Source organism: Prorops nasuta, unplaced genomic scaffold (assembly GCF_024137725.1).
Source record: "Prorops nasuta isolate Cenicafe-Biocafe unplaced genomic scaffold, Cenicafe_Pnas_1.2 PNAS00007, whole genome shotgun sequence".
In the NCBI taxonomy this organism is placed as follows: Eukaryota; Metazoa; Arthropoda; class Insecta; order Hymenoptera; family Bethylidae; genus Prorops; species Prorops nasuta.
In genome coordinates, this window is record NW_027116804.1 from 9076494 (window position 1) to 9148582 (window position 72089).

Sequence of the window (72089 nt, forward strand, 5' to 3'; positions counted from 1 at the left end):
GAAAAAATGAGCTGCGAAAAGTGTAAATTAATCATGATTCAAGAGGATATTGTTCCTCTTTCACCCACTCCTCCCAGAGAATTGACAGAGGAATACGTGAATCGAATTAACGATTTCTTCAATCGTTACTTCGAAGATTATGAACGGAAACTGCATCATTATTTGCATAAAAACTGTAAGTATTTATTTTATAATATTTTTACATTTCCATAATTATTATTTGTTTGTAAAATTTTTTTCTTCAAAAAAATAAAGTGAAGAAAGACGAAGAGACTGAGGAAAAAGATATTGAGTCAAAGGAGACGAAGAAGGAAGAAGATAAAGAGGAGAAAAAAATAGAGGAGAAGGAGGAGGAGGAGGAGGAGGAGGAGGAGAAAATAGAGGAGGAAGAATGTAAGTATTTACTTTATTTTTTTACCTTCTCATAATTATTACCTATTTGTATTTTTAAATTAAAGTGAAGAAAGACGAAGAGAAACAGACCGGGGAAGATATTGAGCCAAAGGAGATGAAGAAGGAAGAAGAAGAAGAGAAAAAAATAGAGGAGGGGGAGGAGGAGGAAAAAGATAATGCGTCAAAGCAGACTAAGAAGGAAGATGAATCACCACATTTCTTTTTCTTTTATTATTAAATTTTTATAGAATAGTTTAAAAATTATTGTAGAAATATTATTGTAAATATTCCCCTTCCTATTTCATCAGGGGTAAACGGAAAGAAATCTAATACGTTTTGATTAAGAGATGTAACTCAATCTAGAGTAGAGATAGATAAGGATTATTCGTACTGGAGAGCAATGTCGACTTCAGTAGTGTTTCTGACAGTAGACAAAATGAATTCGAACCAAAAAAAAATCAGTTTACCAGACAAAAAAATGACATTGTTGGATTATCAACAAACAGGAAAGCCTGTAGCTATAGTAAAGCCAACACCGCGGTTAGTAGTAGGACGAAATACATGGAGGCTTCTGCAGCAGCAGCATCAACCACTTCGAAGACCTGCACCGCTTCAGCCTAATGCTGCTGCTGCTGGTGCTGGTGATTCTGATAATGTCAATAATCAACCTATACCACGTCTTTAGCCACCAATCGGTAAGAAAAGTTTTAACTCTTCTAACATTAAGTACTTCATGAAATTAAAATTTAAGACTAATAATAATAATAAATCATTTTCAATTTTTTAATCGCAGATTCTGCTGCTGCTGCTGCTGCTCCAGTTTAAGACCAATATTATCATTACTATTATTGTTATTGTGTGTATATAATATTATTATTAAAAATATATATTAATTTTATTTAAAAACTACAACGATTGTTCAACTAGCAAACCCCTGCTCCTCAACCTTGAATTCACGTGAAAAATGATAAAACGATATCATCCAAAGTATGGACGAGGTAGTAGAAGAGGAGGATAATAACCTTTTAATAGCTATTGTGAAGTGGAGAAATCTAATACGTATTGATAGAGAAAATAATAATAATTATACATTTCGTATTGAGCTTACATCTCTACCATTCTCAGTCTACCGAGTTTGCTTGACGTGATAGTTTCTACAAAAAAATGGGTGTAATTAAATTGTACAGATTATCTACTGAACAAAATATTGAAAACATTCTAAATATGGATGAATTAGTGGAGGAAGAAGAAGAAGAAGTAGATTTGGAAGGAGATTGGGGTGAAATAGAAGACGTGAATAACAACGCGTTGACCGCGATTGTGAGAATGTTCAGGAAGAAGCTTCAGCGGCAACAATCCACATCAAATATCCAGTCTGATGGGGATAATGACGATGATGATGATGATGATGATGATGATGATGATGATGATGAGGTTCATCTATCAGATTTTAGTAGTGAAATGGAGTGGGAGGGTATTGATATGGAGCAAGAAATTTCTCCAGAAAATATATTACGGTTCGATGAGGATAATGACGTTCTCCAGCTACTGGAAACCATCAACAATCGGTAAGAATCAATGAAAAAAAAAAAAAAAAAAAAAAAAAAAATTTTATCAAGTGCTTGGATAAGTAGTATAATAAATATTTTTTCTCGTAGATGATACCGCTCCTACTGCTACTCTCACTACCACTTCATTTTTATAATATTTTATTATTAAATTCAATTATAACTTTTTTTTTTATGTGTGTTATTAAAAATATATTTATAAATTTTAATTAAAAAAACAAAAAAAAAATATCGTTCATTTCACAACCTCAAAATTCTATTTCTCCTTCTCCTTCTCTTTGACTGCGTTCCGCTTCTCGGATAGGAGGCTAATACGTTTTGATAAAGAGTAGACTAATATGTATGTATTGATAAAGAAGAAAGAAAGGTATCAGATTAACTACAAAATACGTGTCTAATCAGTAAGTTCATATTTCATTGGAAGATCGTTTTGCATCTGAGCGACTAGTGACGAAAAATCTTGAGTTCATTTTAACGCTAGCAACGACAGTGACAATGTTCTGTGATACACCTAAAAAACGAGACATTTTTGAGGATAATCCTGATTTTGATGCCTTGATTGAAGACCTTGTGGGGATAATAAGTGAAATAGAGGAACAAATAGAGGAAGAGGACGAAGATTTGTTGAGGAATCCGGAGGATAATCCTGAATTTAGCGCCTTGGTTAAAGAACTTGTGGAAATAATGGGTAAAATGGAGGAAGAAGTGCAAGAGGACGAAGATTTGTTGGGTGACGATCCTGATTTGATAGTACTAGTTGAAAAACTAGTGGAGCTCAGAAATCGAATACAAGAAGGGCTACAGCAAGCGGAGCAAGAGCAGGTGGAATAAGAGGAAGAAGAAGAAGAAGAAGAGCATGAGGAGGAGGAGGAGGAGGAGGAGGAGGAAAACGAAGGAGAAGCAGCGAAAGCCTAAAAATCTTTTTGTGATTTTTGTAAGTATATTTGCTTTGTTAAAATAGTTATTACAATATCAAAAAAAAAAAAAAAAAAAAAAAAAAAAAAAAAAAAAAAAAAAATAACAAAATGTTTTTCAAATATGTCCCAGGTGAAAAATATGGCCACACAAACGGAGTCCATTGCTACAAGAACTGAGGCTACGCAAATGGAGCCTCAGATAGATCTCACACCACATTACTGGTGTACAAATTGTAAAAAATATGGTCACCTACGCATCAATTGTTCACTACCAGAGTGGTGTAGCATTTGTCATAAATATATACATCATGCAATTGAATGTAAAAAAAATTTCTAAAAAAAGCATTGTAAATAAAACCTTTTTAATACTTCAATAAATTATAATTAAAAAAAAAAAAAAAAAAAGATTCCCTTTTTTCTAACTTACGAAAAAAAAAAAAAAATATGGGGGAGCGATCACTGGATCGCTCTCTACGAGTATTCTCTCTCTCTCTCTCTTTCTCCAAAGCGTCTACACTATTCGCCTTAAAAGAAGTCGGTCGCGCGGGCACCCAGGAGCATAAAGACTCGGTTGGGCACCCCCCCAACTCTCATCCCAGGAGCGTCAAGATTCGCTTGGGCACCGCTCTTTAAGGAATTTAAGGTAAAAGGGGGAGGCCACATTTGTACCCCCCCCCCCCCACCAAAGGAGTCAGAGGGGGGATACACGCGACAACTATCGGTAGTTAGCGATACCGACAATCATCGACGGAATCTCTCTCTCTCTCTCTCTTTCTCTCTTTCTCTACGTCCACTGCTTAACGTAAGAGGGGGGGTCACGTGTGTACCCTACGAGTTTAACGTCGGGGGAGGAGGATGCGCACGCGCACAACCGCTCGAGGAGAGGGGGCAATTCCCCTACTTCCCTTGCCCACGCGGGACCCCGACCCCCTCGTCACCCGGTCATAGAACCATCCTAGCTACTCTACTGTCAATAGGAACTTTTGTATTCACCATGATGTGATCTACAAAAGTCTCCATTGGATCTATCGTTTATCTCGTCGCGATTCAATTATACATTGCTGATGATATAATCGATTTTCAGGTATCCAGCTTTGTATATTCGAATCGCGACGAGATAACCATAGAGTCAATAGGTACTTTTTTATTCACCGTGATGTGATCTACAAAAGTCTCCATAGGATCTATGGTTTATCTCGTTGCGATTCGATTATATAAAGCTGGATACCTGCAAATCGATTATGTCATCAGGTATGTATAATCAAATCGCGACGAGATAGAGGAATGATCCAAAGGAGGCTTTTGTAGATCACCTAATGGTGAATAAAAAAGTTCCTATTGACTCTATGGTTATTTCGTCGCGATTCGATTATACAGAGCTGATGACACAATCGATTTTCAGGTATCCAGCTTTGTATAATCGAATCGCGGCGAGATAACCATAGAGTAAATAGGAACTTTTTTATTCACCATGATGTGATCTACAAAAGTCTCCATTGGATCTATCGTCTATCTCGTCGCGATTCGATTATACATAGATGCATACCTGAAAATCGATTATGTCATCAGCTATGTATAATCGAATCGCTACTATATAACCATAGAGTCAATAGGCACATTTTTATTCACCATATAGTGTGACCAACAAAGGTCTCCTTTGGATCTATCGTTTATCTCGTCGCGAATCAATTATACATTGCTGATGATATAATCGATTTTCAGGTATCCAGCTTTGTATATTCGAATCGCGACGAGATAACCATAGAGTCAATAGGAACTTTTTTATTCACCATGATGTGATCTACAAAAGTCTCCATTGGATCTATCGTCTATCTCGTCTCGATTCGATTATACATAGCTGGATACCTGAAAATCGATTATGTCATCAGCTATGTATAATCAAATCGCGACGAGATACAGGATAGATCGAATGGAGACTTTTGTAGATCACCTAATGGTGAATAAAAAAGTTCCTATTGACTCTATGGTTATCTCGACGCGATTCGATTATACAGTGCTAATGACATAATCGATTTTCAGGTATCCAGCTTTGTATAATCGAATCGCGACGAGATAGGCGATAGATCCAATGGGGACTTTGGTAGATCACCTAATGTTGAATAAAAAAGTTCCTATTGACTTTATGGTTATCTCGTCGCGATTTGATTATACAAAGCTGGATACCTGAAAATCGATTATGTCATCAGCTTTGTATAATCGATTCGCGACGAGATAACCATACAGTCAATAGGAACTTTTTTATTCACCATTAAGTGATCTACAAAAGTCTCCATTGGATCTATCCTTTATCTCGTCGCGATTTGATTATACATAGCTGACATAATCGATTTTCAGGTATCCAGCTATGTATAATCGAATCGAGACGGGATAAACGATAGATCCAAAGGAGACTTTTATAGATCACACATCATGGTGTATAAAAAAGTGCCTATTGACTCTATGGTTATATCGTCGCGATTCGATTATACATAGCTGAAGACATAATCGATTTTCTGGATCCAGCTATGTATAATCGAATCCTGACGAGATAGACGATAGATCCAATGGAGACTTTTGTAGATCACCTAATGTTGAATAAAAAAGTTTCTATTGACTTTATGGTTATCTCGTCGCGATTTGATTATACAAAGCTGGATACCTGAAAATCGATTATGTCATCAGCTCTGTATAATCGAATCGCGACGAGATAACCATAGAGTCAATAGGAACTTTTTTATTCACCATTAGGTGATCTACAAAAGTCTTCATTCGATCTATCCTCTATCTCGTCGCGATTTGATTATACATAGCTGACATAATCGATTTTCAGGTATCCAGCTATGTATAATCGAATCGAGACGAGATTAACGATAGATCCAAAGGAGACTTTTATAGATCACACACATCATGGTGTATAAAAAAGTGCCTATTGACTCTATGGTTATATCGTTGCGATTCGATTATACATAGCTGAAGACATAATCGATTTTCTGGATCCAGCTATGTATAATCGAATCCTGACGAGATAGGCGATAGATCCAATGGGGACTTTGGTAGATCACCTAATGTTGAATAAAAAAGTTCCTATTGACTTTATGGTTATCTCGTCGCGATTTGATTATACAAAGCTGGATACCTGAAAATCGATTATGTCATCAGCTCTGTATAATCGATTCGCGACGAGATAACCATACAGTCAATAGGAACTTTTTTATTCACCATTAAGTGATCTACAAAAGTCTCCATTGGATCTATCCTTTATCTCGTCGCGATTTGATTATACATAGCTGACATAATCGATTTTCTGGTATCCAGCTATGTATAATCGAATCGAGACGAGATAACCATAGAGTCAATAGGAACTTTTGTATTCACCATGATGTGATCTACAAAAGTCTCCATTGGATCTATCGTCTATCTCGTCGCGATTCGATTATACATAGATGCATACCTGAAAATCGATTATGTCATCAGCTATGTATAATCGAATCGCTACTATATAACCATAGAGTCAATAGGCACATTTTTATTCACCATATTGTGTGACCAACAAAGGTCTCCTTTGGATCTATCGTTTATCTCGTCGCGATTCAATTATACATTGCTGATGATATAATCGATTTTCAGGTATCCAGCTTTGTATATTCGAATCGCGACGAGATAACCATAGAGTCAATAGGTACTTTTTTATTCACCATGATGTGATCTACAAAAGTCTCCATTGGATCTATCGTCTATCTCGTCTCGATTCGATTATACATAGCTGGATACCTGAAAATCGATTATGTCATCAGCTATGTATAATCAAATCGCGACGAGATACAGGATAGATCGAATTGAGACTTTTGTAGATCACCTAATGGTGAATAAAAAAGTTCCTATTGACTCTATGGTTATCTCGTCGCGATTTGATTATAAAAAGCTGGATACCTGAAAATCGATTATGTCATCAGCTCTGTATAATCGATTCGCGACGAGATAACCATACAGTCAATAGGAACTTTTTTATTCACCATTAAGTGATCTACAAAAGTGTCCATTCGATCTATCCTCTATCTCGTCGCGATTTGATTATACATAGCTGACATAATCGATTTTCAGGTATCCAGCTATGTATAATCGAATCGAGACGAGATTAACGATAGATCCAAAGGAGACTTTTATAGATCATACACATCATAATGTATAAAAAAGTGCCTATTGACTCTATGGTTATATCGTCGCGATTCGATTATACATAGCTGAAGACATAATCGATTTTCTGGTTCCAGCTATGCATAATCGAATCCTGACGAGATTGGCGATAGATCCAATGGGGACTTTGGTAGATCACCTAATGTTGAATAAAAAAGTTCCTATATGACTTTATGGTTATCTCGTCGCGATTTGATTATACAAAGCTGGATACCTGAAAATCGATTATGTCATCAGCTCTGTATAATCGAATCGCGACGAGATAACCATAGAGTCAATAGGAACTTTTTTATTCACCATTAGGTGATCTACAAAAGTCTCCATTCGATCTATCCTCTATCTCGTCGCGATTTGATTATACATAGCTGACATAATCGATTTTCAGGTATCCAGCTATGTATAATCGAATCGAGACGAGATTAACGATAGATCCAAAGGAGACTTTTATAGATCACACACATCATAATGTATAAAAAAGTGCCTATTGACTCTATGGTTATATCGTCGCGATTCGATTATACATAGCTAAAGACATAATCGATTTTCTGGTTCCAGCTATGTATAATCGAATCCTGACGAGATAGACGATAGATCCAATGGGGACTTTGGTAGATCACCTAATGTTGAATAAAAAAGTTCCTATTGACTTTATGGTTATCTCGTCGCGATTTGATTATACAAAGCTGGATACCTGAAAATCGATTATGTCATCAGCTCTGTATAATCGATTCGCGACGAGATAACCATACAGTCAATAGGAACTTTTTTATTCACCATTAAGTGATCTACAAAAGTCTCCATTGGATCTATCCTCTATCTCGTCGCGATTTGATTATACATAGCTGACATAATCGATTTTCAGGTATCCAGCTATGTATAATCGAATCGAGACGAGATTAACGATAGATCCAAAGGAGACTTTTATAGATCACACACATCATAATGTATAAAAAAGTGCCTATTGACTCTATGGTTATATCGTCGCGATTCGATTATACATAGCTGAAGACATAATCGATTTTCTGGATCCAGCTATGTATAATCGTATCCTGACGAGATAGACGATAGATCCAATGGAGACTTTTGTAGATCACCTAATGTTGAATAAAAAAGTTCGTATTGACTTTATGGTTATCTCGTCGCGATTTGATTATACAAAGCTGGATACCTGAAAATCGATTATGTCATCAGCTCTGTATAATCGATTCGCGACGAGATAACCATACAGTCAATAGGAACTTTTTTATTCACCATTAAGTGATCTACAAAAGCCTCCATTGGATCTATCCTCTATCTCGTGGCGATTTGATTATACATAGCTGATGACATAATCGATTTTCAGGTATCCAACTATGTATAATCGAATCGCGACGAGATAAACGACAGATCCAATAGAGACTTTTGTAGATCACATCATGGTGAATAAAAAAGTTCCTATTGACTCTATGGTTATCTCGTCGCGATTCGTTTATACATAGCTGATGACATAATCGATTTTCAGGTATCCTGCTTTGTATAATCGAATCGCGACGAGATAACCATATAGTCAATAGGCACTTTTTTATTCACCAAGATGTGATCTACAAAAGTCTCCTTTGGATCTATCGTTTATCTCGTCGCGATTCGATTATACATAGATGCATACCTGAAATTCGATTATGTCATCAGCTATGTATAATCGAATCGCTACTATATAACCATAGAGTCAATAGGCACATTTTTATTCACCATGATGTGTGATCAACAAAGGTCTCCTTTGGATCTATCGTTTATCTCGTCGCGATTCGATTATATATAGCTGATGACATAATCGATTTTAAGGTATCCAGCTATGTTTAATCGAATCCTGACGAGATAGACGATAGATCCAATGGAGACTTTTGTAGATTACATCGTGGTGAATAAAAAAGTTCCTATTTACTCTATGGTTATATCGTCGCGATTCAATTATACATAGCTGATGACATAATCGATTTTCTGGATCCAGCTATGTATAATTGAATCTTGACGAGATAGACGATAGATCCAATGGAGACTTTTGTAGATTACATCGTGGTGAATAAAAAAGTTCCTATTGACGATATGGTTATATCGTCGCGATTCGATTATACATAGCAGATGACATAATCGATTTTCATGTATTCAGCTATGTATAATCGAATCGCGACGAGATAAACGATAGATCCAATGGAGACTTTTGTAGATGACATCATGGTGAATAAAAAAGTTCCTATTGACTCTTTGGTTTTCTCGTCGCGATTCGATTATACAAAGTTGGATACCTGAAAATCGATTATGTCATCAGCTCTGTATAATCGAATCGCGACGAGATAACCATAGAGTCAATAGGAACTTTTTTATTCACCATTAGGTGATCTACAAGTCTCCATTGGTTCTATCCTCTATCTCGTCGCGATTCGATTATACATAGCTGATGACATAATCGATTTTCAGGTATTCAGCTATGTATAATCGAATCCTGACGTGATAGACGATAGTTACAATGGAGACTTTTGTAGATCACATCATGGTGAATAAAAAAGTTCCTATTTACTCTATGGTTATATCGTCGCGATTCGATTATACATAGCTGATGATATAATCGATTTTGTAACTCGCTCTCCTTTTTTTTCGGGGAAAAGATATTTTTAAAAAAAAAATTCTTTTTTTTTTTCTTTTATTTTTACTATGACATCTCGCTACATTTACGGTAACTCTCGCCTTTCCCCTTCTACCCGCCTAACGGGGAAACATCATGCTAGTAGGGAGTGGTTACTACAAATGTTAATTTTACCATCACGCCGAATTACGCTTGAGTCCGGGAACTCTATCCTCGTTTAGAAGCAATAATTTCTAATTACGAATACGTACTATGCTGTGGGCGCCAGGCCCCTTTTTCTCGGGGCCGCTCCTGTCTCTTAATTTTTCCCGATCTCGCGTTACTCTCCCATAGGCCGCCGGAAAATTCCGCTGGAGAGCTTAACTTAGGCTCAGTCAAAAATTCGTCGACCCGGTGTCGCTACTGGTCTCAAGGTCGCCCGAGTTGGTAAAATTGGCATGCTCTGTTCTGTCCAACTTATTTCGTTCATGCTGGGCTATCATTTAGCCGCATTTCACGCCTTTATTCAATAAATTTGGCCGATTCGACACTACTAATACTACGACTCCCCCCGACCGGTTACACATGGTCGGGAAGAGTTTGTGCTCGCGGTAATAACGTCTTTATTTCCTACCTTATGCTTATCCTAACAATCCTTAATCGTGGCCTCGGATTGGCGACTTAGCGGAGCGCAAGAATTTTTGGCAGGACACACAAGAAAAATGTAAAACAAAAGACTTCTGGGCCCAGAGTTCGTCCTCGCTATTTTCCTTCCTCGCTATATGCTTTTCACGCTAGGGCTTTCTACGCAATGCCTCGCTCCGGCCTTCGCTTCCCAGGATCGGCCCTTGGCGGCGCCACCAGGCTAATACAACGGCGTTGGTCGCCTATCGCCGCGGCACGACATTCAAATAGACTATTAACGGATGGATCCAAATGGAATCCACAACGTTACAACTCCTCCTCCCTTTAACCTTACTAGGGGATGGGTCACCTGGGGTAGGATGGGATAACAAAAAAGTCCAGATTGTTGAGGAAGTAAACAAAAAAAAAATTATTATTTAGCCCCCTTACATCTACTCGGGTGGACAGGAACTACAAAACGTACCCTTTTAACCCATTATTGTCGGGCTCACAGCTTCCTAAACATTTTTTTTTTTTTTTTTTTTTTTTATAAATCACTGAAAACTGGCTCCTTGAGCTCACAAATGAAAAAAGTAACGTAATACGGATTATACAAAGTAAGTAATAAAGGTAAAAAAAAAATTATTATTATATTCTAATCAGCACTCGGGATGAGAGAGAGAGACACGCGCACACAAGAAAAAAAATAATAATGAGGGCCTCCTAGATCATTTTCTTCCGAGATTGTAGTGTTGCTTCTTTAGGCTTAATCTCGGGGCTTATTCCTGGCCCACCACTCAGCCCTGCGCGCCTCACATCTCAATCCTCCCCTCCTACGGCCCCTCACTCCGGCCGGCATAGGAAGGCCGTCCGTCCAGGCTAACTTGCTCGGCCTTTGGGGCACTGGGAGCTTCATTCCTGCCCAAAACCCTGGGCTGCATCGGGGGCAAGTAGCCCTTGATTCGTATGCCCAACCACATCCCTTACAGAAGGGTCGTATAGCTGTATTACGGCATAGTTTGTAAGTATGGCCTCTATTGTTGCAGGCCCAGCACACAGAATAGGGCCGGGGACCCATTCCCCAAGCCTCCCGTTTCCTTACTACATCTTCGTCTACGTATCCTGGTGGGTCTTGGTCGTCCGAGTCCTCTTCCTCCGAAGACGAGCTTTGTACCACGTCGCGCGGGTGAATCAACAAATCTCCCCTCACGGGGCTAAGGCTGGGCGCCCGCGGTACGACTCTAATAGCCAGCATTTCCGGCACCTCTCCTCTTTCAGGCGGACTCCTGGGGCGGGCAGGCAAGCCACCTTCTTGAGGTACGTCCCCTGCGTCCCTTGGTGCCACATAGATGCACCTTCCACCCCTCCAATGGCATCTGGAACGGCGCATCTTTAGTTGCCTCTTCTCTTTATTTTAATTATCAATTTAAAGCTGTAAAAAAAAAAAAAAAGTTTTTTTTTTTTTTTTTTGTAGGCGAATCAGTATTAAGCCTCTAGTGGTTCTTTCGCGGCCTCAAGCGTGTCCTCCAGGCTAACGGAGCCTTCCCGTCCTGGTTGTTACTTCCGTCCCCTGTATCGTCTGCTACAGGATCTTTAAGGTGATCCTTCTCCCCTGAAATAGTCTGGCCGGAAGGGCAGGGAGTGGTAAAGGGAGTAGCGGATCGGACGTTTGGAGTTTCAATCTTCCCCGGGAAGGATTCGCTGCTGATCGTGGCGCGGAAAGGCTTGAGGTCCGAAATATGAGCCTTAGAGATAATACGCCCGCTGGCGTCGCTTATTTCATATACCGTCGCAGACAACGCTTTCCTAATAGTAAACGGTCCTACATAAGTAGGCGCAAGTTTCGCATTAAAGCTCTCGGCGGCGGATGACAGGGCGTGATTACGCTTCCACACCAAGTCATCCGGCTTAAATAGCAGGCTTCTTCGCCCTTTATTATAGTATTTGGCCTGTCGGGCACTCGCTCGCTCAACATGAACCTTAACGAGATCATGCAAAAGTCGCAATCGGGACATTCGGTCTGCCCACGCAGCTGGATCAGTCTTCTTCACCGACACAGGCTCTTCTATCTGCCTCCGTAGGTTGTTCCCCTCTTCGGGCTGTCGTCCGAAGTTGAGGTAGGCTGGTGACTCCCTTGTTGCTTCATGGACTGCACTGTTGATAGCGAACCGGAACTCGTGGAGATGTAGATCCCAGGCCCGATGACTTTGTCCGATGTAAGCGGATATCATGCTTTTGATTACTCGGTTAACCCGTTCCACCGGGTTAGCCTGCGGATGGTAGGGAGGCGTGGTGTAATGCCGAATTCCTTGATCCTTAAGAAAATTATCCAAATACTTGTTGCTGAATTCGGTGCCATTGTCTGTGAGCAGTATCTCTGGTGCTCCCCACCTATAAACTACCAATTCTTCAAAGGCCTGAGTGATTGTAGGTCCTGTGGCCCGACGTAGAGGCTTAAGTTCTACCCATCGGCTAAAGTTATCCAAGAAGACTACAATGTACTTGTATCCATTTTTGCTCGGCGGCAATGGTCCCATCACGTCTGCTGCAACGACTGACCAGGGCTTTTCTACTATTCGCCCATCCATTATTCCTGCGGGTGCTTCCTGGCTGGGTTTGGTCTGTTGACACACTTGACAACTTCGGACGAAATATGAAACTGTTCGATGCATTCCAGGCCAATAATACCGGGCCAACAGGCGTTTGTAAGTCTTACTTACGCCTAAATGCCCCGAGGTAGGCTCGAGGTGTGCCTCCTCCATTGCCTTGGTTTGCAGGTCGTTAGATAGTACCAGTTTCCAGGCATTGTAGTCCGAGCCTAACATCTCATGAGTCGGGTCAGGCCGGTGAACGTACAGTCTGCCTTTTTCTATCTTCCAATCTGGATATGCCCTCGGATGTCGTGTCACATTCTGTATCCTGCGCCGATACCAATCGTCTGCGGAGTCTCGCATAGCTGCTATTGCGTCTGCGAGAGGCTTCTCTGCCTTGACTGCCGATTCCATAGCTCTCGACAGTGCATCAGGCACGTGGTGTAAAGCTCCTTTCCTATGTATTATGGTGTAGTCACAGGCTTGCAGTGACAGAGCCCACCGCGCTAGACGGCCAGTTGGATCCTTGAGGTTATTCAACCACCTAAGGCTACTGTGATCTGTAACCACGGTAAAAGGGTAGCCTTCTACGTAGGGGCGAAGCTTCTTGATGGCCCACACGACAGCAAGGCATTCCTTTTCTGTGGTAGCATATTTCCTCTCGGCTGATGTCAATATTCGGTTTATGTAAACAATCGGGTGTTCCTGACCTTCAATCTCCTGTACTAGAACCGCACCGATGGCATAATCACTGGCATCCGTCTGGATGACAAAAGGCTTCGTAAAGTCCGGCCTGGCTAATACTGGAGCAGAACAGAGAGCTTCTTTTAACTTGACGAAGGCCTCCTCTTGTGCTCTTTCCCAGTGCCATTTTACATTTTTCTTCAGTAACTCTACCAACGGAAGCTTGTAGCTGGCCAGGCCTGAGAGAAATTTGGCATACCAGCCAATCATTCCCAAAAACCTTCTTAGCTGCTTCAAGTTCTGTGGTGGTGGATACTCCAGTATAGGCTTCAGCTTCTCCGGGTCCGGTGACAGGCCTTCCTTATTCACTACGTAACCTAGGAAAGTAACTTCTGATCGGCATAGCTTGCTCTTTTCCCAATTAAATTCGAGGTTCGCCCGCTCTATTATGGTTACTACTCGTTTGAGCCACTGCATATGCTCCTCGAAAGTTGTCGTGACGATTATCAAGTCGTCCAGATAGGCGAAGACGTTAGGCTCCAATTCAGGCCCAATCAAACGATCCATCAACCTCTGGAACGTTGCAGGCGCGTTGGTAAGCCCATACGGCATTCTCTTGAACTGGAATAACCCTTTTCCTGGTACGATGAAGGCTGTAATTTCTCTGCTGTTCTTTTCTAGCGCCACTTGGAAATACGCCTGACTGAGATCAATGGTAGAGATATATTTGGCGGATCTTAACTTGTCTAGTATAGCCTCCATATGAGGCAAGGGATAGGCGTCTTTACGAGTGACCTCGTTGACAGCTCGATAGTCAATGCAGAATCTGTGCTTGCCGTTAGGCTTCGGTACAATAACTGGGCAGCTGGCCCATGCACTTTCTGACTTTTCAATGATCCCTGCTGCTAGCATTTTATCCACCTCTGCATGTGCTATCTCAAAAATCTTTGGTGAAATTCTCCGAGCTCGTTGTCTTATCGGGGTGCTACCTTGCACGTCTATATAATGTTCAACTAAACTCGTGATCCCAGGCGTATCCGATACAGGCTTGAAATGCTCGGCCTCCCAGGCCTTTACTGTTGACTGCTGCCAATCGGTTAAACTTTCCAAGGCAGCGCAGGCATGATTCTTAGATCCCTTCGCATTCTTGGCCTCTTCCCCCGCGAACGGATACCATTGGCCTTGTCTAGCTCGCCAGAGTGATTTAGCCAAATTCACTTACAGCTCGATGGCTCTAATGAAATCCATGCCTAGTATACACTCGTAGTCCAGTTTGGGGGCGACTCTCATCCGTAGCGTCTTCCTGAAGTTATCCACATCCAACTCCAGAGTAACGTCACCTAAGGTTTTGCTCAAGCTGCCATCACCGAGTCGTATGCCTCCCGCTGCTGACCTATCGATTTCCTCTTCTATCAGGGGCACAACCCGCTGTCCCAGATATGATCTAACGGTCCCCGTATCCAGCAAGGCTCTAATTCCTCGGCCTAGTAAGAATATCCATAAGAACGGTCGACTGTCCTGGTCTTCCTCGTCCTTTCTCACTGACCCGCTCACTGTAGAAACTTTGGCTAAAACTGAGATGTCTTCATCCGACGGCTGAGTCGACCCCTGGTATACTGCGTAGGGGAGACTTCGTCCATTACCCATTTGCCAAGTTTCGGTGATGGCGTCCACTGAAATCTGGAATTTTCTAAGGAAATCCATCCCTAGGATGACTTCTAAGGCCAAATCTGGGGCTATCAGTGTACTTAGCTCCTTTTCTGTGTTACCTATAGTCCATCTCATAGGTAATTCGCGAGCTATTGGAATAGGCCTTCCATTCGCCATTTGAACGTCAGCTTTTACTGGATCTCGACGGTCAGGTGCAAGCCTCAATGCCAGCGCTCCTCCTACAATCGTCTTCACTGATCCAGTGTCTATTAGCCCATAGACATTTCTTCCATCCAATTTTATTCCAATACAGGCTCGCTGGTCTCCCCTGTCTGGAGTTCGCCTTCCAGTACTGGGAGGAGTTACCTTAGCCCCCACGGCTATAGGCTTCACCATGCCTCTCGACTCCTGGACTTCGCTCTTAGCTGGTAGGGTCTCGTTGTTTTCTTCAGAGGCGGCGATGACCCGGTTCACTCGCCGCTTCAATTGTTTTCCGACTGCTGCGCGACGGGGTTTGGGCAGGCTTGGCTGACTTCTTGCGTCAGACTAGGCTTTTTCCCCTGTAAGACATAAGGGCATTCGGCCTTCCAGTGACCCAGTCTCCGACATCTATGGCAAGGAAGCGTTTCCTTATCCCGTCTGACTTTAGCAGCCTTTTCCTCAGCGGTTAGAGTATTCCACGCAGGTTCTCTATTTTGAGGTGTTCCTGTCTGGGTGGAGTAGTCCTTGGACGCCTCTTCCCGCTGACTCAAGCTGGTTGGTGACGTAGGACGCTCTGGGCTGGATGACGGTTTTGCCTTGGCTTTAGGCGTCCTCTTTTTTCCAGCCTTGTTGTCCTTCGTTGTCGCTTTTCCTTGGGTAGATTCATTTTCCATTGCTGCGCACTTTTCCGCAATGCGCTTTCCTCCCACATACATGGCAGAGGGAACCGGCAACACTGCAGTGGTAGCTTGACCTTTGCGCTGTTTTTCTTCCTGCCGAATTCCTTCCAATTCTTCTCCGAGTTTCCGAAGTTTCCTGTATGATGAGAAAGTACTTCTCAGGAACCTCTGCCTGTACCAAGGCTTCAGATTCATATACACTATGTCCAATTGCCTTTTTTCTGATAGGGGGGGATCCATATAAGAGAATATAGTTTGCATATTCTCAAGGAATTCGACCATGGTTTCCTGGTCCCCCTGGAGGCGATCTTTGGCTTGCTGTTTGACCTTCCTCCTGGCATTTTTGGTCTTGAAACGGCTTTTGAACTCCTTCTCAAAATCTTTCCATTTCTTGCAATGTTGTCCTATGAGATGATGCCATTTCTCCGCCTCTCCGGTCAATACTACGGACAGTGCACTCATTATGGTCCTTCGGCCCAGGCCTGAGCCTTTTCGGCATCGTTCTAGCCGCGCTAGGAAGGAGTCGGCACTCTCCTGTTTCTCATTACTAAAGGAGATGCGCCATTTGTTTAGGACATCCACTGCCTTAGATCCTATAATTTTAGAAGGCTTCCTCTTTCTCCTTCTTCGGTGAGCTGAACTCCTACTACCCCGACTTTCATCAGAGTCTTCACAACTTGACGAAGACGAATGTCGGTCGTCTGGGTCGGACCCGTCATTTGACTCATCGGAGGAGCTATCTTCTTCACTGCTGCTGCTACTTGAACTATCGCTGCCCCCATTCAGGCGTTTCCGATGTCCTTTCGGCCTTTGAAGCTTCTTCTTACTTCCTTTAGTGTTTTGCCGACGTTCAGCTGTATCCTCCCTCTTCTTCTTCTTGCGTTTCTTCTCACTAGCCTCGTAGGATAGTCGAGTGAATAATTCCAAGGCTTTTCTCGCGGCCTCCCTCTGATCCGTATCGTAGTTTTCATCAGGCTGTTCCTGCCTGTGAGTGGAGGTGAGTATTGCCTGGGATCTGGTGGTGGTAGTTGCTGAAGACGAAGTCGGCAGGGCCCGTACGTCGCTATGTTCAGTGGTCACCAGGGGTCTTGTTATCGGCGATGGTAACTTAGTGGAAACAGGTACTGGAAGTCGCCAGAATTCTTCCGTTGTTCTTCCTGTACTCGGCGATTGCTCTACCGCTGAGGCGATCGGACGGCCTAAAGAGGTTGTAGGATGGGTACTGGTCATTGTTGTCGTAGCCAGAGTGATGATGGAAGTAGTCACAATAGTGGGCACTATTACTGTAATAGGTGGGCCACATACCCCTGCGCCATCACTCAAGACTCCTTCATCTTGTGATGTTGGGTTATCACTCCCTGTCGCGGCAGTGGGTGAGGCTTCATCTCGCCTACTATCCCACCTGGCCGCTCCCGCTCCTTCCTGCTGTATCATTCGGTATCTCCTATAACGATCTTGCAACACCGGCAGTGTAGAATCTGTGTTTAGGCCTTCAGCTTCCATCGTCCTTTTCAACTCCACCGGCGATAGTCTCGCTATTTGGGCACTTAAAGATTCCCAGGAGGTTTTCCGCTCCAACCGGGATTGTGCTCTCTCGTCGCGGCCTTTGGACTTATTATCCTTGCGCATGGTTTCCAGATCTCCTCCGACTTCTGAGTGAGATGATCGGCGACTCATGTTGCACTCCCTCGGTGTGATGACGCGACGCTCCCTCGATGAATCTCGCTTACCTTAGTAGAAGGGTTCACAATAGGAAGTTGACCAGTTTGGCCTTACTTTTATTTACATATTGGTCTACTTAAGCATAGGCTTACAAAAAAAAACAACTATTTACACGCCTTCTTCAGGCTCATATTTAATTAAACTATCACTAAGGACCTTTTAATAGGCTAATATTTCGCCATATGTCTGGCCCATACGCCGTTACAGGCTGAAGCTTTTCCCCGGTGATAAGAGAAGTTCGGGGCAATGATATATGTATAAAATAAAGGAAGCTCTTCTTAGCTATTGGCTTTCTCAATGTCTCGACCCCTCTGGTCCTACCACGATGAGGCGACTATTCGCGAGATAAATTATCCAGGCTAACCGAATTGCCTTTACTTTTCTATCAATCCATGCGCCACAGGCTGCACTGAAGGGATAATGCGGAGCGGTCCGTGAGATCTCCCTCTTTCATCACCGGGAAAAATAAACATATGTCTATCTAACAGTTAGAAAAAAAAACAAGCTTAATTACTTCAATTAATTAGGCTTCGCCTAATTATTCCGCAATTTGTGTCATTCGATCTAGGCTATTTATTTATTAACATCGCTTTAATATCATTTTATTACTATATGCGGTATATAGCCTTGTCTGAATAAATACGGTGGTAGAAGGACGGGTACTATTTCTCTATACGGCCGTATGTTTTTGACCCAGTTAGTAGCGTTCTCAATAATACAAATTCTAAGTAATAATGTACTTAGAATTTGTTATTGTCTCCGGACGGTGCCCGACTCTTCGCTGCGCCGCCTGAAAAAAACGTAAACACCGCGTCGCGGTTACCCAGGCCTGGTCGATGTACGCCTCGCGCCCACCGACTCTAACTCGCTGAAAAATAAATCAGTGACGGACTATTTTCCACTCACCAATTCATTTCAACAATTACCTGTAAGAAAAGCAATTAATGCGCCGAAGGCTGCACTAAGGGGTGTCGCGGGGAAAATTTTTCAGGAGCCTTCTATCACCGTAGTTATTGTTTGATCTTTTTCGGCTCTACCCGAAACTTTTCGCTCGCCGCTTATCTTATTTATCTATTCGAAATCGGCCAAATTTCTTATTGCAGCCAATTCCCCTTTACCAACGATCGCCCCACGTTGGGTGCCATTTGTAACTCGCTCTCCTTTTTTTTCGGAGAAAAGATTTTTTTTTTTTTAAATTCTTTTTTTTTCTTTTATTTTTACTATGACACTTCACTACATTTACGGTAACTCTCGCCTTTCCCCTTCTACCCGCCTAACGGGGAAACATCAGGCTAGTAGGGAGTGGTTACTACACATGTTAATATCACCATCACGCCGAATTACGCTTGAGTCCGGGAACTCTATCCTCGTTTAGGAGCAAAAATTTCTAATTACGAATACGTACTATGCTGTGGGCGCCAGGCCCCTTTTTCTCGGGGCCGCTCCTGTCTCTTAATTTTTCCTGATCTCGCGTTACTCTCCCATAGGCCGCCGGAAAATTCCGCTGGAGAGCTTAACTTAGGCTCAGTCAAAAATTCGTCGACCCGGTGTCGCTACTGGTCTCAAGGTCGCCCGAGTTGGTAAAATTGGCATGCTCTGTTCTGTCCAAATTATTTCGTTCATGCTGGGCTATCATTTAGCCGCATTTCACGCCTTTATTCAATAAATTTGGCCGATTCGACACTACTAATACTACGACTCCCTCCGACCGGTTACACATGGTCGGGTAGAGTTTGTGCTCGCGGTAATAATGTCTTTATTTCCTACCTTATGCTTATCCTAACAATCCTTAATCGTGGCCTCGGATTGGCGACTTAGTGGAGCGCAAGAATTTTTGGCAGGACACACAAGAAAAATGTAAAACAAAAGACTTCTGGGCCCAGAGTTCGTCCTCGCTATTTTCCTTCCTCGCTATATGCTTTTCACGCTAGGGCTTTCTACGCAATGCCTCGCTCCGGCCTTCGCTTCCCAGGATCGGCCCTTGGCGGCGCCACCAGGCTAATACAACGGCGTTGCTCGCCTATCGCCGCGGCGCGACATTCAAATAGACTATTAACGGGTGGATCCAAATGGAATCCACAACGTTACAATTTTCAGGTATCCATCTATGTATAATCGAATCGCGACGAGATAGACGATATATCCAATGGAGACTTTTGTAGATGACATCATGGAGAATAAAAAAGTTCCTATTGACTCTATGGTTATATCGTCGCGATTCGATTATACATAGCTGATGACATAATCGATTTTCTGGATCCAGCTATGTATAATCGAATCTTGACGAGATAGACGATAGATCCAATGGAGACTTTTGTAGATGACATCATGGTGAATAAAAAAGTTCCTATCGACTCTATGGTTATATCGTCGCGATTCGATTATACTTAGCAGATGACATAATCGATTTTCATGTATTCAGCTATGTATAATCGAATCGCGACGAGATAAACGATAGATACTATGGAGACTTTTGTAGATCACATCATGGTGAATAAAAAAGTTCATATTGACTCTATGGTTATATCGTCGCGATTCGATTATACATAGCAGATGACATAATCGATTTTCAGGTATCCATCTATGTATTATCGAATCGCGACGAGATAGACGATATATCCAATGGAGACTTTTGTAGATCACAACATGGTGAATACAAAAGTTCCTATTGACTCTATGATTATCTCGTCGCGATTCGATTATACAAAAGCTGGATACCTGAAAATCGATTATATCATCAGCACTGTATAATCGAATTGCGACGAGATAACCATAGAGCCAATAGGAACTTTTCTATTCACCTTTAGGTGATCTACAAAAGTCTCCATTGGATCTATCCTCTATCTCGTCGCGATTCTAATATACATAGCTGATGACATATTCGATTTTCTGGATCCAGCTATGTATAAACGAATCTTGACGAGATAGACGATAGATCCAATGGAGGCTTTTGTAGATGACATCATGGAGAATAAAAAAGTTCATATTAACTCTATGGTTATCTCGTCGCGATTCGTTTATACATAGCTGATGACATAATCGATTTTCTGGATACAGCTCTGTATAATCGAATCTTGACGAAATAGACGATAGTTCCAATGGAGACTTTGGTAGATCACATCATGGTGAATACAAATGTTCATATTGACTTTATGGTTATCTCGTCGCAGTTTTGATTATACAAAGTTGGATACCTGAAAATCGATTATGCCATCAGCTCTGTATAATCGAATCGCGACGAGATAACCATAGAGTGAATAGGAACTTTTTTATTTACCATTAGGTGATTTACAAAAGTCTCCATTGGATCTATCCTCTATCTCGTTGCGATTTGATTATACATAGCTGATGACATAATCGATTTTCTGGATCCAGCTATGTATAATCGAATCCTGACGAGATAGACGATAGATCCAATGGAGACTTTTGTAGATCACCTAATGTTGAATAAAAAAGTTCCTATTGACTTTATGGTTATCTCGTCGCGATTCGATTATACATAGCTGATAAAATAATCGATTTTCAGGTATCCAGCTTTGTGTAATCGAATCGCGACGAGATAACCATAGAGTCAATAGGCACTTTTTTATTCACCAAAATGTGATCTACAAAAGTCTCCTTTGGATCTATCGTCTATCTCGTCGCGATTCAATTATACATAGATGCATACCTGAAAAACGATTATGTCATCAGCTATGTATAATCGAATCGCGACGAGATAACCATAGAGTCAATAGGAACTTTTTTATTCACCATTAGGTGATCTACAAAAGTCTCCATTGGATCTATCCTCTATCTCGTCGCGATTCGATTATACATAGATGCATACCTGAAAATCGATTATGCCATCAGCTATGTATAATCGAATCGCTACTATATAACCATAGTGTCAATAGGCACATTTTTATTCACCATGATGTGTGATCATCAAAGGTGTCCTTTGGATCTATCGTTTATCTCGTCGCGATTCGATTATACAAAGCTGATGATATAATCGATTTTCAGGTATCCAGCTTTGTATTATCGAATCGCGACGAGATAACCATAGAGTCAATAGGTACTTTTTTATTCACCATGATGTGATCTACAAAAGTCTCCATTGGATCTATCGTCTATCTCGTCTCGATTCGATTATATATATCTGGATACCTGAAAATCGATTATGTCATCAGCTATGTATAATCAAATCGCGACGAGATAGAGGATAGATCGAATGGAGACTTTTGTAGATCACCTAATGGTGAATAAAAAAGTTCCTATTGACTCTATGGTTATCTCGTCGCTATTCGATTATACAGAGCTGATGACATAATCGATTTTCAGGTATCCAGCTTTGTATAATCGAATCGCGACGAGATAACCATAGAGTCAATACGAACTTTTGTATTCACCATGATGTGATCTACAAAAGTCTCCTTTGGATCTATCGTTTATCTCGTCGCGATTCGATTATACATAGCTGATGATATAATCGATTTTCAGGTATCCAGCTTTGTATAATCGAATCGCGACGAGATAACCATAGAGTCAATGGGGACTTTTTTATTCACCATGATATGATCTACAAAAGTCTCCATTGGATCTATCGTTTATCTCGTCGCTATTCGATTATACATAGCTGATGATATAATCGATTTTTAGGTATCCATCTATGTATAATCAAATCGCGACGAGATAGACGATATATCCAATGTAGACTTTTGTAGATCACATCATGGTAAATACAAAAGTTGCTATTGACTCTATGGTTACCTCGCCGCGATTCGATTATACATAGCTGATGACATATTCGATTTTCTGGATCCAGCTATGTATAATCGAATCTTGACGAGATAGACGATAGATCCAATGGAGGCTTTTGTAGATGACATCATGAAGAAAAAAAAAGTTCCTATTGACTCTATGGTTATATCGTCGCGATTCGATTATACATAGCAGATGACATATTCGATTTTCAGGTATCCATCTATGTATAATCGAATCGCGACGAGATAACCATAGAGTCAATAGGAACATTTTTATTCACCATTAGGTGATCTACAAAAGTCTCCATTGGCTCTATCCTCTATCTCGTCGCGATTCGATTATACATAGATGCATACCTGAAAATCGATTATGTCATCAGCTATGTATAATCAAATCGCGACGAGATAGAGGATAGATCGAATGGAGACTTTTGTAGATCACCTAATGGTGAATAAAAAAGTTCCTATTGACTCTATGTTTATCTCGTCGCGATTCGATTATTCAGAGCTGATGACATAATCGATTTTCAGGTATCCAGCTTTGTATAATCGAATCGCGACGAGATAACCATAGAGTCAATAGGAACTTTTGTATTCACCATGATGTGATGTACAAAAGTCTCCATAGGATCTATGGTTTATCTCGTCGCGATTCGATAATACAAAGCTGGATACCTGCAAATTGATTATGTCATCAGCTATGGCTAATCAAATCGCGACGAGATAGAGGATCGATCCAAAGAAGACTTTTGTAGATCACCTAATGGTGAATAAAAAAGTTCCTATTGACTCTATGGTTATCTCGTCGCGATTCGATTATACATAGCTGATGAAATAATCGATTTTCAGGTATCCAGCTTTGTATAATCGAATCGCGACGAGATAACCATAGAGTCAATAGGCACTTTTTTATTCACCAAGATGTGATCTACAAAAGTCTCCTTTGGACCTATCGTCTATCTCGTCGCGATTCGATTATACATAGATGCATACCTGAAAATCGATTATGTCATCAGCTATGTATAATCGAATCGCTACTATATAACCATAGAGTCAATAGGCACATTTTTATTCACCATGATGTGTGATCATCAAAGGTGTCCTTTGGATCTAACGTTAACTCGTCGCGATTCGATTATTCAAAGCTGATGATATAATCGATTTTCAGGTATCCAGCTTTGTATAATCGAATCGCGACGAGATAACCATAGAGTCAATAGGGACTTTTTTATTCACCATGATGTGATCTACAAAAGTTTCCATTGGATCTATCGTCTATCTCGTCTCGATTCGATTATATATAGCTGGATACCTGATAATCGATTATGTCATCAGCTATGTATAATCAAATCGCGACGAGATAGACGATATATCCAATGGAGACTTTTGTAGATCACATCATGGTGAATACAAAAGTTGCTATTGACTCTATGGTTATCTCGTCGCGATTCGATTATACATAGCTGATGATATAATCGATTTTCAGGTATCCATCTATGTATAATCGAATCGCGACGAGATAGACGATATATCCAATGGAGACTTTTGTAGATCACATCATGGTGAATACAAAAGTTGCTATTGACTCTATGGTTATATCGTCGCGATTCGATTATACATAGCTGATGACATATTCGATTTTCTGGATCCAGCTATGTATAATCGAATCTTGACGAGATAGACGATAGATCCAATGGAGGCTTTTGTAGATGACATCATGGAGAATAAAAAAGTTCCTATTGACTCTATGGTTATATCGTCGCGATTCGATTATACATAGCAGATGACATATTCGATTTTCAGGTATCCATCTATGTATAATCGAATCGCGACGAGATAACCATAGAGTCAATAGGAACTTTTTTATTCACCATAAGGTGATCTACAAAAGTCTCCATTGGATCTATCCTCTATCTCGTCGCGATTCGATTATACATAGATGCATACCTGAAAATCGATTGTCATCAGCTATGTATAATTGAATCGCTACTATATAACCATAGAGTCAATAGGCACATTTTTATTCACCATGATGTGTGATCAACAAAGGTCTCCTTTGGATCTATCGTTTATCTCGCCGCGATTCGATTATACAGAGCTGATGACATAATCGATTTTCAGGTATCCAGCTTTGTATAATCGAATCGCGACGAGATAACCATAGAGTCAATAGGAACTTTTGTATTCACCATGATGTGATCTGCAAAAGTCTCCATTGGATCTATCGTCTATCTCGTTGCGATTCGATTATACATAGATGGATACCTGAAAATCGATTATGTCATGAGCTGTGTCTAATCAAATCGCGACGAGATAGAGGATCGATCCAAAGAAGACTTTTGTAGATCACCTAATGGTGAATAAAAAAGTTCCTATTGACTCTATGGTTATCTCGTCGCGATTCGATTATACAGAGCTGATGAAATAATCGATTTTCAGGTATCCAGCTTTGTATAATCGAATCGCGACGAGATAACCATAGAGTCAATAGGCACTTTTTTATTCACCAAGATGTGATCTACAAAAGTCTCCTTTGGATCTATCGTCTATCTCGTCGCGATTCGATTATACATAGATGCATACCTGAAAATCGATTATGTCATCAGCTATGTATAATCGAATCGCTACTATATAACCATAGAGTCAATAGGCACATTTTTATTCACCATGATTTGTGATCAACAAAGGTCTCCTTTGGATCTATCGTTTATCCCGTCGCGATTCGATTATACATAGCTGATGATATAATCGATTTTCAGGTATCCAGCTTTGTATAATCGAATCGCGACGAGATAACCATAGAGTCAATAGGGACCTTTTTATTCACCGTGATATGATCTACAAAAGTCTCCATTGGATCTATCGTTTATCTCGTCGCGATTCGATTATACATAGATGCATACCTGAAAATCGATTATGTCATCAGCTATGTTTAATCGAATCGCTACTATATAACCATAGAGTCAATAGGCACATTTTTATTCACCATGATGTGTGATCAACAAAGGTGTCCTTTGGATCTATCGTTTATCTCGTCGCGATTCGATTATACAAAGCTGATTATATAATCGATTTTCAGGTATCCAGCTTTGTATAATCGAATCGCGACGAGATAACCATAGAGTCAATAGGGACTTTTTTATTCACCATGATGTGATCTACAAAAGTCTCCATTGCATCTATCGTCTATCTCGTCTCGATTCGATTATATATAGCTGGATACCTGCAAATCGATTATGTCATCAGCTATGTATAATCAAATCGCGACGAGATAGAGGATAGATGGAATGGAGACTTTTGTAGATCACCTAATGGTGAATAAAAAAGTTCCTATTGACTCTATGGTTATCTCGTCGCGATTCGATTATACAGAGCTGATGACATAATCGATTTTCAGGTATCCAGCTTTGTATAATCGAATCGCGACGAGATAACCGTAGAGTCAATAGGAACTTTTGTATTCACCATGATGTGATCTGCAAAAGTCTCCATTGGATCTATCGTCTATCTCGTTGCGATTCGATTATACATAGATGGATACCTGAAAATCGATTATGTCATCAGCTGTGTCTAATCAAATCGCGACGAGATAGAGGATCGATCCAAAGAAGACTTTTGTAGATCACCTAATGGTGAATAAAAAAGTTCCTATTGACTCTATGGTTATCTCGTCGCGATTCGATTATACAGAGCTGATGAAATAATCGATTTTCAGGTATCCAGCTTTGTATAATCGAATCGCGACGAGATAACCATAGAGTCAATAGGCACTTTTTTATTCACCAAGATGTGATCTACAAAAGTCTCCTTTGGATCTATCGTTTATCTCGTCGCGATTCGATTATACATAGATGCATACCTGAAAATCGATAATGTCATCAGCTATGTATAATCGAATCGCTACTATATAACCATAGAGTCAATAGGCACATTTTTATTCACAATGATGTGTGATCAACAAAGGTCTCCTTTGGATCTATCGTTTATCTCGTCGCGATTCGATTATACAAAGCTGATGATATAATCGATTTTCAGGTATCCAGCTTTGTATAATCGAATCGCGACGAGATAACCATAGAGTCAATAGGCACATTTTTATTCACCATGATGTGTGATCAACAAAGGTCTCCTTTGGATCTATCGTTTATCTCGTCGCGATTCGATTATACATAGCTGATGATATAATCGATTTTCAGGTATCCAGCTTTGTATAATCGAATCGCGACAAGATAACCATAGATTCAATAGGGACTTTTTTATTCACCATGATGTGATCAACAAAGGTCTCCTTTGGATCTATCGTTTATCTCGTCGCGATTCGATTATACAAAGCTGATGATATAATCGATTTTCAGGTATCCAGCTTTGTATAATCGAATCGCGACGAGATAACCATAGAGTCAATAGACACATTTTTATTCACCATGATGTGTGATCAACAAAGGTCTCCATTGGATCTATCGTCTATCTCGTCTCGATTCGATTATACATAGCTGAATACCTGAAAATCGATTATGTCATCAGCTATGTATAATCAAATCGCTACTATATAACCATAGAGTCAATAGGCACATTTTTATTCACCATGATGTGTGATCAACAAAGGTCTCCTTTGGATCTATCGTTTATCTCGTCGCGATTCGATTATACAAAGCTGATGATATAATCGATTTTCAGGTATCCAGCTTTGTATAACCGAATCGCGACGAGATAACCATAGAGTCAATAGGGACTTTTTTATTCACCATGATGTGATCTACAAAAGTCTCCTTTGGATCTATCGTTTATCTCGTCGCGATTCGATTATACATAGATGGATACCTGAAAATCGATTATTTCATCAGCTATGTATAATCAAATCGCGACGAGATAGAGGATCGATCCAAAGAAGACTTTTGTAGATCACCTAATGGTGAATAAAAAAGTTCCCATTGACTCTATGGTTATCCCGTCGCGATTCGATTATACAGAGCTTATAAAATAATCGATTTTCAGGTATCCAGCTTTGTGTAATCGAATCGCGACGAGATAACCATAGAGTCAATAGGCACTTTTTTATTCACCAAGATGTGATCTACAAAAGTCTCCTTTGGATCTATCGTCTATCTCGTCGCGATTCAATTATACATAGATGCATACCTGAAAAACGATTATGTCATCAGCTATGTATAATCGAATCGCGACGAGATAACCATAGAGTCAATAGGAACTTTTTTATTCACCATTAGGTGATCTACAAAAGTCTCCATTGGATCTATCCTCTATCTCGTCGCGATTCGATTATACATAGATGCATACCTGAAAATCGATTATGCCATCAGCTATGTATAATCGAATCGCTACTATATAACCATAGAGTCAATAGGCACATTTTTATTCACCATGATGTGTGATCATCAAAGGTGTCCTTTGGATCTATCGTTTATCTCGTCGCGATTCGATTATACAAAGCTGATGATATAATCGATTTTCAGGTATCCAGCTATGTATAATCAAATCGCGACGAGATAGAGGATAGATCGAATGGAGACTTTTGTAGATCACCTAATGGTGAATAAAAAAGTTCCTATTGACTCTATGGTTATCTCGTCGCTATTCGATTATACAGAGCTGATGACATAATCGATTTTCAGGTATCCAGCTTTGTATAATCGAATCGCGACGAGATAACCATAGAGTCAATACGAACTTTTGTATTCACCATGATGTGATCTACAAAAGTCTCCTTTGGATCTATCGTTTATCTCGTCGCGATTCGATTATACATAGCTGATGATATAATCGATTTTCAGGTATCCAGCTTTGTATAATCGAATCGCGACGAGATAACCATAGAGTCAATAGGGACTTTTTTATTCACCATGATATGATCTACAAAAGTCTCCATTGGATCTATCGTTTATCTCGTCGCTATTCGATTATACATAGCTGATGATATAATCGATTTTTAGGTATCCATCTATGTATAATCAAATCGCGACGAGATAGACGATATATCCAATGTAGACTTTTGTAGATCACATCATGGTAAATACAAAAGTTGCTATTGACTCTATGGTTACCTCGCCGCGATTCGATTATACATAGCTGATGACATATTCGATTTTCTGGATCCAGCTATGTATAATCGAATCTTGACGAGATAGACGATAGATCCAATGGAGGCTTTTGTAGATGACATCATGAAGAAAAAAAAAGTTCCTATTGACTCTATGGTTATATCGTCGCGATTCGATTATACATAGCAGATGACATATTCGATTTTCAGGTATCCATCTATGTATAATCGAATCGCGACGAGATAACCATAGAGTCGTCAATAGGAACTTTTTTATTCACCATTAGGTGATCTACAAAAGTCTCCATTGGATCTATCCTCTATCTCGTCGCGATTCGATTATACATAGATGCATACCTGAAAATCGATTATGTCATCAGCTATGTATAATCAAATCGCGACGAGATAGAGGATAGATCGAATGGAGACTTTTGTAGATCACCTAATGGTGAATAAAAAAGTTCCTATTGACTCTATGGTTATCTCGTCGCGATTCGATTATTCAGAGCTGATGACATAATCGATTTTCAGGTATCCAGCTTTGTATAATCGAATCGCGACGAGATAACCATAGAGTCAATAGGCACTTTTTTATTCACCAAGATGTGATCTACAAAAGTCTCCTTTGGAACTATCGTCTATCTCGTCGCGATTCGATTATACATAAATGCATACCTGAAAATCGATTATGTCATCAGCTATGTATAATCGAATCGCTACTATATAACCATAGAGTCAATAGGCACATTTTTATTCACCATGATGTGTGATCAACAAAGGTCTCCTTTGGATCTATCGTTTATCTCGTCGCGATTCGATTATACATAGCTGATGATATAATCGATTTTCAGGTATCCAGCTTTGTATAATCGAATCGCGACGAGATAACCATAGATTCAATAGGGACTTTTTTATTCACCATGATGTGATCTAAAAAAGTCTTCATTGGATCTATCGTCTATCTCGTCTCGATTCGATTATACATAGCTGAATACCTGAAAATCGATTATGTCATCAGCTATGTATAATCGAATCGCTACTATATAACCATAGAGTCAATAGGCACATTTTTATTCACCATGATGTGTGATCAACAAAGGTCTCTTTTGGATCTATCGTTTATCTCGTCGCGATTCGATTATACAAAGCTGATGATATAATCGATTTTCAGGTATCCAGCTTTGTATAATCGAATCGCGACGAGATAACCATAGAGTCAATAGGAACTTTTGTATTCACCATGATGTGATCTACAAAAGTCTCCATAGGATCTATGGTTTATCTCGTCGCGATTCGATAATACAAAGCTGGATACCTGCAAATTGATTATGTCATCAGCTATGTCTAATCAAATCGCGACGAGATAGAGGATCGATCCAAAGAAGACTTTTGTAGATCACCTAATGGTGAATAAAAAAGTTCCTATTGACTCTATGGTTATCTCGTCGCGATTCGATTATACATAGCTGATGAAATAATCGATTTTCAGGTATCCAGCTTTGTATAATCGAATCGCGACGAGATAACCATAGAGTCAATAGGCACTTTTTTATTCACCAAGATGTGATCTACAAAAGTCTCCTTTGGATCTATCGTCTATCTCGTCGCGATTCGATTATACATAGATGCATACCTGAAAATCGATTATGTCATCAGCTATGTATAATCGAATCGCTACTATATAACCATAGAGTCAATAGGCACATTTTTATTCACCATGATGTGTGATCAACAAAGGTCTCCTTTGGATCTATCGTTTATCTCGTCGCGATTCGATTATACATAGCTGATGATATAATCGATTTTCAGGTATCCAGCTTTGTATAATCGAATCACGACGAGATAACCATAGATTCAATAGGGACTTTTTTATTCACCATGATGTGATCTAAAAAAGTCTTCATTGGATCTATCGTCTATCTCGTCTCGATTCGATTATACATAGCTGAATACCTGAAAATCGATTATTTCATCAGCTATGTATAATCAAATCGCGACGAGATAGAGGATCGATCCAAAGAAGACTTTTGTAGATCACCTAATGGTGAATAAAAAAGTTCCTATTGACTCTATGGTTATCCCGTCGCGATTCGATTATACAGAGCTGATAAAATAATCGATTTTCAGGTATCCAGCTTTGTGTAATCGAATCGCGACGATATAACCATAGAGTCAATAGGCACTTTTTTATTCACCAAGATGTGATCTACAAAAGTCTCCTTTGGATCTATCGTCTATCTCGTCGCGATTCAATTATACATAGATGCATACCTGAAAAACGATTATGTCACCAGCTATGTATAATCGAATCGCGACGAGATAACCATAGAGTCAATAGGAACTTTTTTATTCACCATTAGGTGATCTACAAAAGTCTCCATTGGATCTATCCTCTATCTCGTCGCGATTCGATTTTACATAGATGCATACCTGAAAATCGATTATGCCATCAGCTATGTATAATCGAATCGCTACTATATAACCATAGAGTCAATAGGCACATTTTTATTCACCATGATGTGTGATCATCAAAGGTGTCCTTTGGATCTATCGTTTATCTCGTCGTGATTCGATTATACAAAGCTGATGATATAATCGATTTTCAGGTATCCAGCTTTGTATTATCGAATCGCGACGAGATAACCATAGAGTCAATAGGTACTTTTTTATTCACCATGATGTGATCTACAAAAGTCTCCATTGGATCTATCGTCTATCTCGTCTCGATTCGATTATATATAGCTGGATACCTGAAAATCGATTATGTCATCAGCTATGTATAATCAAATCGCGACGAGATAGAGGATAGATCGAATGGAGACTTTTGTAGATCACCTAATGGTTAATAAAAAAGTTCTTATTGACTCTATGGTTATCTTGTCGCGATTCGATTATACAGAGCTGATGACACAATCGATTTTCAGGTATCCAGCTTTGTATAATCGAATCGCGGCGAGATAACCATAGAGTAAATAGGAACTTTTTTATTCACCATGATGTGATCTACAAAAGTCTCCTTTGGATCTATCGTTTATCTCGTCGCGATTCGATTATACATAGCTGGATACCTGAAAATCGATTATGTCATCAGCTATGTATAATCAAATCGCGACGAGATAGAGGATCGATCCAAAGAAGACTTTTGTAGATCACGTAATGGTTAATAAAAAAGTTCTTATTGACTCTATGGTTATCTCGTCGCGATTCGATTATACAGAGCTGATAAAATAATCGATTTTCAGGTATCCAGCTTTGTATAATCGAATCGCGACGAGATAACCATAGAGTCAATAGGCACTTTTTTATTCACAAAGATGTGATCTACAAAAGTCTCCTTTGGATCTATCGTCTATCTCGTCGCGATTCAATTATACATAGATGCATACCTGAAAAACGATTATGTCATCAGCTATGTATAATCGAATCGCTACTATATAACCATAGAGTCAATAGGCACATTTTTATTCACCATGATGTTTGATCAACAAAGGTCTACTTTGGATCTATCGTTTATCCCGTCGCGATTCGATTATACATAGCTGATGATATAATCGATTTTCAGGTATCCAGCTTTGTATAATCGAATCGCGACGAGATAATCATAGAGTCAATAGGGACTTTTTTATTCACCATGATGTGATCTACAAAAGTCACCATTGGATCTATCGTTTATCTCGTCTCGATTCGATTATATATAGCTGGATACCTGAAAATCGATTATGTCATCAGCTATGTATAATCAAATCGCGACGAGATAGAGGATAGATCCAATGGAGACTTTTGTAGATCACATCATGGTGAATAAAAAAGTCCCTATTGACTCTATGGTTATCTCGTCGCGATTCGATTATACATAGCTGATGACATTCGATTTTCTGGATCCAGCTATGTATAATCGAATCGCGACGAGATAACCATAGAGTCAATAGGAACTTTTTTATTCACCATAAGGTGATCTACAAAAGTCTCCATTGGATCTATCCTCTATCTCGTCGCGATTCGATTATACATAGATGCATACCTGAAAATCGATTATGTCATCAGCTATGTATAATTGAATCGCTACTATATAACCATAGAGTCAATAGGCACATTTTTATTCACCATGATGTGTGATCAACAAAGGTCTCCTTTGTACTATCGTTTATCTCGTCGCGATTCGATTATACATAGCTGATGATATAATCGATTTTCAGGTATCCAGCTTTGTATAATCGAATCGCGACGAGATAACCATAGAGTCAATAGGCACTTTTTTATTCACCAAGATGTGATCTACAAAAGTCTCCTTTGGATCTATCGTCTATCTCGTCGCGATTCGATTATACATAGATGCGTACCTGAAAAACGTTTATGTCATCAGCTATGTATAATCGAATCGCTACTATATAACCATAGAGTCAATAGGCACATTTTTATTCACCATGATGTGTGATCAACAAAGGTCTCCTTTGGATCTATCGTTTATCTCGTCGCGATTCGATTATACAGAGCTGATGACATAATCGATTTTCAGGTATCCAGCTTTGTATAATCGAATCGCGACGAGATAACCATAGAGTCAATAGGAACTTTTGTATTCACCATGATGTGATCTGCAAAAGTCTCCATTGGATCTATCGTCTATCTTGTTGCGATTCGATTATACATAGATGGATACCTGAAAATCGATTATGTCATCAGCTGTGTCTAATCGAATCGCTACTATATAACCATAGAGTCAATAGGCACATTTTTGTTCACCATGATGTGTGATCAACAAAGGTCTCCTTTGGATCTATCGTTTATCTCGTCGCGATTCGATTATACATAGCTGATGATATAATCGATTTTCAGGTATCCAGCTTTGTATAATCGAATCGCGACGAGATAACCATAGAGTCAATAGGGACTTTTTTATTCACAATGAAGTGATCTACAAAAGTCACCATTGGATCTATCGTCTATCTCGTCTCGATTCGATTATACATAGCTGAATACTTGAAAATCGATTATGTCATCAGCTATGTATAATCAAATCGCAACGAGATAGAGGATAGATGGAATGGAGACTTTTGTAGATCACCTAATGGTGAATAAAAAAGTTCCTATTGACTCTATGGTTATCTCGTCGCGATTCGATTACTCAGAGCTGATGACATAATCAATTTTCAGGTATCCAGCTTTGTATAATCGAATCGCGACGAGATAACCATAGAGTCAATAGGAACTTTTGTATTCACCATGATGTGATCTACAAAAGTCTCCATTGGATCTATCGTCTATCTCGTTGCGATTCGATTATACATAGATGGATACCTGAAAATCGATTATGCCATCAGCTATGTATAATCGAATCGCTACTATATAACCATAGAGTCAATAGGCACATTTTTATTCACCATGATGTGTGATCATCAAAGGTGTCCTTTGGATCTATCGTTTATCTCGTCGCGATTCGATTATACAAAGCTGATGATATAATCGATTTTCAGGTATCCAGCTTTGTATTATCGAATCGCGACGAGATAACCATAGAGTCAATAGGTACTTTTTTATTCACCATGATGTGATCTACAAAAGTCTCCATTGGATCTATCGTCTATCTCGTCTCGATTCGATTATATATAGCTGGATACCTGAAAATCGATTATGTCATCAGCTATGTATAATCAAATCGCGACGAGATAGAGGATAGATCGAATGGAGACTTTTGTAGATCACCTAATGGTGAATAAAAAAGTTCCTATTGACTCTATGGTTATCTCGTCGCTATTCGATTATACAGAGCTGATGACATAATCGATTTTCAGGTATCCAGCTTTGTATAATCGAATCGCGACGAGATAACCATAGAGTCAATACGAACTTTTGTATTCACCATGATGTGATCTACAAAAGTCTCCTTTGGATCTATCGTTTATCTCGTCGCGATTCGATTATACATAGCTGATGATATAATCGATTTTCAGGTATCCAACTTTGTATAATCGAATCGCGACGAGATAACCATAGAGTCAATAGGGACTTTTTTATTCACCATGATATGATCTACAAAAGTCTCCATTGGATCTATCGTTTATCTCGTCGCTATTCGATTATACATAGCTGATGATATAATCGATTTTTAGGTATCCATCTATGTATAATCAAATCGCGACGAGATAGACGATATATCCAATGTAGACTTTTGTAGATCACATCATGGTAAATACAAAAGTTGCTATTGACTCTATGGTTACCTCGCCGCGATTCGATTATACATAGCTGATGACATATTCGATTTTCTGGATCCAGCTATGTATAATCGAATCTTGACGAGATAGACGATAGATCCAATGGAGGCTTTTGTAGATGACATCATGAAGAAAAAAAAAGTTCCTATTGACTCTATGGTTATATCGTCGCGATTCGATTATACATAGCAGATGACATATTCGATTTTCAGGTATCCATCTATGTATAATCGAATCGCGACGAGATAACCATAGAGTCGTCAATAGGAACTTTTTTATTCACCATTAGGTGATCTACAAAAGTCTCCATTGGATCTATCCTCTATCTCGTCGCGATTCGATTATACATAGATGCATACCTGAAAATCGATTATGTCATCAGCTATGTATAATCAAATCGCGACGAGATAGAGGATAGATCGAATGGAGACTTTTGTAGATCACCTAATGGTGAATAAAAAAGTTCCTATTGACTCTATGGTTATCTCGTCGCGATTCGATTATTCAGAGCTGATGACATAATCGATTTTCAGGTATCCAGCTTTGTATAATCGAATCGCGACGAGATAACCATAGAGTCAATAGGGACTTTTTTATTCACCATAATGTGATCTACAAAAGTCTCCATTGGATATATCGTCCATCTCGTTGCGATTCGATTATACATAGATGGATACCTGAAAATCGATTATGTCATCAGCTATGTATAATCGAATCTCTACTATATAACCATAGAGTCAATAAAAACTTTTTTATTCACCATGATGTGATCTACAAAAGTCTCCATAGGATCTATGGTTTATCTCGTCGCGATTCGATAATACAAAGCTGGATACCTGCAAATCGATTATGTCATCAGGTATGTATAATCAAATCGCTACGAGATAGAGGAATGATCCAAAGGAGGCTTTTGTAGATCACCTAATGGTGAATAAAAAAGTTCCTATTGACTCTATGGTTATCTTGTCGCGATTCGATTATACAGAGCTGATGACACAATCGATTTTCAGGTATCCAGCTTTGTATAATCGAATCGCGGCGAGATAACCATAGAGTAAATAGGAACTTTTTTATTCACCATGATGTGATCTACAAAAGTCTCCTTTGGATCTATCGTTTATCTCGTCGCGATTCGATTATACATAGCTGGATACCTGAAAATCGATTATGTCATCAGCTATGTATAATCAAATCGCGACGAGATAGAGGATCGATCCAAAGAAGACTTTTGTAGATCACGTAATGGTTAATAAAAAAGTTCTTATTGACTCTATGGTTATCTCGTCGCGATTCGATTATACATAGCTGATGATATAATCGATTTTCAGGTATCCAGCTTTGTATAATCGAATCGCGACGAGATAACCATAGAGTCAATAGGGACTTTTTTATTCACCATGATGTGATCTACAAAAGTCACCATTGGATCTATCGTTTATCTCGTCGCGATTCGATTATACATAGATGCATACCTGAAAATCGATTATGTCATCAGCTATGTATAATCGAATCGCTACTATATAACCATAGAGTCAATAGGCACATTTTTATTCACCATGATGTGTGATCATCAAAGGTGTCCTTTGGATCTATCGTTAACTCGTCGCGATTCGATTATACAAAGCTGATGATATAATCGATTTTCAGGTATCCAGCTTTGTATAATGGAATCGCGACGAGATAACCATAGAGTCAATAGGGACTTTTTTATTCACCATGATGTGATCTACAAAAGTTTCCATTGGATCTATCGTCTATCTCGTCTCGATTCGATTATATATAGCTGGATACCTGAAAATCGATTATGTCATCAGCTATGTATAATCAAATCGCGACGAGATAGACGATATATCCAATGGAGACTTTTGTAGATCACATCATGGTGAATACAAAAGTTGCTATTGACTCTATGGTTATCTCGTCGCGATTCGATTATACATAGCTGATGATATAATCGATTTTCAGGTATCCATCTATGTATAATCGAATCGCGACGAGATAGACGATATATCCAATGGAGACTTTTGTAGATCACATCATGGTGAATACAAAAGTTGCTATTGACTCTATGGTTATATCGTCGCGATTCGATTATACATAGCTGATGACATATTCGATTTTCTGGATCCAGCTATGTATAATCGAATCTTGACGAGATAGACGATAGATCCAATGGAGGCTTTTGTAGATGACATCATGGAGAATAAAAAAGTTCCTATTGACTCTATGGTTATATCGTCGCGATTCGATTATACATAGCAGATGACATATTCGATTTTCAGGTATCCATCTATGTATAATCGAATCGCGACGAGATAACCATAGAGTCAATAGGAACTTTTTTATTCACCATAAGGTGATCTACAAAAGTCTCCATTGGATCTATCCTCTATCTCGTCGCGATTCGATTATACATAGATGCATACCTGAAAATCGATTGTCATCAGCTATGTATAATTGAATCGCTACTATATAACCATAGAGTCAATAGGCACATTTTTATTCACCATGATGTGTGATCAACAAAGGTCTCCTTTGGATCTATCGTTTATCTCGTCGCGATTCGATTATATATAGCTGATGATATAATCGATTTTCAGGTATCCAGCTTTGTATAATCGAATCGCGACGAGATAACCATAGAGTCAATAGGCACTTTTTTATTCACCAAGATGTGATCTACAAAAGTCTCCTTTGGATCTATCGTCTATCTCGTCGCGATTCGATTATACATAGATGCATACCTGAAAAACGTTTATGTCATCAGCTATGTATAATCGAATCGCTACTTTATAACCATAGAGTCAATAGGCACATTTTTATTCACCATGATGTGTGATCAACAAAGGTCTCCTTTGGATCTATCGTTTATCTCGTCGCGATTCGATTATACAGAGCTGATGACATAATCGATTTTCAGGTATCCAGCTTTGTATAATCGAATCGCGACGAGATAACCATAGAGTCAATAGGAACTTTTGTATTCACCATGATGTGATCTGCAAAAGTCTCCATTGGATCTATCGTCTATCTCGTTGCGATTCGATTATACATAGATGGATACCTGAAAATCGATTATGTCATCAGCTGTGTCTAATCAAATCGCGACGAGATAGAGGATCGATCCAAAGAAGACTTTTGTAGATCACCTAATGGTGAATAAAAAAGTTCCTATTGACTCTATGGTTATCTCGTCGCGATTCGATTATACAGAGCTGATGAAATAATCGATTTTCAGGTATCCAGCTTTGTATAATCGAATCGCGACGAGATAACCATAGAGTCAATAGGCACTTTTTTATTCACCAAGATGTGATCTACAAAAGTCTCCTTTGGATCTATCGTCTATCTCGTCGCGATTCGATTATACATAGATGCATACCTGAAAATCGATTATGTCATCAGCTATGTATAATCGAATCGCTACTATATAACCATAGAGTCAATAGGCACATTTTTATTCACCATGATTTGTGATCAACAAAGGTCTCCTTTGGATCTATCGTTAATCCCGTCGCGATTCGATTATACATAGCTGATGATATAATCGATTTTCAGGTATCCAGCTTTGTATAATCGAATCGCGACGAGATAACCATAGAGTCAATAGGGACCTTTTTATTCACCGTGATATGATCTACAAAAGTCTCCATTGGATCTATCGTTTATCTCGTCGCGATTCGATTATACATAGATGCATACCTGAAAATCGATTATGTCATCAGCTATGTATAATCGAATCGCTACTATATAACCATAGAGTCAATAGGCACATTTTTATTCACCATGATGTGTGATCAACAAAGGTGTCCTTTGGATCTATCGTTTATCTCGTCGCGATTCGATTATACAAAGCTGATTATATAATCGATTTTCAGGTATCCAGCTTTGTATAATCGAATCGCGACGAGATAACCATAGAGTCAATAGGGACTTTTTTATTCACCATGATGTGATCTACAAAAGTCTCCATTGCATCTATCGTCTATTTCGTCTCGATTCGATTATATATAGCTGGATACCTGCAAATCGATTATGTCATCAGCTGTGTCTAATCAAATCGCGACGAGATAGAGGATCGATCCAAAGAAGACTTTTGTAGATCACCTAATGGTGAATAAAAAAGTTCCTATTGACACTATGGTTATCTCGTCGCGATTCGATTATACAGAGCTGATGAAATAATCGATTTTCAGGTATCCAGCTTTGTATAATCGAATCGCGACGAGATAACCATAGAGTCAATAGGCACTTTTTTATTCACCAAGATGTGATCTACAAAAGTCTCCTTTGGATCTATCGTTTATCTCGTCGCGATTCGATTATACATAGATGCATACCTGAAAATCGATAATGTCATCAGCTATGTATAATCGAATCGCTACTATATAACCATAGAGTCAATAGGCACATTTTTATTCACAATGATGTGTGATCAACAAAGGTTTCCTTTGGATCTATCGTTTATCTCGTCGCGATTCGATTATACAAAGCTGATGATATAATCGATTTTCAGGTATCCAGCTTTGTATAATCGAATCGCGACGAGATAACCATAGAGTCAATAGGCACATTTTTATTCACCATGATGTGTGATCAACAAAGGTCTCCTTTGGATCTATCGTTTATCTCGTCGCGATTCGATTATACATAGCTGATGATATAATCGATTTTCAGGTAACCAGCTTTGTATAATCGAATCGCGACAAGATAACCATAGATTCAATAGGGACTTTTTTATTCACCATGATGTGATCAACAAAGGTCTCCTTTGGATCTATCGTTTATCTCGTCGCGATTCGATTATACAAAGCTGATGATATAATCGATTTTCAGGTATCCAGCTTTGTATAATCGAATCGCGACGAGATAACCATAGAGTCAATAGACACATTTTTATTCACCATGATGTGTGATCAACAAAGGTCTCCATTGGATCTATCGTCTATCTCGTCTCGATTCGATTATACATAGCTGAATACCTGAAAATCGATTATGTCATCAGCTATGTATAATCAAATCGCTACTATATAACCATAGAGTCAATAGGCACATTTTTATTCACCATGATGTGTGATCAACAAAGGTCTCCTTTGGATCTATCGTTTATCTCGTCGCGATTCGATTATACAAAGCTGATGATATAATCGATTTTCAGGTATCCAGCTTTGTATAATCGAATCGCGACGAGATAAGCATAGAGTCAATAGGGACTTTTTTATTCACCATGATGTGATCTACAAAAGTCTCCTTTGGATCTATCGTTTATCTCGTCGCGATTCGATTATACATAGATGGATACCTGAAAATCGATTATTTCATCAGCTATGTATAATCGAATCGCTACTATATAACCATAGAGTCAATAGGCACATTTTTATTCACCATGATGTGTGATCAACAAAGGTCTCCTTTGGATCTATCGTTTATCTCGTCGCGATTCGATTATACAGAGCTGATGACATAATCGATTTTCAGGTATCCAGCTTTGTATAATCGAATCGCGACGAGATAACCATAGAGTCAATAGGCACTTTTTTATTCACCATGATGTGTGATCATCAAAGGTGTCCTTTGGATCTATCGTTAACTCGTCGCGATTCGATTATACAAAGCTGATGATATAATCGATTTTCAGGTATCCAGCTTTGTATAATGGAATCGCGACGAGATAACCATAGAGTCAATAGGGACTTTTTTATTCACCATGATGTGATCTACAAAAGTTTCCATTGGATCTATCGTCTATCTCGTCTCGATTCGATTATATATAGCTGGATACCTGAAAATCGATTATGTCATCAGCTATGTATAATCAAATCGCGACGAGATAGACGATATATCCAATGGAGACTTTTGTAGATCACATCATGGTGAATACAAAAGTTGCTATTGACTCTATGGTTATCTCGTCGCGATTCGATTATACATAGCTGATGATATAATCGATTTTCAGGTATCCATCTATGTATAATCGAATCGCGACGAGATAGACGATATATCCAATGGAGACTTTTGTAGATCACATCATGGTGAATACAAAAGTTGCTATTGACTCTATGGTTATATCGTCGCGATTCGATTATACATAGCTGATGACATATTCGATTTTCTGGATCCAGCTATGTATAATCGAATCTTGACGAGATAGACGATAGATCCAATGGAGGCTTTTGTAGATGACATCATGGAGAATAAAAAAGTTCCTATTGACTCTATGGTTATATCGTCGCGATTCGATTATACATAGCAGATGACATATTCGATTTTCAGGTATCCATCTATGTATAATCGAATCGCGACGAGATAACCATAGAGTCAATAGGAACTTTTTTATTCACCATAAGGTGATCTACAAAAGTCTCCATTGGATCTATCCTCTATCTCGTCGCGATTCGATTATACATAGATGCATACCTGAAAATCGATTGTCATCAGCTATGTATAATTGAATCGCTACTATATAACCATAGAGTCAATAGGCACATTTTTATTCACCATGATGTGTGATCAACAAAGGTCTCCTTTGGATCTATCGTTTATCTCGTCGCGATTCGATTATATATAGCTGATGATATAATCGATTTTCAGGTATCCAGCTTTGTATAATCGAATCGCGACGAGATAACCATAGAGTCAATAGGCACTTTTTTATTCACCAAGATGTGATCTACAAAAGTCTCCTTTGGATCTATCGTCTATCTCGTCGCGATTCGATTATACATAGATGCATACCTGAAAAACGTTTATGTCATCAGCTATGTATAATCGAATCGCTACTTTATAACCATAGTGTCAATAGGCACATTTTTATTCACCATGATGTGTGATCAACAAAGGTCTCCTTTGGATCTATCGTTTATCTCGTCGCGATTCGATTATACAGAGCTGATGACATAATCGATTTTCAGGTATCCAGCTTTGTATAATCGAATCGCGACGAGATAACCATAGAGTCAATAGGAACTTTTGTATTCACCATGATGTGATCTGCAAAAGTCTCCATTGGATCTATCGTCTATCTCGTTGCGATTCGATTATACATAGATGGATACCTGAAAATCGATTATGTCATCAGCTGTGTCTAATCAAATCGCGACGAGATAGAGGATCGATCCAAAGAAGACTTTTGTAGATCACCTAATGGTGAATAAAAAAGTTCCTATTGACTCTATGGTTATCTCGTCGCGATTCGATTATACAGAGCTGATGAAATAATCGATTTTCAGGTATCCAGCTTTGTATAATCGAATCGCGACGAGATAACCATAGAGTCAATAGGCACTTTTTTATTCACCAAGATGTGATCTACAAAAGTCTCCTTTGGATCTATCGTCTATCTCGTCGCGATTCGATTATACATAGATGCATACCTGAAAATCGATTATGTCATCAGCTATGTATAATCGAATCGCTACTATATAACCATAGAGTCAATAGGCACATTTTTATTCACCATGATTTGTGATCAACAAAGGTCTCCTTTGGATCTATCGTTAATCCCGTCGCGATTCGATTATACATAGCTGATGATATAATCGATTTTCAGGTATCCAGCTTTGTATAATCGAATCGCGACGAGATAACCATAGAGTCAATAGGGACCTTTTTATTCACCGTGATATGATCTACAAAAGTCTCCATTGGATCTATCGTTTATCTCGTCGCGATTCGATTATACATAGATGCATACCTGAAAATCGATTATGTCATCAGCTATGTATAATCGAATCGCTACTATATAACCATAGAGTCAATAGGCACATTTTTATTCACCATGATGTGTGATCAACAAAGGTGTCCTTTGGATCTATCGTTTATCTCGTCGCGATTCGATTATACAAAGCTGATTATATAATCGATTTTCAGGTATCCAGCTTTGTATAATCGAATCGCTACGAGATAACCATAGAGTCAATAGGGACTTTTTTATTCACCATGATGTGATCTACAAAAGTCTCCATTGCATCTATCGTCTATTTCGTCTCGATTCGATTATATATAGCTGGATACCTGCAAATCGATTATGTCATCAGCTGTGTCTAATCAAATCGCGACGAGATAGAGGATCGATCCAAAGAAGACTTTTGTAGATCACCTAATGGTGAATAAAAAAGTTCCTATTGACACTATGGTTATCTCGTCGCGATTCGATTATACAGAGCTGATGAAATAATCGATTTTCAGGTATCCAGCTTTGTATAATCGAATCGCGACGAGATAACCATAGAGTCAATAGGCACTTTTTTATTCACCAAGATGTGATCTACAAAAGTCTCCTTTGGATCTATCGTTTATCTCGTCGCGATTCGATTATACATAGATGCATACCTGAAAATCGATAATGTCATCAGCTATGTATAATCGAATCGCTACTATATAACCATAGAGTCAATAGGCACATTTTTATTCACAATGATGTGTGATCAACAAAGGTTTCCTTTGGATCTATCGTTTATCTCGTCGCGATTCGATTATACAAAGCTGATGATATAATCGATTTTCAGGTATCCAGCTTTGTATAATCGAATCGCGACGAGATAACCATAGAGTCAATAGGCACATTTTTATTCACCATGATGTGTGATCAACAAAGGTCTCCTTTGGATCTATCGTTTATCTCGTCGCGATTCGATTATACATAGCTGATGATATAATCGATTTTCAGGTAACCAGCTTTGTATAATCGAATCGCGACAAGATAACCATAGATTCAATAGGGACTTTTTTATTCACCATGATGTGATCAACAAAGGTCTCCTTTGGATCTATCGTTTATCTCGTCGCGATTCGATTATACAAAGCTGATGATATAATCGATTTTCAGGTATCCAGCTTTGTATAATCGAATCGCGACGAGATAACCATAGAGTCAATAGACACATTTTTATTCACCATGATGTGTGATCAACAAAGGTCTCCATTGGATCTATCGTCTATCTCGTCTCGATTCGATTATACATAGCTGAATACCTGAAAATCGATTATGTCATCAGCTATGTATAATCAAATCGCTACTATATAACCATAGAGTCAATAGGCACATTTTTATTCACCATGATGTGTGATCAACAAAGGTCTCCTTTGGATCTATCGTTTATCTCGTCGCGATTCGATTATACAAAGCTGATGATATAATCGATTTTCAGGTATCCAGCTTTGTATAATCGAATCGCGACGAGATAAGCATAGAGTCAATAGGGACTTTTTTATTCACCATGATGTGATCTACAAAAGTCTCCTTTGGATCTATCGTTTATCTCGTCGCGATTCGATTATACATAGATGGATACCTGAAAATCGATTATTTCATCAGCTATGTATAATCGAATCGCTACTATATAACCATAGAGTCAATAGGCACATTTTTATTCACCATGATGTGTGATCAACAAAGGTCTCCTTTGGATCTATCGTTTATCTCGTCGCGATTTGATTATACAGAGCTGATGACATAATCGATTTTCAGGTATCCAGCTTTGTATAATCGAATCGCGACGAGATAACCATAGAGTCAATAGGCACTTTTTTATTCACCAAGATGTGATCTACAAAAGTCTCCTTTGGATCTATCGTTTATCTCGTCGCGATTCGATTATACATAGATGCATACCTGAAAATCGATAATGTCATCAGCTATGTATAATCGAATCGCTACTATATAACCATAGAGTCAATAGGCACATTTTTATTCACAATGATGTGTGATCAACAAAGGTCTCCTTTGGATCTATCGTTTATCTCGTCGCGATTCGATTATACAAAGCTGATGATATAATCGATTTTCAGGTATCCAGCTTTGTATAATCGAATCGCGACGAGATAACCATAGAGTCAATAGGCACATTTTTATTCACCATGATGTGTGATCAACAAAGGTCTCCTTTGGATCTATCGTTTATCTCGTCGCGATTCGATTATACATAGCTGATGATATAATCGATTTTCAGGTATCCAGCTTTGTATAATCGAATCGCGACAAGATAACCATAGATTCAATAGGGACTTTTTTATTCACCATGATGTGATCAACAAAGGTCTCCTTTGGATCTATCGTTTATCTCGTCGCGATTCGATTATACAAAGCTGATGATATAATCGATTTTCAGGTATCCAGCTTTGTATAATCGAATCGCGACGAGATAACCATAGAGTCAATAGACACATTTTTATTCACCATGATGTGTGATCAACAAAGGTCTCCATTGGATCTATCGTCTATCTCGTCTCGATTCGATTATACATAGCTGAATACCTGAAAATCGATTATGTCATCAGCTATGTATAATCAAATCGCTACTATATAACCATAGAGTCAATAGGCACATTTTTATTCACCATGATGTGTGATCAACAAAGGTCTCCTTTGGATCTATCGTTTATCTCGTCGCGATTCGATTATACAAAGCTGATGATATAATCGATTTTCAGGTATCCAGCTTTGTATAATCGAATCGCGACGAGATAAGCATAGAGTCAATAGGGACTTTTTTATTCACCATGATGTGATCTACAAAAGTCTCCTTTGGATCTATCGTTTATCTCGTCGCGATTCGATTATACATAGATGGATACCTGAAAATCGATTATTTCATCAGCTATGTATAATCAAATCGCGACGAGATAGAGGATCGATCCAAAGAAGACTTTTGTAGATCACCTAATGGTGAATAAAAAAGTTCCTATTGACTCTATGGTTATCCCGTCGCGATTCGATTATACAGAGCTGATAAAATAATCGATTTTCAGGTATCCAGCTTTGTGTAATCGAATCGCGACGAGATAACCATAGAGTCAATAGGCACTTTTTTATTCACCAAGATGTGATCTACAAAAGTCTCCTTTGGATCTATCGTCTATCTCGTCGCGATTCGATTATACATAGATGCATACCTGAAAATCGATTATGCCATCAGCTATGTATAATCGAATCGCTACTATATAACCATAGAGTCAATAGGCACATTTTTATTCACCATGATGTGTGATCATCAAAGGTGTCCTTTGGATCTATCGTTTATCTCGTCGGGATTCGATTATACAAAGCTGATGATATAATCGATTTTCAGGTATCCAGCTTTGTATAATCGAATCGCGACGAGATAACCATAGAGTCAATAGGGACTTTTTTATTCACCATGATGTGATCTACAAAAGTCACCATTGGATCTATCGTTTATCTCGTCTCGATTCGATTATATATAGCTGGATACCTGAAAATCGATTATGTCATCAGCTATGTATAATCAAATCGCGACGAGATAGAGGATAGATCCAATGGAGACTTTTGTAGATCACATCATGGTGAATAAAAAAGTCCCTATTGACTCTATGGTTATCTCGTCGCGATTCGATTATACATAGCTGATGACATTCGATTTTCTGGATCCAGCTATGTATAATCGAATCGCGACGAGATAACCATAGAGTCAATAGGAATTTTTTATTCACCATAAGGTGATCTACAAAAGTCTCCATTGGATCTATCCTCTATCTCGTCGCGATTCGATTATACATAGATGCATACCTGAAAATCGATTATGTCATCAGCTATGTATAATTGAATCGCTACTATATAACCATAGAGTCAATAGGCACATTTTTATTCACCATGATGTGTGATCAACAAAGGTCTCCTTTGGATCTATCGTTTATCTCGTCGCGATTCGATTATACAGAGCTGATGACATAATCGATTTTCAGGTATCCAGCTTTGTATAATCGAATCGCGACGAGATAACCATAGAGTCAATAGGAACTTTTGTATTCACCATGATGTGATCTGCAAAAGTCTCCATTGGATCTATCGTCTATCTCGTTGCGATTCGATTATACATAGATGGATACCTGAAAATCGATTATGTCATCAGCTGTGTCTAATCGAATCGCTACTATATAACCATAGAGTCAATAGGCACATTTTTATTCACCATGATGTGTGATCAACAAAGGTCTCCTTTGGATCTATCGTTTATCTCGTCGCGATTCGATTATACATAGCTGATGATATAATCGATTTTCAGGTATCCAGCTTTGTATAATCGAATCGCGACGAGATAACCATAGAGTCAATAGGGACTTTTTTATTCACAATGAAGTGATCTACAAAAGTCACCATTGGATCTATCGTCTATCTCGTCTCGATTCGATTATACATAGCTGAATACTTGAAAATCGATTATGTCATCAGCTATGTATAATCAAATCGCAACGAGATAGAGGATAGATGGAATGGAGACTTTTGTAGATCACCTAATGGTGAATAAAAAAGTTCCTATTGTCTCTATGGTTATCTCGTCGCGATTCGATTACTCAGAGCTGATGACATAATCAATTTTCAGGAATCCAGCTTTGTATAATCGAATCGCGACGAGATAACCATAGAGTCAATAGGCACTTTTTTATTCACCAAGATGTGATCTACAAAAGTCTCCTTTGGATCTATCGTCTATCTCGTCGCGATTCGATTATACATAGATGCATACCTGAAAATCAATTATGTCATCAGCTATGTATAATCGAATCGCTACTATATAGCCATAGAGTCAATAGGCACATTTTTATTCACCATGATTTGTGATCAACAAAGGTCTCCTTTGGATCTATCGTTTATCCCGTCGCGATTCGATTATACATAGCTGATGATATAATCGATTTTCAGGTATCCAGCTTTGTATAATCGAATCGCGACGAGATAACCATAGAGTCAATAGGCACTTTTTTATTCACCAAGATGTGATCTACAAAAGTCTCCTTTGGATCTATCGTCTATCTCGTCGCGATTCGATTATACATAGATGCGTACCTGAAAAACGTTTATGTCATCAGCTATGTATAATCGAATCGCTACTATATAACCATAGAGTCAATAGGCACATTTTTATTCACCATGATGTGTGATCAACAAAGGTCTCCTTTGGATCTATCGTTTATCTCGTCGCGATTCGATTATACAAAGCTGATGATATAATCGATTTTCAGGTATCCAGCTTTGTATAATCGAATCGCGACGAGATAACCATAGAGTCAATAGGCACATTTTTATTCACCATGATGTGTGATCAACAAAGGTCTCCTTTGGATCTATCGTTTATCTCGTCGCGATTCGATTATACATAGCTGATGATATAATCGATTTTCAGGTATCCAGCTTTGTATAATCGAATCGCGACAAGATAACCATAGATTCAATAGGGACTTTTTTATTCACCATGATGTGATCAACAAAGGTCTCCTTTGGATCTATCGTTTATCTCGTCGCGATTCGATTATACAAAGCTGATGATATAATCGATTTTCAGGTATCCAGCTTTGTATAATCGAATCGCGACGAGATAACCATAGAGTCAATAGACACATTTTTATTCACCATGATGTGTGATCAACAAAGGTCTCCATTGGATCTATCGTCTATCTCGTCTCGATTCGATTATACATAGCTGAATACCTGAAAATCGATTATGTCATCAGCTATGTATAATCAAATCGCTACTATATAACCATAGAGTCAATAGGCACATTTTTATTCACCATGATGTGTGATCAACAAAGGTCTCCTTTGGATCTATCGTTTATCTCGTCGCGATTCGATTATACAAAGCTGATGATATAATCGATTTTCAGGTATCCAGCTTTGTATAATCGAATCGCGACGAGATAAGCATAGAGTCAATAGGGACTTTTTTATTCACCATGATGTGATCTACAAAAGTCTCCTTTGGATCTATCGTTTATCTCGTCGCGATTCGATTATACATAGATGGATACCTGAAAATCGATTATTTCATCAGCTATGTATAATCAAATCGCGACGAGATAGAGGATCGATCCAAAGAAGACTTTTGTAGATCACCTAATGGTGAATAAAAAAGTTCCTATTGACTCTATGGTTATCCCGTCGCGATTCGATTATACAGAGCTGATAAAATAATCGATTTTCAGGTATCCAGCTTTGTGTAATCGAATCGCGACGAGATAACCATAGAGTCAATAGGCACTTTTTTATTCACCAAGATGTGATCTACAAAAGTCTCCTTTGGATCTATCGTCTATCTCGTCGCGATTCGATTATACATAGATGCATACCTGAAAATCGATTATGCCATCAGCTATGTATAATCGAATCGCTACTATATAACCATAGAGTCAATAGGCACATTTTTATTCACCATGATGTGTGATCATCAAAGGTGTCCTTTGGATCTATCGTTTATCTCGTCGGGATTCGATTATACAAAGCTGATGATATAATCGATTTTCAGGTATCCAGCTTTGTATAATCGAATCGCGACGAGATAACCATAGAGTCAATAGGGACTTTTTTATTCACCATGATGTGATCTACAAAAGTCACCATTGGATCTATCGTTTATCTCGTCTCGATTCGATTATATATAGCTGGATACCTGAAAATCGATTATGTCATCAGCTATGTATAATCAAATCGCGACGAGATAGAGGATAGATCCAATGGAGACTTTTGTAGATCACATCATGGTGAATAAAAAAGTCCCTATTGACTCTATGGTTATCTCGTCGCGATTCGATTATACATAGCTGATGACATTCGATTTTCTGGATCCAGCTATGTATAATCGAATCGCGACGAGATAACCATAGAGTCAATAGGAATTTTTTATTCACCATAAGGTGATCTACAAAAGTCTCCATTGGATCTATCCTCTATCTCGTCGCGATTCGATTATACATAGATGCATACCTGAAAATCGATTATGTCATCAGCTATGTATAATTGAATCGCTACTATATAACCATAGAGTCAATAGGCACATTTTTATTCACCATGATGTGTGATCAACAAAGGTCTCCTTTGGATCTATCGTTTATCTCGTCGCGATTCGATTATACAGAGCTGATGACATAATCGATTTTCAGGTATCCAGCTTTGTATAATCGAATCGCGACGAGATAACCATAGAGTCAATAGGAACTTTTGTATTCACCATGATGTGATCTGCAAAAGTCTCCATTGGATCTATCGTCTATCTCGTTGCGATTCGATTATACATAGATGGATACCTGAAAATCGATTATGTCATCAGCTGTGTCTAATCGAATCGCTACTATATAACCATAGAGTCAATAGGCACATTTTTATTCACCATGATGTGTGATCAACAAAGGTCTCCTTTGGATCTATCGTTTATCTCGTCGCGATTCGATTATACATAGCTGATGATATAATCGATTTTCAGGTATCCAGCTTTGTATAATCGAATCGCGACGAGATAACCATAGAGTCAATAGGGACTTTTTTATTCACAATGAAGTGATCTACAAAAGTCACCATTGGATCTATCGTCTATCTCGTCTCGATTCGATTATACATAGCTGAATACTTGAAAATCGATTATGTCATCAGCTATGTATAATCAAATCGCAACGAGATAGAGGATAGATGGAATGGAGACTTTTGTAGATCACCTAATGGTGAATAAAAAAGTTCCTATTGTCTCTATGGTTATCTCGTCGCGATTCGATTACTCAGAGCTGATGACATAATCAATTTTCAGGAATCCAGCTTTGTATAATCGAATCGCGACGAGATAACCATAGAGTCAATAGGCACTTTTTTATTCACCAAGATGTGATCTACAAAAGTCTCCTTTGGATCTATCGTCTATCTCGTCGCGATTCGATTATACATAGATGCATACCTGAAAATCAATTATGTCATCAGCTATGTATAATCGAATCGCTACTATATAGCCATAGAGTCAATAGGCACATTTTTATTCACCATGATTTGTGATCAACAAAGGTCTCCTTTGGATCTATCGTTTATCCCGTCGCGATTCGATTATACATAGCTGATGATATAATCGATTTTCAGGTATCCAGCTTTGTATAATCGAATCGCGACGAGATAACCATAGAGTCAATAGGCACTTTTTTATTCACCAAGATGTGATCTACAAAAGTCTCCTTTGGATCTATCGTCTATCTCGTCGCGATTCGATTATACATAGATGCGTACCTGAAAAACGTTTATGTCATCAGCTATGTATAATCGAATCGCTACTATATAACCATAGAGTCAATAGGCACATTTTTATTCACCATGATGTGTGATCAACAAAGGTGTCCTTTGGATCTATCGTTTATCCCGTCGCGATTCGATTATACATAGCTGATGATATAATCGATTTTCAGGTATCCAGCTTTGTATAATCGAATCGCGACGAGATAACCATAGAGTCAATAGGGACTTTTTTATTCACCATGATGTGATCTACAAAAGTCTCCATTGCATCTATCGTCTATCTCGTCTCGATTCGATTATATAAAGCTGGATACCTGCAAATCGATTATGTCATCAGCTATGTATAATCAAATCGCGACGAGATAGAGGATAGATGGAATGGAGACTTTTGTACATCACCTAATGGTGAATAAAAAAGTTCCTATTGACTCTATGGTTATCTCGTCGCGATTCGATTATTCAGAGCTGATGACATAATCGATTTTCAGGTATCCAGCTTTGTATAATCGAATCGCGACGAGATAACCATAGAGTCAATAGGCACTTTTTTATTCACCAAGATGTGATCTACAAAAGTCTCCTTTGGATCTATCGTCTATCTCGTCGCGATTCGATTATACATAGATGCATACCTGAAAATCAATTATGTCATCAGCTATGTATAATCGAATCGCTACTATATAGCCATAGAGTCAATAGGCACATTTTTATTCACCATGATGTGTGATCAACAAAGGTCTCCTTTGGATCTATCGTTTATCTCGTCGCGATTCGATTATACAGAGCTGATGACATAATCGATTTTCAGGTATCCAGCTTTGTATAATCGAATCGCGACGAGATAACCATAGAGTCAATAGGAACTTTTGTATTCACCATGATGTGATCTGCAAAAGTCTCCATTGGATCTATCGTTTATCTCGTCGCGATTCGATTATACATAGATGCATACCTGAAAATCGATTATGTCATCAGCTATGTATAATCGAATCGCTACTATATAACCATAGAGTCAATAGGCACATTTTTATTCACCATAATGTGTGATCAACAAAGGTCTCCTTTGGATCTATCGTTTATCTCGTCGCGATTCGATTATACAGAGCTGATGACATAATCGATTTTCAGGTATCCAGCTTTGTATAATCGAATCGCGACGAGATAACCATAGAGTCAATAGGAACTTTTGTATTCACCATGATGTGATCTGCAAAAGTCTCCATTGGATCTATCGTCTATCTCGTTGCGATTCGATTATACATAGATGGATACCTGAAAATCGATTATGTCATCAGCTATGTCTAATCAAATCGCGACGAGATAGAGGATCGATCCAAAGAAGACTTTTGTAGATCACCTAATGGTGAATAAAAAAGTTCCTATTGACTCTATGGTAATCTCGTCGCGATTCGATTATACAGAGCTGATGAAATAATCGATTTTCAGGTATCCAGCTTTGTATAATCGAATCGCGACGAGATAACCATAGAGTCAATAGGCACTTTTTTATTCACCAAGATGTGATCTACAAAAGTCTCCTTTGGATCTATCGTCTATCTCGTCGCGATTCGATTATACATAGATGCATACCTGAAAATCAATTATGTCATCAGCTATGTATAATCGAATCGCTACTATATAGCCATAGAGTCAATAGGCACATTTTTATTCACCATGATTTGTGATCAACAAAGGTCTCCTTTGGATCTATCGTTTATCCCGTCGCGATTCGATTATACATAGCTGATGACATAATCGATTTTCAGGTATCCAGCTTTGTATAATCGAATCGCGACGAGATAACCATAGAGTCAATAGGAACTTTTGTATTCACCATGATGTGATCTGCAAAAGTCTCCATTGGATCTATCGTTTATCTCGTCGCGATTCGATTATACATAGATGCATACCTGAAAATCGATTATGTCATCAGCTATGTATAATCGAATCGCTACTATATAACCATAGAGTCAATAGGCACATTTTTATTCACCATGATGTGTGATCAACAAAGGTGTCCTTTGGATCTATCGTTTATCCCGTCGCGATTCGATTATACATAGCTGATGATATAATCGATTTTCAGGTATCCAGCTATGTATAATCAAATCGCGACGAGATAGAGGATAGATCCAATGGAGACTTTTGTAGATCACATCATGGTGAATAAAAAAGTCCCTATTGACTCTATGGTTATCTCGTCGCGATTCGATTATACATAGCTGATGACATATTCGATTTTCTGGATCCAGCTATGTATAATCGAATCGCGACGAGATAACCATAGAGTCAATAGGAACTTTTTTATTCACCATAAGGTGATCTACAAAAGTCTCCATTGGATCTATCCTCTATCTCGTCGCGATTCGATTATACATAGATGCATACCTGAAAATCGATTATGTCATCAGCTATGTATAATTGAATCGCTACTATATAACCATAGAGTCAATAGGCACATTTTTATTCACCATGATGTGTGATCAACAAAGGTCTCCTTTGGATCTATCGTTTATCTCGTCGCGATTCGATTATACATAGCTGATGATATAATCGATTTTCAGGTATCCAGCTTCGTATAATCGAATCGCGACGAGATAACCATAGAGTCAATACGCACTTTTTTATTCACCAAGATGTGATCTACAAAAGTCTCCTTTGGATCTATCGTCTATCTCGTCGCGATTCGATTATACATAGATGCGTACCTGAAAAACGTTTATGTCATCAGCTATGTATAATCGAATCGCTACTATATAACCATAGAGTCAATAGGCACATTTTTATTCACCATGATGTGTGATCAACAAAGGTCTCCTTTGGATCTATCGTTTATCTCGTCGCGATTCGATTATACAGAGCTGATGACATAATCGATTTTCAGGTATCCAGCTTTGTATAATCGAATCGCGACGAGATAACTATAGAGTCAATAGGAACTTTTGTATTCACCATGATGTGATCTGCAAAAGTCTCCATTGGATCTATCGTCTATCTCGTTGCGATTCGATTATACATAGATGGATACCTGAAAATCGATTATGTCATCAGCTGTGTCTAATCGAATCGCTACTATATAACCATAGAGTCAATAGGCACATTTTTATTCACCATGATGTGTGATCAACAAAGGTCTCCTTTGGATCTATCGTTTATCTCGTCGCGATTCGATTATACATAGCTGATGATATAATCGATTTTCAGGTATCCAGCTTTGTATAATCGAATCGCGACGAGATAACCATAGAGTCAATAGGCACTTTTTTATTCACCAAGATGTGATCTACAAAAGTCTCCTTTGGATCTATCGTCTATCTCGTCGCGATTCGATTATACATAGATGCGTACCTGAAAAACGTTTATGTCATCAGCTATGTATAATCGAATCGCTACTATATAACCATAGAGTCAATAGGCACATTTTTATTCACCATGATGTGTGATCAACAAAGGTGTCCTTTGGATCTATCGTTTATCCCGTCGCGATTCGATTATACATAGCTGATGATATAATCGATTTTCAGGTATCCAGCTTTGTATAATCGAACAGCGACGAGATAACCATAGAGTCAATAGGGACCTTTTTATTCACCGTGATGTGATCTACAAGAGTCTCCATTGGATCTATCGTTTATCTCGTCGCGATTCGATTATACATAGATGCATACCTGAAAATCGATTATGTCATCAGCTATGTATAATCGAATCGCTACTATATAACCGTAGAGTCAATAGGCACATTTTTATTCACCATGATGTGTGATCAACAAAGGTGTCCTTTGGATCTATCGTTTATCTCGTCGCGATTCGATTATACAAAGCTGATTATATAATCGATTTTCAGGTATCCAGCTTTGTATAATCGAATCGCGACGAGATAACCATAGAGTCAATAGGGACTTTTTTATTCACCATGATGTGATCTACAAAAGTCTCCATTGCATCTATCGTCTATCTCGTCTCGATTCGATTATATAAAGCTGGATACCTGCAAATCGATTATGTCATCAGCTATGTATAATCAAATCGCGACGAGATAGAGGATAGATCGAATGGAGACTTTTGTACATCACCTAATGGTGAATAAAAAAGTTCCTATTGACTCTATGGTTATCTCGTCGCGATTCGATTATACAGAGCTGATGACATAATCGATTTTCAGGTATCCAGCTTTGTATAATCGAATCGCGACGAGATAACCATAGAGTCAATAGGAACTTTTGTATTCACCATGATGTGATCTACAAAAGTCTCCATTGGATCTATCGTCTATCTCGTTGCGATTCGATTATACATAGATGCATACCTGAAAATCGATTATGTCATCAGCTATGTATAATCGAATCGCTACTATATAACCATAGAGTCAATAGGCACATTTTTATTCACCATGATGTGTGATCAACAAAGGTCTCCTTTGGATCTATCGTTTATCTCGTCGCGATTCGATTATACATAGCTGATGATATAATCGATTTTCAGGTATCCAGCTTTGTATAATCGAATCGCGACGAGATAACCATAGTGTCAATAGGGACTTTTTTATTCACAATGATGTGATCTACAAAAGTCTCCATTGGAACTATCGTCTATCTCGTCTCGATTCGATTATACATAGCTGAATACTTGAAAATCGATTATGTCTTCAGCTATGTATAATCAAATCGCGACGAGATAGAGGATAGATGGAATGGAGACTTTTGTAGATCACCTAATGGTGAATAAAAAAGTTCCTATTGACTCTATGGTTATCTCGTCGCGATTCGATTATTCAGAGCTGATGACATAATCGATTTTCAGGTATCCAGCTTTGTATAATCGAATCGCGACGAGATAACCATAGAGTCAATAGGAACTTTTGTATTCACCATGATGTGATCTACAAAAGTCTCCATTGGATCTATCGTCTATCTCGTTGCGATTCGATTATACATAGATGCATACCTGAAAAACGTTTATGTCATCAGCTATGTATAATCGAATCGCTACTATATAACCATAGAGTCAATAGGCACATTTTTATTCACCATGATGTGTGATCAACAAAGGTCTCCTTTGGATCTATCGTTTATCTCGTCGCGATTCGATTATACAGAGCTGATGACATAATCGATTTTCAGGTATCCAGCTTTGTATAATCGAATCGCGACGAGATAACCATAGAGTCAATAGGAACTTTTGTATTCACCATGATGTGATCTGCAAAAGTCTCCATTGGATCTATCGTCTATCTCGTTGCGATTCGATTATACATAGATGGATACCTGAAAATCGATTATGTCATCAGCTATGTCTAATCAAATCGCGACGAGATAGAGGATCGATCCAAAGAAGACTTTTGTAGATCACCTAATGGTGAATAAAAAAGTTCCTATTGACTCTATGGTTATCTCGTCGCGATTCGATTATACAGAGCTGATGAAATAATCGATTTTCAGGTATCCAGCTTTGTATAATCGAATCGCGACGAGATAACCATAGAGTCAATAGGCACTTTTTTATTCACCAAGATGTGATCTACAAAAGTCTCCTTTGGATCTATCGTCTATCTCGTCGCGATTCGATTATACATAGATGCATACCTGAAAATCGATTATGTCATCAGCTATGTATAATCGAATCGCTACTATATAGCCATAGAGTCAATAGGCACATTTTTATTCACCATGATTTGTGATCAACAAAGGTCTCCTTTGGATCTATCGTTTATCCCGTCGCGATTCGATTATACATAGCTGATGATATAATCGATTTTCAGGTATCCAGCTTTGTATAATCGAATCGCGACGAGATAACCATAGAGTCAATAGGCACTTTTTTATTCACCAAGATGTGATCTACAAAAGTCTCCTTTGGATCTATCGTCTATCTCGTCGCGATTCGATTATACATAGATGCGTACCTGAAAAACGTTTATGTCATCAGCTATGTATAATCGAATCGCTAATATATAACCATAGAGTCAATAGGCACATTTTTATTCACCATGATGTGTGATCAACAAAGGTGTCCTTTGGATCTATCGTTTATCCCGTCGCGATTCGATTATACATAGCTGATGATATAATCGATTTTCAGGTATCCAGCTATGTATAATCAAATCGCGACGAGATAGAGGATAGATCCAATGGAGACTTTTGTAGATCACATCATGGTGAATAAAAAAGTCCCTATTGACTCTATGGTTATCTCGTCGCGATTCGATTATAAAAAGCTGATGACATATTCGATTTTCTGGATCCAGCTATGTATAATCGAATCGCGACGAGATAACCATAGAGTCAATAGGAACTTTTTTATTCACCATAAGGTGATCTACAAAAGTCTCCATTGGATCTATCCTCTATCTCGTCGCGATTCGATTATACATAGATGCATACCTGAAAATCGATTATGTCATCAGCTATGTATAATTGAATCGCTACTATATAACTATAGAGTCAATAGGCACATTTTTATTCACCATGATGTGTGATCAACAAAGGTCTCCTTTGGATCTATCGTTTATCTCGTCGCGATTCGATTATACATAGCTGATGATATAATCGATTTTCAGGTATCCAGCTTTGTATAATCGAATCGCGACGAGATAACCATAGAGTCAATACGCACTTTTTTATTCACCAAGATGTGATCTACAAAAGTCTCCTTTGGATCTATCGTCTATCTCGTCGCGATTCGATTATACATAGATGCGTACCTGAAAAACGTTTATGTCATCAGCTATGTATAATCGAATCGCTACTATATAACCATAGAGTCAATAGGCACATTTTTATTCACCATGATGTGTGATCAACAAAGGTCTCCTTTGGATCTATCGTTTATCTCGTCGCGATTCGATTATACAGAGCTGATGACATAATCGATTTTCAGGTATCCAGCTTTGTATAATCGAATCGCGACGAGATAACCATAGAGTCAATAGGAACTTTTGTATTCACCATGATGTGATCTGCAAAAGTCTCCATTGGATCTATCGTCTATCTCGTTGCGATTCGATTATACATAGATGGATACCTGAAAATCGATTATGTCATCAGCTGTGTCTAATCGAATCGCTACTATATAACCATAGAGTCAATAGGCACATTTTTATTCACCATGATGTGTGATCAACAAAGGTCTCCTTTGGATCTATCGTTTATCTCGTCGCGATTCGATTATACATAGCTGATGATATAATCGATTTTCAGGTATCCAGCTTTGTATAATCGAATCGCGACGAGATAACCATAGAGTCAATAGGCACTTTTTTATTCACCAAGATGTGATCTACAAAAGTCTCCTTTGGATCTATCGTCTATCTCGTCGCGATTCGATTATACATAGATGCATACCTGAAAATCGATTATGTCATCAGCTATGTATAATCGAATCGCTACTATATAACCATAGAGTCAATAGGCACATTTTTATTCACCATGATTTGTGATCAACAAAGGTCTCCTTTGGATCTATCGTTTATCTCGTCGCGATTCGATTATACATAGCTGATGATATAATCGATTTTCAGGTATCCAGCTTTGTATAATCGAATCGCGACGAGATAACCATAGAGTCAATAGGCACTTTTTTATTCACCAAGATGTGATCTACAAAAGTCTCCTTTGGATCTATCGTCTATCTCGTCGCGATTCGATTATACATAGATGCATACCTGAAAATCGATTATGTCATCAGCTATGTATAATCGAATCGCTACTATATAACCATAGAGTCAATAGGCACATTTTTATTCACCATGATGTGTGATCAACGAAGGTGTCCTTTGGATCTATCGTTTATCTCGTCGCGATTCGATTATACAAAGCTGATTATATAATCGATTTTCAGGTATCCAGCTTTGTATAATCGAATCGCGACGAGATAACCATAGAGTCAATAGGGACTTTTTTATTCACCATGATGTGATCTACAAAAGTCTCCATTGCATCTATCGTCTATCTCGTCTCGATTCGATTATATAAAGCTGGATACCTGCAAATCGATTATGTCATCAGCTATGTATAATCAAATCGCGACGAGATAGAGGATAGATCGAATGGAGACTTTTGTAGATCACCTAATGGTGAATAAAAAAGTTCCTATTGACTCTATGGTTATCTCGTCGCGATTCGATTATTCAGAGCTGATGACATAATCGATTTTCAGGTATCCAGCTTTGTATAATCGAATCGCGACGAGATAACCATAGAGTCAATAGGAACTTTTGTATTCACCATGATGTGATCTACAAAAGTCTCCATTGGATCTATCGTTTATCTCGTCGCGATTCGATTATACATAGATGCATACCTGAAAATCGATTATGTCATCAGCTATGTATAATCGAATCGCTACTATATAACCATAGAGTCAATAGGCACATTTTTATTCACCATAATGTGTGATCAACAAAGGTCTCCTTTGGATCTATCGTTTATCTCGTCGCGATTCGATTATACAAAGCTGATGATATAATCGATTTTCAGGTATCCAGCTTTGTATAATCGAATCGCGACGAGATAACCATAGAGTCAATAGGCACATTTTTATTCACCATGATGTGTGATCAACAAAGGTCTCCTTTGGATCTATCGTTTATCTCGTCGCGATTCGATTATACAAAGCTGATTATATAATCGATTTTCAGGTATCCAGCTTTGTATAATCGAATCGCGACGAGATAACCATAGAGTCAATAGGGACTTTTTTATTCACCATGATGTGATCTACAAAAGTCTCCATTGCATCTATCGTCTATTTCGTCTCGATTCGATTATATATAGCTGGATACCTGCAAATCGATTATGTCATCAGCTGTGTCTAATCAAATCGCGACGAGATAGAGGATCGATCCAAAGAAGACTTTTGTAGATCACCTAATGGTGAATAAAAAAGTTCCTATTGACACTATGGTTATCTCGTCGCGATTCGATTATACAGAGCTGATGAAATAATCGATTTTCAGGTATCCAGCTTTGTATAATCGAATCGCGACGAGATAACCATAGAGTCAATAGGCACTTTTTTATTCACCAAGATGTGATCTACAAAAGTCTCCTTTGGATCTATCGTTTATCTCGTCGCGATTCGATTATACATAGATGCATACCTGAAAATCGATAATGTCATCAGCTATGTATAATCGAATCGCTACTATATAACCATAGAGTCAATAGGCACATTTTTATTCACAATGATGTGTGATCAACAAAGGTTTCCTTTGGATCTATCGTTTATCTCGTCGCGATTCGATTATACAAAGCTGATGATATAATCGATTTTCAGGTATCCAGCTTTGTATAATCGAATCGCGACGAGATAACCATAGAGTCAATAGGCACATTTTTATTCACCATGATGTGTGATCAACAAAGGTCTCCTTTGGATCTATCGTTTATCTCGTCGCGATTCGATTATACATAGCTGATGATATAATCGATTTTCAGGTAACCAGCTTTGTATAATCGAATCGCGACAAGATAACCATAGATTCAATAGGGACTTTTTTATTCACCATGATGTGATCAACAAAGGTCTCCTTTGGATCTATCGTTTATCTCGTCGCGATTCGATTATACAAAGCTGATGATATAATCGATTTTCAGGTATCCAGCTTTGTATAATCGAATCGCGACGAGATAACCATAGAGTCAATAGACACATTTTTATTCACCATGATGTGTGATCAACAAAGGTCTCCATTGGATCTATCGTCTATCTCGTCTCGATTCGATTATACATAGCTGAATACCTGAAAATCGATTATGTCATCAGCTATGTATAATCAAATCGCTACTATATAACCATAGAGTCAATAGGCACATTTTTATTCACCATGATGTGTGATCAACAAAGGTCTCCTTTGGATCTATCGTTTATCTCGTCGCGATTCGATTATACAAAGCTGATGATATAATCGATTTTCAGGTATCCAGCTTTGTATAATCGAATCGCGACGAGATAAGCATAGAGTCAATAGGGACTTTTTTATTCACCATGATGTGATCTACAAAAGTCTCCTTTGGATCTATCGTTTATCTCGTCGCGATTCGATTATACATAGATGGATACCTGAAAATCGATTATTTCATCAGCTATGTATAATCGAATCGCTACTATATAACCATAGAGTCAATAGGCACATTTTTATTCACCATGATGTGTGATCAACAAAGGTCTCCTTTGGATCTATCGTTTATCTCGTCGCGATTCGATTATACAGAGCTGATGACATAATCGATTTTCAGGTATCCAGCTTTGTATAATCGAATCGCGACGAGATAACCATAGAGTCAATAGGCACTTTTTTATTCACCAAGATGTGATCTACAAAAGTCTCCTTTGGATCTATCGTTTATCTCGTCGCGATTCGATTATACATAGATGCATACCTGAAAATCGATAATGTCATCAGCTATGTATAATCGAATCGCTACTATATAACCATAGAGTCAATAGGCACATTTTTATTCACAATGATGTGTGATCAACAAAGGTCTCCTTTGGATCTATCGTTTATCTCGTCGCGATTCGATTATACAAAGCTGATGATATAATCGATTTTCAGGTATCCAGCTTTGTATAATCGAATCGCGACGAGATAACCATAGAGTCAATAGGCACATTTTTATTCACCATGATGTGTGATCAACAAAGGTCTCCTTTGGATCTATCGTTTATCTCGTCGCGATTCGATTATACATAGCTGATGATATAATCGATTTTCAGGTATCCAGCTTTGTATAATCGAATCGCGACAAGATAACCATAGATTCAATAGGGACTTTTTTATTCACCATGATGTGATCAACAAAGGTCTCCTTTGGATCTATCGTTTATCTCGTCGCGATTCGATTATACAAAGCTGATGATATAATCGATTTTCAGGTATCCAGCTTTGTATAATCGAATCGCGACGAGATAACCATAGAGTCAATAGACACATTTTTATTCACCATGATGTGTGATCAACAAAGGTCTCCATTGGATCTATCGTCTATCTCGTCTCGATTCGATTATACATAGCTGAATACCTGAAAATCGATTATGTCATCAGCTATGTATAATCAAATCGCTACTATATAACCATAGAGTCAATAGGCACATTTTTATTCACCATGATGTGTGATCAACAAAGGTCTCCTTTGGATCTATCGTTTATCTCGTCGCGATTCGATTATACAAAGCTGATGATATAATCGATTTTCAGGTATCCAGCTTTGTATAATCGAATCGCGACGAGATAAGCATAGAGTCAATAGGGACTTTTTTATTCACCATGATGTGATCTACAAAAGTCTCCTTTGGATCTATCGTTTATCTCGTCGCGATTCAATTATACATAGATGCATACCTGAAAAACGATTATGTCATCAGCTATGTATAATCGAATCGCGACGAGATAACCATAGAGTCAATAGGAACTTTTTTATTCACCATTAGGTGATCTACAAAAGTCTCCATTGGATCTATCCTCTATCTCGTCGCGATTCGATTATACATAGATGCATACCTGAAAATCGATTATGCCATCAGCTATGTATAATCGAATCGCTACTATATAACCATAGAGTCAATAGGCACATTTTTATTCACCATGATGTGTGATCATCAAAGGTGTCCTTTGGATCTATCGTTTATCTCGTCGGGATTCGATTATACAAAGCTGATGATATAATCGATTTTCAGGTATCCAGCTTTGTATAATCGAATCGCGACGAGATAACCATAGAGTCAATAGGGACTTTTTTATTCACCATGATGTGATCTACAAAAGTCACCATTGGATCTATCGTTTATCTCGTCTCGATTCGATTATATATAGCTGGATACCTGAAAATCGATTATGTCATCAGCTATGTATAATCAAATCGCGACGAGATAGAGGATAGATCCAATGGAGACTTTTGTAGATCACATCATGGTGAATAAAAAAGTCCCTATTGACTCTATGGTTATCTCGTCGCGATTCGATTATACATAGCTGATGACATTCGATTTTCTGGATCCAGCTATGTATAATCGAATCGCGAGGAGATAACCATAGAGTCAATAGGAATTTTTTATTCACCATAAGGTGATCTACAAAAGTCTCCATTGGATCTATCCTCTATCTCGTCGCGATTCGATTATACATAGATGCATACCTGAAAATCGATTATGTCATCAGCTATGTATAATTGAATCGCTACTATATAACCATAGAGTCAATAGGCACATTTTTATTCACCATGATGTGTGATCAACAAAGGTCTCCTTTGGATCTATCGTTTATCTCGTCGCGATTCGATTATACAGAGCTGATGACATAATCGATTTTCAGGTATCCAGCTTTGTATAATCGAATCGCGACGAGATAACCATAGAGTCAATAGGAACTTTTGTATTCACCATGATGTGATCTGCAAAAGTCTCCATTGGATCTATCGTCTATCTCGTTGCGATTCGATTATACATAGATGGATACCTGAAAATCGATTATGTCATCAGCTGTGTCTAATCGAATCGCTACTATATAACCATAGAGTCAATAGGCACATTTTTATTCACCATGATGTGTGATCAACAAAGGTCTCCTTTGGATCTATCGTTTATCTCGTCGCGATTCGATTATACATAGCTGATGATATAATCGATTTTCAGGTATCCAGCTTTGTATAATCGAATCGCGACGAGATAACCATAGAGTCAATAGGGACTTTTTTATTCACAATGAAGTGATCTACAAAAGTCACCATTGGATCTATCGTCTATCTCGTCTCGATTCGATTATACATAGCTGAATACTTGAAAATCGATTATGTCATCAGCTATGTATAATCAAATCGCAACGAGATAGAGGATAGATGGAATGGAGACTTTTGTAGATCACCTAATGGTGAATAAAAAAGTTCCTATTGTCTCTATGGTTATCTCGTCGCGAATCGATTACTCAGAGCTGATGACATAATCAATTTTCAGGTATCCAGCTTTGTATAATCGAATCGCGACGAGATAACCATAGAGTCAATAGGAACTTTTGTATTCACCATGATGTGATCTACAAAAGTCTCCATTGGATCTATCGTTTATCTCGTCGCGATACGATTATACATAGATGCATACCTGAAAATCGATTATGTCATCAGCTATGTATAATCGAATCGCTACTATATAACCATAGAGTCAATAGGCACATTTTTATTCACCATAATGTGTGATCAACAAAGGTCTCCTTTGGATCTATCGTTTATCTCGTCGCGATTCGATTATACAGAGCTGATGACATAATCGATTTTCAGGTATCCAGCTTTGTATAATCGAATCGCGACGAGATAACCATAGAGTCAATAGGAACTTTTGTATTCACCATGATGTGATCTGCAAAAGTCTCCATTGGATCTATCGTCTATCTCGTTGCGATTCGATTATACATAGATGGATACCTGAAAATCGATTATGTCATCAGCTATGTCTAATCAAATCGCGACGAGATAGAGGATCGATCCAAAGAAGACTTTTGTAGATCACCTAATGGTGAATAAAAAAGTTCCTATTGACTCTATGGTTATCTCGTCGCGATTCGATTATAAAGAGCTGATGAAATAATCGATTTTCAGGTATCCAGCTTTGTATAATCGAATCGCGACGAGATAACCATAGAGTCAATAGGCACTTTTTTATTCACCAAGATGTGATCTACAAAAGTCTCCTTTGGATCTATCGTCTATCTCGTCGCGATTCGATTATACATAGATGCATACCTGAAAATCAATTATGTCATCAGCTATGTATAATCGAATCGCTACTATATAGCCATAGAGTCAATAGGCACATTTTTATTCACCATGATTTGTGATCAACAAAGGTCTCCTTTGGATCTATCGTTTATCCCGTCGCGATTCGATTATACATAGCTGATGATATAATCGATTTTCAGGTATCCAGCTTTGTATAATCGAATCGCGACGAGATAACCATAGAGTCAATAGGCACTTTTTTATTCACCAAGATGTGATCTACAAAAGTCTCCTTTGGATCTATCGTCTATCTCGTCGCGATTCGATTATACATAGATGCGTACCTGAAAAACGTTTATGTCATCAGCTATGTATAATCGAATCGCTACTATATAACCATAGAGTCAATAGGCACATTTTTATTCACCATGATGTGTGATCAACAAAGGTGTCCTTTGGATCTATCGTTTATCCCGTCGCGATTCGATTATACATAGCTGATGATATAATCGATTTTCAGGTATCCAGCTTTGTATAATCGAATCGCGACGAGATAACCATAGAGTCAATAGGGACTTTTTTATTCACCATGATGTGATCTACAAAAGTCTCCATTGCATCTATCGTCTATCTCGTCTCGATTCGATTATATAAAGCTGGATACCTGCAAATCGATTATGTCATCAGCTATGTATAATCAAATCGCGACGAGATAGAGGATAGATGGAATGGAGACTTTTGTACATCACCTAATGGTGAATAAAAAAGTTCCTATTGACTCTATGGTTATCTCGTCGCGATTCGATTATTCAGAGCTGATGACATAATCGATTTTCAGGTATCCAGCTTTGTATAATCGAATCGCGACGAGATAACCATAGAGTCAATAGGCACTTTTTTATTCACCAAGATGTGATCTACAAAAGTCTCCTTTGGATCTATCGTCTATCTCGTCGCGATTCGATTATACATAGATGCATACCTGAAAATCAATTATGTCATCAGCTATGTATAATCGAATCGCTACTATATAGCCATAGAGTCAATAGGCACATTTTTATTCACCATGATGTGTGATCAACAAAGGTCTCCTTTGGATCTATCGTTTATCTCGTCGCGATTCGATTATACAGAGCTGATGACATAATCGATTTTCAGGTATCCAGCTTTGTATAATCGAATCGCGACGAGATAACCATAGAGTCAATAGGAACTTTTGTATTCACCATGATGTGATCTGCAAAAGTCTCCATTGGATCTATCGTTTATCTCGTCGCGATTCGATTATACATAGATGCATACCTGAAAATCGATTATGTCATCAGCTATGTATAATCGAATCGCTACTGTGGTATCAACGTTCACTTTATTGACCGAATTTGTACAGTGTTTCCTTCTCAAAGGGACAACAACTACTGCCCTCGAAAATTTCGGCAGGTCCCCGCCTATTGCCACCTCTGATACATACATATAAATATACACGCTTATTAGAATACATTAGCACGCATTCGCCGTTATACTACAATTCGGCCATCCTGGTTGAAGATCTGCCCTCAGATGCTTTCGTCTATATCTTCTTCACAGCTATCGTAGTCTACCCAAGGCTTCATGAACTCCACCATAGTAGTTGTCTGCATGGGACCCTCGTGCTCACCCACCTTCTGCACCACATAACGATCATTTCGTAAAACTTTGATCACCTGATATGGTCCTAAGTATTTTGCAGCTAGCTTCTGGCCCGGTTTTTGTTGTGTACGCTTTATAGCTACTAATTCATCCGCTTTATAGCGATTAGGTTTTTTCCGTTTCTTGTCAAATCCCTTTTTATTTTCACATTGGACTTTACAGAGGTTTTCCTTGGCTTTGTTCCTCAATTTATCACGATCCTCTAAGAACATTTCGACCCACTCTTCTTGGATCATCCGTATCACTTCTGGATTATTCTTCAGTCGAATATTGGCTCCAAATAGTAGAGTGAATGGGGACACCTTCGTACTTCTGCTAGGTGTAGCATTCAGATATTTTTGAGCCGTATCTAAATGTTTATACCATTCCTCGTGTCTAGGAAGCGATAGTTTAGTCAGCAGCGGTATGAGCGTGCGATTCACGCGCTCAACCTGACCATTAGCTCGAGGGGCACCGGTCGTGATCAATATATGGTCGATGTCCTCCTCTCTGCAGTAGTTTTGGAATTCGTGGGATGTAAAGGCCGTTCCACGATCCGAAATTATTCTCCTGGGATTCCCAAATACAGTTGATTGCTTCTTTAGGTGATTAACGACCTCTGCCGTACCTGTGGATTTGGTTGCGTACAACCACACAAACTTAGTGAAGGAGTCAATGACAACGAGGATGTGGCAGTAGCTTTTCTTAGTCGACGGCAGTGGCCCCAAGTGATCGACATGATAGGCGTCCAATGGCATGTCCCCCTTTTCGATCGGATGTAGAAAACCTTCCATTTTTCCATGTTTCTTCGCAGACAAAATGCATTCCACACAGTTTCGGATAGCCCTTTCGATCTTTGCTCGCGCATTTGCGATCCAATATTCCTTCGCCAATAGAGCTTCTGTTTTATTAATTCCGAAGTGACCCAATTCGTGTACACGCCTTATAATTTGCGATTGTAGCGGTTTTGGCACCACCAGCAGAAGTTCGCCGTCACATTCCTTAAAAAGCACATTATCCCTCAAGATAAAACCTTTAGCAGATCCATCTCTCACCTGTGCAATTATTTTCGTGATATCTTGGTCATTGTGCTGCGCCTCTTTCACCCTAATCAACATGCCGTCCCTGTCATCTTTTACTATCATACACGTAGGCAGGGGGTGCCTACTAAGAGCATCGACGTGGCGCATGCTAAGCCCCGGCCTATGTTCAACTGAATACTGGAATTCCTCTAATAACAACGCCCACCGGGCTACACGGACACATAATTCTTTCTTTCTCATGGTCATAGTGAATGCTTGACAGTCCGTCACTATTTTAAATGGTATGCCCAAGAGGTAGACACGGAATTTCTTCAATGACTTAACTATGGCCAGCACTTCCAGCTCATAACTCGTATATCTTTCTTCTGCCACATTGGTTCTTCCACTCGCATAATATACCGGGTGAAACGCTCTATCGCAACTGTCTCTTTGTAATAGTATCGCTCCGTATCCATACATACACGCATCGGTGTGTAATTCGGTTTCGGCTTTAACATTATACAGCCGTAAAACTGGCTGGCTAGCTAAACAGTTTTTCAATTTATTAAATGCAAACTTTTCATCGGTACCAAATTTACAATAAGCATTTCCCTTTAGTAAATTAGTTAAAGGTCTTGCAGTTAACGAATAATACGCTATAAACTTTCTGAAATAACTCGTTAATCCCAGAAAACTTTGCACTTCTTTAACAGTGTTCGGCTGAGCATAATTCATTACTGCTCTAATTTTATTTGGTGAGGGACTTACGCGTCCATCTTCGACAACATGCCCTAAGTATTCAACTCTAGTTTGGAGGAAGCGACACTTACGCCAATTGATTTCTAGACCGAATTCGCTAGCCACGCTAAGTACTTTTTCTAAGTTATTTATGCCTCCCTCGAGGTCAGTCGAAGGCACAATTAGGTCATCCATATACACCAAAACGGTTTTCTGGGAGACTAATTCTTGAAAGACTACATTAATGTATCTTTGGAATACCGCAGGTGAATTGCATAATCCAAAGGGTACCCGCAAAAATTCATAATGTCCGTCTGGTACAATGAATGCCGTGTAGCCTCGACTTTCCTCACTAACCGCGACGTGAAAAAATCCACTCTTTAGGTCTAATGTACTAAAGAACTTTGCCCCTTGTAGTGCATCTAGCTGGTCTTCAATCAATGGCAGCGGGTATCGGTCCTTTACTATTTTCTGGTTTAGCAGCCTATAGTCAATACACAGTCTGTTTGACCCATCCTTCTTTTTTACCAGTACTACCGGGCTTGCATATTCTGATACGGACGGTTGAACTATCTTTTCGCGTAGCCATTCCTTAATTTGAGTATTGACTATGCCTTTCTCTACGTTAGATAATCGCCTAGGTCTTTGATGGACTGGTTCGTCGTCTTTTAAAACTAGTTTCATTTTTACATTAGTATCCCTTATTTTATTTGGCTTATATTTGCTTATAATATTTTCTACGCGCTCCCTTGCCCCCTTATTACTAATGTGATATAAATCAGCTTCGTGATTATCGTGTACGTCGTCGATAACCAGTATTTCAGACGGTGCCGGATCCTTGTTTATGTTACCGCTAGGACAAAGTTTTATAACGTTTCCTTTGTCTATATATAAACTAACTCTATTCAAGAAACTTGTGCCAATCAAAACATCGTTTGTCAATAAGTCGTTACCTACTACATGAAAGGTTATTTCATATGGGACACCGTCAATAGTAACTCTCGTTTGATATTCGCCGATAGCTTTAAAATTTTGTAATCCAACACCCCGAAAAACCGTATTCGAGATTTCTAATGGATGCACAGCAATCATTCGGAAAACGTCCTCACGCATCAGACATAGATCGCTACCTGTATCGATTAACGCCTCTAGTTCGTAATCTGCAATTTTTATTACCGTTAGACATTTTTTCTTAATCTCATGGCTTACTGAGTTTACGCTCGCATCCTTGCTTACTTCGCTCGCCTGTGCTTGTATACACCTCGCCGCGACATGTCCAAACTCCCCACATCGAAAACATTTGAGGCCTCTACTTTTTGACGGGCATGCCGCGCTGATGTGACCTTGCTGTCCACACCCGTAGCACGTCTTGGCAGCGATGCTCTTCCTGTCGTTTTTTGTTCCCTTGATGTTTCTTCTCTCAGCTCCACCTTCCGTAGTTGCGCCTGATCGCTGACCCGATGACCTTAGAGAGACCTTTTCAAAAGCCCTCAGTAAAGCTGCTGTCGTCGTGAAATTTTGAATCCTTGCTTGATCTCGCAGTGATGGGTCAGGAATTCCCTCAATTATGTATTCAGTTATTTCAGTATTGTCTATAGGTACTTGGTTTGCTAAAATCACTTTCGTGTGAAAGTATTCTGCAAAAGTTTCGTCCTTCAACCAGATGCGATCTTCAAATTGCTTGCGCATCCTAATTTTACTCGGTAAGTGAGGAAACATCTTTTCTAGTTCCGTCAAGAGTTCATCTGTCGTCATAGTTATATGCTCAGGCCTAGAATGCAGCCAGTCCAGTGCTCGCCCCTTTAATCGCGAGCCAATTAATACTTTTGTTGTATTATCGTCAATATTGTAGGTGGATCTCAGTAGCTCTATTTGCCTTCGCCATCTTTCGAATACCTCGCCATTTCCTTCAAAATGGCCGATGAGATCGGCTACAGCACTCACCTTAATTCTTGGTGTAGTACTTATATTTCTTGGATGGTTTACGTCTACGTTTGCTCCCGCTCTGAGTAGTTCGATTTCCCTTCGAGCCAGTTCCAACTCCCGCTGAATTAGATCTCTTTCTCTTCTAATCATTTCCATTTCGCGTTGTGATTCTGTACCTGCCACCGTTACACTAGGCCTCGTCAATCCGGTCAACTCAGGCGTCTGACTCGCCTCTATGTGTCTGCTAATATCGGACAACGCCCCGCAAGTTGCATCACCACCTTCTTCTCTTCTTATGTCGTTAAATCTCATCCATCCTCCCGCTGGATCTGCGGACATGAGTCTCGTGATCAATTCCGTCTTGTTGCCTGTAGTACTTTGGCCCATGTCCTTTAACTTCTTTTTTAATTCTACCACTGAGAACTTATTTGGACTTTCCGACATTTGCACTTTACTTCACTCCGGGTTTCAGTTCCTAATAATTATCGTTTCTTTATCCCGGCTGAGCCCCCAAATTTTGTGGTATCAACGTTCACTTTATTGACCGAATTTGTACAGTGTTTCCTTCTCAAAGGGACAACAACTACTGCCCTCGAAAATTTCGGCAGGTCCCCGCCTATTGCCACCTCTGATACATACATATAAATATACACGCTTATTAGAATACATTAGCACGCATTCGCCGTTATACTACACTACTATATAACCATAGAGTCAATAGGCACATTTTTATTCACCATAATGTGTGATCAACAAAGGTCTCCTTTGGATCTATCGTTTATCTCGTCGCGATTCGATTATACAGAGCTGATGACATAATCGATTTTCAGGTATCCAGCTTTGTATAATCGAATCGCGACGAGATAACCATAGAGTCAATAGGAACTTTTGTATTCACCATGATGTGATCTGCAAAAGTCTCCATTGGATCTATCGTCTATTTCGTTGCGATTCGATTATACATAGATGGATACCTGAAAATCGATTATGTCATCAGCTATGTCTAATCAAATCGCGACGAGATAGAGGATCGATCCAAAGAAGACTTTTGTAGATCACCTAATGGTGAATAAAAAAGTTCCTATTGACTCTATGGTAATCTCGTCGCGATTCGATTATACAGAGCTGATGAAATAATCGATTTTCAGGTATCCAGCTTTGTATAATCGAATCGCGACGAGATAACCATAGAGTCAATAGGCACTTTTTTATTCACCAAGATGTGATCTACAAAAGTCTCCTTTGGATCTATCGTCTATCTCGTCGCGATTCGATTATACATAGATGCATACCTGAAAATCAATTATGTCATCAGCTATGTATAATCGAATCGCTACTATATAGCCATAGAGTCAATAGGCACATTTTTATTCACCATGATTTGTGATCAACAAAGGTCTCCTTTGGATCTATCGTTTATCCCGTCGCGATTCGATTATACATAGCTGATGACATAATCGATTTTCAGGTATCCAGCTTTGTATAATCGAATCGCGACGAGATAACCATAGAGTCAATAGGAACTTTTGTATTCACCATGATGTGATCTGCAAAAGTCTCCATTGGATCTATCGTTTATCTCGTCGCGATTCGATTATACATAGATGCATACCTGAAAATCGATTATGTCATCAGCTATGTATAATCGAATCGCTACTATATAACCATAGAGTCAATAGGCACATTTTTATTCACCATGATGTGTGATCAACAAAGGTGTCCTTTGGATCTATCGTTTATCCCGTCGCGATTCGATTATACATAGCTGATGATATAATCGATTTTCAGGTATCCAGCTATGTATAATCAAATCGCGACGAGATAGAGGATAGATCCAATGGAGACTTTTGTAGATCACATCATGGTGAATAAAAAAGTCCCTATTGACTCTATGGTTATCTCGTCGCGATTCGATTATACATAGCTGATGACATATTCGATTTTCTGGATCCAGCTATGTATAATCGAATCGCGACGAGATAACCATAGAGTCAATAGGAACTTTTTTATTCACCATAAGGTGATCTACAAAAGTCTCCATTGGATCTATCCTCTATCTCGTCGCGATTCGATTATACATAGATGCATACCTGAAAATCGATTATGTCATCAGCTATGTATAATTGAATCGCTACTATATAACCATAGAGTCAATAGGCACATTTTTATTCACCATGATGTGTGATCA

At 38.8% G+C, this 72089-nt stretch overlaps 1 protein-coding gene across 1 annotated transcript; it reads right to left on the minus strand.

Annotated features, from left to right (window-relative positions):
• Positions 1 to 15702: 15702 nt before the first annotated feature.
• LOC136775081 (transcriptional regulator ATRX homolog) lies at positions 15703 to 17954 on the minus strand. The gene is made up of 2 exons (XM_066729556.1): positions 17936 to 17954; positions 15703 to 17831 (listed from the first exon to the last, which is right to left on the minus strand). Exons 1-2 carry the CDS (start codon positions 17952 to 17954, stop codon positions 15703 to 15705), a joined length of 2148 nt encoding a protein of 715 aa, XP_066585653.1.
• Between the last annotated feature and the right edge of the window lie 54135 nt (positions 17955 to 72089).